Source organism: Chiroxiphia lanceolata, chromosome 1, assembly GCF_009829145.1.
Source record: "Chiroxiphia lanceolata isolate bChiLan1 chromosome 1, bChiLan1.pri, whole genome shotgun sequence".
In the NCBI taxonomy this organism is placed as follows: domain Eukaryota; kingdom Metazoa; phylum Chordata; class Aves; order Passeriformes; family Pipridae; genus Chiroxiphia; species Chiroxiphia lanceolata.
Genome location: NC_045637.1, coordinates 65,842,342 through 65,914,430, shown reverse-complemented (window position 1 = coordinate 65,914,430; position 72,089 = coordinate 65,842,342).

Genomic DNA, 72,089 nt, shown 5'->3' with positions numbered 1-72,089 from the left:
CCCCTTATTTATCAACTCTTTTAATTTCATTATTGTTCACCAGCTAGTGCTTGAAATCAACTTTAAAAGACTCTGCTACATTCTCAAGAGTTAAAATCATACCACATTATTTGTGCAGCAGGCACAAATATTTGTCTTGTGTTTCTCGTATTTTTAAAAAGTCAGTCTTGCTGCTGGAATGTATTTACATTACTGAATTTATGACAGAGAGAAAAGCTCTGTAGTTTAAGTGCTTCCAGTTTGTTTTAAAAGCATTTGTTCTTTCGAAGTGGTGTGGTGGAGAGGAAGGGAAGCTGGCTGCTTGTTTGTCCTAGCTGGTGTGCTTCAACTCTGACCAAACCTTCACAGGAGGAGGGAGGACTGCTCTTTCATGATATGGAGCAGTCTACTCTGTCAGGGATACTTTGGGATTGAAGACTGGGGCAAGGTGAGAGGGTGACATCACAGGATACTTGGTTTTGTTACTCAGCATGCCAGCTTCAGAGGATGCACTTCCTTAGCTGCTGCCCCATGGTCATGCTGTATATTGTGGCTCTGTTCCATTTCTTTTGTGTTGCAAATCAGCACAGACCAAACTGATTTGAGTTAGGAAAAACAAAACAAAACAAAACAACAAACCTTATAAGGTTATTTGTAACTCAGATTGTTTCAGAGAGCTGATTTGCAGTGTGGTTCCAAAACTGTTTTCTGGGCACTGCCAAATGGGCAGTGAACTAGCATGTAAGAATGACTGCTTGTGAAAAAAAACCTTTTAATTTGGCTTTGCTGCCAAAGTCAATATATCTTGCACTCATGTCCCATGACACACAGCAAACAGGGTGCTTACAGCATGAAAACCAACAGGGAGGCTTCTGAAAGGAAAAGAGCTCCTGGCTGCAGTGAAGACTAAACTTCCATCCCAAAGGCTCAAAGGTATGGCAAGAGAATTCCCTAGGGATTGTGTGGGACCTTGTAGCTGAAGAAGCCAACAAAAAGACTGGAGGGAAAAGTCAATTCCCCAAAAGACAGTGTACAGATTTATTTTTCTAAACCTTCATTTTACCTGTTTCACTTTTCCCCAACAGGTCTGACTGTTCCCTATTGGAGGTATTTTCTTGTTCTGTTTTTCTTTGCTGGTAGGGTCAAGCTTTGGAGGTTTGTGGTACACCCAGGGTGGGGTGAGCAGGGAGCAGATGGGATCTCTCTATTGTGATCAGCATGGGAACTCCTCACAGGGGTCTGCAGGAGTACGTGAAGGTTGAATGTGAAGAGAGCACTTGTCTGCAGCAAAAGCCAACCCTGACAACGTGAAAAAGATTGTTCTCCTCTCAAGTAGATAAGGTGTAGATGGGGATGAATAGGACCTTGGTGGTGGAGAGGCCAATAACTGGATGAGCCTAATATTACTTTCAGTTTTAAAGCTAACACAGCAAGATTCTTGGCTTAAGGTTGAGCATCAGAGACAAACCCTCAGTACCTACCTCCCAGGGTTGGATGTTTTGAAGTTAGGGGAAGTGATGTCAAGAGCATCTAATCTGTTATCTAACTTTTGTATCTTGTCTTTAAGCTCTAGTGAAAACTATTCATTACTCAACTTGTCTTGCTTGCAGGGATGAAGCTACTATGTTGTATTATTGTGGTGCCTTCTGAGTTTGGGTCCATCTCCCCGGTTTGTGTTACAGCCAGAAACGGAGTGTCGGTCAGAGGCTGTCAGTCAACTGACCAGTAGTGAAAGCTATCACCCAGTGTGTGAAAGACAGCAAGTTAATTTGATCTTGAAAGCACGTGGGCCTACTTGTTCCAGCTCTCATATGAATGATTAAACTACCTTGTAGGAGGAATTCTGGAGGTTCAAGTTGTTTAATATTTTCCATCTGTTCTATATCATATAAAATAATAAATTCTTATTGGGTGAAAATGCTAGAGAGCAGTGAATACAGTACATAGTATGGTTCTAACTCCTGCTTCAATCATTGACATACAATGCTCTCACTGATGTAGATGTGTAATAACTTAGTGCCTCTACTCCACATTCACTCAGATATCATTATTTATACCTAGTCTTTACCTAATGCAGGTGTTTTTTTAGATCTGACTATAGAACAAGGTAAAGTAAACAATAGGATTTTTAAGAGCTAGGACAACAAAAATTTAATAGCAATGACATAGAAGAATGTAGACTAGATGGGCAAAAAGAGAGTAAGAAACTACAGCAGAGTTACAAAAGAAATCTTCCTCTGCCTACCATATATTGCCAGGGTATATCACCTCCTTACTGTTTGGTCTACCAGCATTTCATTGGAGTCACAACTTACAACCCACTCTGTGCAGTTTCCTCTAGTCTTTATGAAAAGTCTTCCTTACCCCTCCAGCCCCTCTAAGGTCTAGGTATGCATCATGTGCTTTCTCTCTTTCTCTGTACGTTCCCCTCAAGCTCTTAGAAATTCTTAGTTATACTTTCAGAAGTTTCCTCTTACCCAGAATACTGCAAACAGGCATCTTTCCCCTGTTTCACACAGGGGGGAATGGCCTTTCAAAGTTGCTGAAGGGAACGTATAGTGAGCAGCAAATAACCAGTTACCCTGTCTCGTTGTTTCTGATTTCATTTGCTATTGCAGTCAATAATGCTTCAGAAGATAAAACTTCTTTTTCATCAGTATGGTACTGACCACATATCTGGTTGCTACTCTTTTTTTGATTTACTGGGATCTGGTTCTTTGAATCTCTTTTTGTTTATCACAGTCACCACGGGAGGAAAAAAAACCAATGTAAGACTGAAGTGCACTGTCCTGTTTGCCCTTTTCTAGCAGCACTAAAAGTGTTAGTTGGCCCTAGACCTGCTTCCGCTTCCCGTGGCCCAGACAGATGCTCTGATACCATGATACTCATGACAAACCACAAAAGCCAACTGAGAAACAGCTGGTCCTAAGGTTGATATTACCGGTGTCTGAGCTACGTCCTTCGTGGCCAGGTTGTTGGTGTAGATTTGAAAGCTCAGTCATGCTCAGATTTTCCATGCAGTTCTGTGTTTAACTGTATAGGATCAATATTTTCAATCAGTTTCCTGGAGTTTTGTTTTAGGACTTTTTCTTTCTTCTTCAACAGATGCATATTAAAAGTTTCATCTAGTTTTCAAGGCTTGATATTTTAAGTAAAATTTCCAGAATTTCAGCCAAAGATTTCTCTTGAACTAGAGCTTACGAGAAAGAAAACACAGCTTACCTTTTCTTTTTTAACATTTAAATGACTGAATATAGAAGGGTCTTCATTAAAATAACGGTTTTCTGTTAAAATAAAGTGTAAAATAACTGTATGTTTTGAAGATGAATTATAAATCTTTGGTCAATACTCAGAAAAACAGTAAACTTTTTATGAAAGAGGTATTATGTGAGAAATTATATACAACGTTCAAAAGCTGATTGTGCATTTAATTAATGAAAATATGAGTAGGATTACATAAAAGAACATATAAATTAACACAGATTTATGCTTAGTTTCAGAATTTCCACTGGTTCCTATTTTATACAAAAGCACACACTTATATTTTAGATGTTTGTGAACAATTCACAGATCCACAGCAAAGTTTTTTATGCTGACCTTTTACAATATTGTAAAGAAATGTGACAAGTATTTGATGTCAGGGTAATAAACCTAGTTTTAGAGAGCAGCAGCCTAATATGCAAATGTGACACAATGCTTTTGCTTAGAATCAAACATAAGCTTTTCTTTCTGTGGGCTTTGTGAAAGATTGCTTACTTTCTTTCAGAAATTATTGTACCAGCTTAGAACTTCGGTTCTTATGATGACAAAATCAGAGTTAAAATAAACCTCAAACATAGTTCTTCATGCTCTCCAGGAAACATAAAAGTCCACAACTTCTGAGCGAGTCTACATTGCTTCATTTTGGAGCTGGATCAGAAAGTCAAGGCCTACTATACTTTGTTTTTAACCTTTGCAGTTAAAATGTAAAACCATAACCAACAGAAAAAACTCTATGGTTTCTCATCCCTGAGACTGTGTTCTGTGCTTCACTGTGGACACTTAATCTGTGAAGTTTTGTTTGTGTCTAATGTTCTCTCAAACATTTTCCCTCTGAAAAACATTACATAATTTAGCTTTGTACTGACATTGAAAATATCTACCTATCTTTGGCAGAATTAGATCTATACTTTCTTTTTTCTTATTATTAATTTCCTAATTTCAAGTTTGAAGTTGTCTATATACATTTAGAGAAGCAGGAAGTTTAATTATGCTTTCCAGAGAAGACAGCCTACATATCTGGAGGAAGGGGAAGAAAGACAGGAAGTGCATCCCTCATTGGAGAGATGTCACAGCAATACAAAAGGCTTTAAGAAGCATGCTGCCTGAATTTAACTATACTGTCTGGCATAACCACAAAAGTTTCAGGTTTTGGAAAGACTGGTTGTATTCATTCTGGAGGATATTTCCCTACTACAAGAAAAGGCAATAATATAAGAGTTGCTCTACTTGCACATAAGTTCTTTCAGTGCAAAAGAGTTCTTTGCAGCTGTGGTTCCACAATACTCAGGTGTGGTATAAAACAGGGAAATTCAGCTGCATAGTATTGCTGGCAGAAAGTTGGAAAGAAGCTTTTGCCGCTTTTGGTTGACCCTGTCCTGAAACGCTGTCTGTGCACTTCTGTCTTTCGTCAGCTGGAGTGGAGCCTCCTGTAGCTGTACTGGGGCTGAGCTGGCTCTGAGACCCTTCAGCCAGGTCCTGGGAGGAACAGGGTCCTTTAGACTGGACATGACCAAAGGATGCAGGCACACGCTTAAAATGCTAAAACCAGAAGGGGGAGGTGTTGTGATCAACGGTGTAAGTCACTCCCAGGTGATCCTCCAGAAAAGCTGCTTGTTTGCTGACAGTAGAGGGGCATCAGGGGAGCATTGCACAAACCTCTTGTCAAAATTCTGGCTGGAGTAGCCACGGATTTGCTACTATGCATCAAGAGGCAAAGAGGGATGTAAACAAAGGGATGGTAACCACCAGGGACCAGCCTCTTTTTCTTTTTCCTTCAGGAGCAGCTTGTTGTCTCCTATTAAAAAGGATGCTGTCCATAGTGCTGTCGCTGGGGATTATACATATTTGTGAAAGTTTACTCAGCTAATTTAATCAGACACATATAGTCTCTGTGGAAAACAAGGACTGAGTTTTTTGAGTTTTGTTTAATTACTCTCCCACATGCTTTTGTGCAACCTTAAAGCGTGTCACAGTAAATGATCTGATTTTCAAAGTACTCAATACATCCTTAGGTTAATGTCCAAGACTATCTTTGAATTAGCTGTGTTGCAGAAGGCAAGGTACATTTTTCCTCTTGCTTTCTGCTTAAAATAATAAAAAATGTCAGTTGAGTCTTCAAAAATTGCTAGACTGTTCCAAGAATAATTATTTGTATTGATTTTTTTTTTATATTTACTTTTTTGATTTTTCTTTACATAAAAGCTATGATTTGTCTTGTCATATCATAAGTAGAATACACTGGTTGGCCATATAGTGTCCCTTAGTTATGGGATACTAAATATCTGTCCCCCTTTGGAAAGATTTAAGTATTTCTATAAACAAAAATTTTCTTTTTTATCTTCTACTTTGCATATTTCTCTAAACATTCTTCAGAAGTATCTGATAAGGAAAAGATCTTTTAATTACACTGAAATAGAATATTTAAGAAAGATGAGAGGAAATAGTCAGTGCTTGATGTATCTGATTTGATTGTGCTCCAAAGCACAAAATTATATATAATGATGCAAAGTGAAGAAAATGCTATTAACAAGAGAACATAGAGTACGTTCGATGCTGTAGCCTCGCAAGCCACATGGAACAGGTGAGGATGGAAATGTTCATTGGCTTCTATTAAAGATTTGGAGGCCATCAAACAGGAAGATAGCTGGTTCAAAACAGAAAAGAGGGGGTTGCTTTGCAGTGCATAGTCAAATGTGAAATTGATTGCCACAGGACACTACTAATTTTATTCATCCATGAAATCAAGAATCAGGTAGAAAAAGTCATGGTAGAAAAGTCCATCTAGATTAGTTGTATTCAAGGTTCATTCTTCCAGCTTAGGAAATCCTTGACCTCAAGATCTTGAGTCCACTGGAAGCCCTTGGCTACATGATTTCTAGAACTTGGGAATATTTTGTTTGTTTCTCCAAAAGCTGGAGGCTTTATAGTCTTACCTAAGATGTACAATTTGATTTTATTTGGACTGAATGGAGTTTATATGTGACCCAGTGTGAACATTCTTATGAGTTTAGCAGAATATTTATCAAACATTTCCTTGTCTATCTCAGGTCAAAGGAGCATGACCGGTATTGACTCTTCTTTCTGATTTTTTAGGACTTTATTTTGCTGTCACTCTCTTTTCTCTTACTTACAAAATGCTCAGTGTGTTCAGCCATCCTGAAATTTCCTCTCATATAGACTAGCAGGGAATTCCTGTTCTATGCAGGAACAAAGTTGCCATTAAAGAATATTTCATTACTTCTCTCTCATCAAGTATATAACAGGTCTCCTGTTTTTTTGTTTCCAAATATTATGTAACATCAAAGGAGCAAAGCCAGGGAGACACACACAGCAATAAACTTCTTGTGGGGCAAAAGAAATTTGACTTATCCTTCCTCTACCACAGAAATAAGAAAAGAAGAGGATGTAGAGGAGAAGATAGCATTTAGAACAATCCTTAAATTGTGACTTCCACAGTTATGATTTCCTTTGAATGTGTGTACATGCTTATTGAAAAGAAGTAAGAAATCCTCTATTCAAAATAAAAAATTCCATATAAGATATTTTTTCCTTGAATGGCAGAATGGAAGCAGTAGGGGGGAAAATTGAAAGAGAAGAAAACAAAAACCCCCACAAAACAACCAAAAAATCCCAAGACTACATAGTAAAATTATATGAAATTATACAAAGTTTATTTTGCCTAACACCTATTAATCTACAGAAACTTGGTATGCTGATTCCTTGAGGTATAACTTTCTAGTTACTCTGCTACTTGGTACCATGGCCAGCTAGCAAAAATGAAAGAATACCTAAGCTGTAAATCAGTCTCACAGCTACAGTACTTGGATAAACACGAGGAAAATGAAGGGTTGGAAGTGTTTTTTCTTGTTCATGCTGGTTAAATTGATTTATATCTGTCTGTCACTGAAACTCTGTTTTAAAACTAATGATTGTGGCTTCACGTAGAATAGTTGATATTCTGACCCACATCCTAAGGGCCTCCTTCAGTCCTTAGCAAACAGAAATAAAAATGACCCCAGGAGCCTGCAGCCTCCACTGAGGTGCTGAATCAATGACATCTTCTTTGTCCAATTCCTTTTTCTTTTTAAAAAATATCAACCAACAAACAAAAAATCCCTGCCAAATATTTGAGCTTTTTTCCCCCTTGTTTTTTGTTTGTTTATTTATTTGTTTTTTTAAAATAATACTTGGGGTGAAACTCTTCTACCCTTCCCCTTTTGAATATTGCTGATATACCAGGTTCTTTCCAAGCTCCAGTAACAGCCCACTACAATATAACTGGCTGGGTTTGGCTGCCAATCTATAATGTTCTTGGCCATGATTAATCTGATAAATAATAAATATATCAATCTAGTCTTTTAGACAAGGACAAATTCTTACCAGCGGGGAGGCACGAGGCCTCTTTTACAGCTGCCTGTAGTGCTGGAATTAATTATTTAATGCTTAATTCTTCAGGAAATGAGAAAGTTTTGATTAATGTTGTCCAGTGTCATTTCTTGCTTGTTTGATATGTGTCAGATAATTTTTCCTCGGCAGTCGCTCTGAAGAAGCCAGAGGCTACTGTCACTGGGATCAGACACTGAATTTCTGGAGATTAATTGAAGTGAAAATTTAGAGAAATGCACCATAAGTGCTCGCCCAAGATAACCTTTCACAGGCTAAATTTAGCTTCCTTTGGTAATGTTAGCCTCCTATTACCCTGGTGTAAAACATTTATTTTTAATGCTGTGAGAAACCTATTTTGTTTCTTTGATTTTCTTTTTCATTTTTTTTCTTAACTCCATGATTAACAGCATGATTAAAGTATTTAAGGCTCAATTCTTCTCCCGTTTACCTCACTATAATGCTGCATGTTCCATGGAAACCAATATAATTTTTATTAATTTATTACAGAAGGGAATGGGTAGCTAGAGTTGAGCCATAAAATTAGATCTAGGTAAGCTAAGTATCAGCACTACCTGAAGATTGTGTTAGCTCTAGCTCTACAACGAAGTCTGAATGCTAGAGGTTTGTTTTTCTTGCTCTTTGTGCTAAGGCAATTCAACTATCCTCCTCAGATTTGCTGATTTCACATGTGTGAATTAGACAGACACCACTTGTGTACTTACCAGATGTTTTGTGCAAGATGAGGTTTTCATGGAAATACCTAAACATTTGGGGAAATTCTTCTAGTGTTTTTACACAGCTACACATTTCTTTTTTAATCTGGCCCTCAGGGTTTTTTTAAGAATATTTCTGTGTAGTTTGAAATCACAGCATTTGATAGAAAAACTGAAGTTTTCCTTATCCTTAAAGTTGTGTCAATATGAAATTAAGAGACCAATGCTCTACATGCAAGTTCTATACTTCACAAATATCTTTTCTTCCCTTTCCTCCTAATAGGTCAGTGCTTTATCTTGAAGAAAGACTCCTATCAAGACAGAGGACCTGATACTGTTGTGACTTCTGTGAGCACTAAGATAAAGGGCACTATGCAGCTTATGGCACCGGACTTTTACATGATTGTTTTCTCTGTAGATCTGTACCCTCTGAAACATTTTTTTTCTTATGTTGGTCTTTTCCAGTCTTTATTTCTATTACTGTCTTTCTTTGCTACTAAATAAGGCCTGTATCCTACTTTTCTGTCTACTTTACTTCTCTTTAAAATCCCGCAAGTGCTTGTGCTTATTGCAGACTTTCAAGAGGAATTTGTTTAAATGTGTTTAACACATTTTATCAGTTTTTCCTCTCACAAAAATATACACACATGCAGTGAGTATATTTGTCTAAAAGATAACAATTTTTTGGCTAGTTTGGGTGACACTGTATACATCTGATATATGGTTATGGCCCATCATCTGGTGTCAATGATAAAATGTCCATCCCCTCTATTCAGCATTTTCTGAGGCTGCACGTGGAGTGCTGTGTCCAGTTCTGGGTTCCTCAGTACTAGAGAGATGTGGACATGCTGGAGAGAGTTCAACTAAAGGCCACTAGAATGATTAAGGGACTGGAATCCTGTCATATGAGGAGAGGATGAGAGAGCTGGCACTGTTTAACCTGGAAAAGAGAAGACTCAAGGGGAACGTCATCAATGTATATAAATTCCTGAAGAGAAAGTGCAAAGAGGATGGAGACAGGCTCTTTTCAATGGTGTCCTGTGACAGAACAAGAGGCAATGGGTCCAAACTGAAACACAACAGGCCCTGTGTGAATGTAAGGAAGTGTTTTTACTGTGAGGGTGGCCAAGCGCTGTCACGGGTTACCCAGGAAGACTGTGAAGTCTCCATCCTTGGAGATACTCAAAAACTGCCTAGACGTTTTCTTGGGCAACTGGCTTTATATGGCCCCTCTTGAGCAAGGAGGTTGGACCAGATGATATACAGGAGTCCTTTCCTACCTCAACCATTCTGTGATCCAACCTGTGAACAATTGTTATAACCTGTCTTCTTTCTAATTTGTTACAGAGACATGATTTTGGTTTGATTTAAGAGTTTTCATTAGTGATGCTAGGGCTATTTCATGAGCTCACTTGTCCACCCATGTGCTGCACCATTTAGATTTAAAGGTTAGGACAGAAGAGTGAAATATTTAAAACTTGTCCATAAATAATCTATGTGGAATTTTTGCTAGGCATAAAGAAGTATTGAACAGAAATATGTTGACTTAGACACCTTTACAGCTTTTGGCAAAACGTGCAGATCTCTTGTGTCAGGCCTGGCAGGGAAAAGAAACAAATAAACTTTAGAACTGTAATACCTGTGTACAAAAAAGAAGAGGTCTCAAAATAAATATTGTTATTCCTTTTGTTCCAGAAAGAACAACTGTTGCAAGGAAATTCTAGCTTAAAGCTAAGTTATTTTAAAATCTTATTGAGTTTTGGTTTTTTTTGTATTTTAATTTTATTCTGAATATCAGTTATTTGAGGCTCTATAGGAGTCAGGAATCTTAGAATTGTAGATAGATTATGAAGCAGGTGATGGAATTGCAGGCATATGATTAATTGCATAAGATTTTGAAAAATACATTTACTGGTTCTTCCATTTATCACATGGGAATCATGTACATGTGCTTGTGTACACAGAGACTTGCCTACATTGAGCATGAACAATTTGTATGAGGAGGGACTCTTTAAACAGATACTTTCAACTTGAGAAGCGATATAAATAATCAATTTATGTGAATTTACCTAATAACTAAATACAGCTCGAACATTTGAAATGCAGACAATGCCAGGAAATACCAGCATAAAAAAACCCTTTTTATATTTTTCTGACTAGTTCTTTGAATCTCAAGGGAATCTGACATTATATTTCATTTGTTCTAAAAACAAAACAGAAAATTGGCTTGAACTAATAAAAGTATGAACATGAAAAACTACAAAAAGTTTAACTAATTCTTGGCTCATTAAAAAGAACCCAAACCAACCCCAAAACTTAACTAACCTAACCTAATGCAAGGCGCAAGAGAAAGGTTTTACAATGTGTGAATGCAACTTCAGAAGTTGAATTTGTTTAGGGAATTTGTATTTTCTGCTTCTTTCTTCAGGAACCTATTTGCATTTTAAATAATTAAAACATTAAAACTGAAAAATTTATAAATGAGAGCTGCGAAGAGAATCCTGCTTGGCAGACAATAGAAAAGAAATTATTACCCTGCTAGGTTTGCTTTAATGTCATATCTGTCACTCTCCCCAAGGTAGGTTCATTACCATACCAAGTGCACCTCCTGCCACCACCTCCCCCCCAAACACACTCTTTTTCTTCCACTCCCTGCCACTTAAGGACTCTGGATCTCTAGGGGACTTTGATCTCATTGTACACACTAACCCAAACAGAACCTCTGCTGTTCTCAATAATTTTTTCTTTAAAAAAAAAAAAAGAGAGAGAAAAAAAAGAGAAGTAGGGGAGGGGGAGGGGAGTGAATTTGTGTGAAGAGTGACAGAACGCTTTGTCCAGCGCAGCTTTGGCTGGTTGTAACAAGCGTCAGGACATTAGATGCAACAAAAGCTGGATTGGCAGTATCATCAATCACAGGTCTGACAGTCGACTTCAGTTTGTTTGTTCCACTCTGCATAATAAGTGATTGGATCAGGTTTAATTAGATATTGGGTAATCAATCATTGCCAACAAGGTATCCCAGCTTGGGATCTAGATGCTGCAAAGGGGGGGAAAAAAAGCAAATCTCGTCCAGGGCGCATAAATACTCTAACGTATAAGCACATAGGGTGAAGCTTCAGAGGAAAGGTATAAAGATGTCTGCAAGATGGCACATAATAGAATCGTTCACATCTGTACTACTTGTTACCAGACATCTGCAGTTTGACATTTTACTTTCGCTGCATAATTACTTTTCAATATAATATAATATACTGACCTGAGGGAGAAAGACAAAGCAATTAAATTATGCATAAGTTCCCTTCTTCCCCAACCCTTACCAAAAAGACAAAAAAAAAAAAGAAGAGAGAGAGAAAAAAAGCAAGAATAGGAATTAGCATTCTTATGGCTTTTTGAATAAAAGGACAGAAATTCTTCCTCCTGCCTGCTCTGACGATGAGTTCCACTGCATAACTTGTCAAATCAGCTACTCTGAATTGAGATTATATTAAACTATTTTTTTCTTATTTTGCAAAGTGTACCTACAGATTAAGACCCACATAATGAAGTAAAAGGAGTGATACATGGAGCAAATTAGTTCCGTTAAATTTAATTAATCCCATAAACTGAGAGAAAAGTTAAAAAGAAATTCTTCTAGAAGACCCAAAGGGAAGTGCACTTACATTTTTTATAAACACATAATGCTGATATAAATTAACACAGCATAAGATGTATCGCTCATTAATAAGGATCTCATTATCAGAGACCATTTTAATGTGTAAGGTAGGGCAGGTGGGAGCATCGTGATGCCTGACTGTGGTGTGTTCTGCTAACTAACAGTGCCCAGTTCAGTGGTGGACACATTACATTCCTATACAATGTGTCGGGAGAACTCTGTCAGAAAGCAGGCTCAGAGAAGCTAGCAAGCTGGGAGAAGAGTCATTCCCACTCAATAGCAGCAGCAGGAAATGCTGAGACTCAAACTGCATAAAACTTCAGTGGAACCAGGACAAGTGTGTTACTTACTGGTATCTAGTATTGTATTTAGGTGTCTTAGGAATTAAATGAGCTGCAGCAAGAGAGTCTGCATCATAGAATACAGTGATGCAGGGAGAGAGGTTTGTCAGGGATAGAAATCACTGCTCTGATAAGGATCAGGAAGGATCGCCACCTGTGCCTACTGCAAACTGGATGAAAGTTTCAGCTGAGACTGGTTTAAGGTAGATTTGTGTCTGGAATTTGCAGGTGTTTTCTGGTCAGTCTGGAAATTGTATCTTGAGCTTTTGTGTCGTAGTTCCAGCTTTAAAAATGAAGGAAAAGGAAGGGGAAAGAAGGCTACAATGAAAACTTCCCTCGGCTCAGCTGTGATATGCTACATTGAACAGTGTTTCATGTTTGACACACATTTTAACCTGACACCAGTGTAGTGATAGCCTGAGTATATTTTGTCCACTGGAGAAAGCTTTTATCTTGATTTGTTGTGTTATGTATTGCACATTTTATGATGTATCTGGATCAGCTTCCATGATTCCTAGACCTGGGAGTAGGCATCAAATTATCAGTCAGCCATCATGTCATTCTAAAGAGACAGCCTCCCCTGACTCCTCTTCAGTCTTCTAAGCTGCAAATCAGGGATGGGCCAAGCTTTTTTCAGACATACTGAATGCCAAATTTATTTTCCTGCTGTAATGAGTGAGACTAGACCTCGCAGTAAAATTTACAGTGTGACTTTCTAACCAAGCCCCCCTCTCCCCCCACTTTATTCTCCTTCTCTTGATTTTCTTTGGACTCACCAAGTTTGAAGTCAGAACCAGTGGTGTTTCTAGTCTGCTATGCTTTTATTGCAGGGTGCTGTTATATCTGATACAGCTGCCCCATGCTGAATCCATGGGTTCCGGCAAAGTAGACAGCTTTGATTTACAGATATGAAGAAATAGGAAGATAATAATGCTGATCCTTGAGGGACTGTTCATAACAGTGTTTACAAAAACACTATTTTCAGTTTTGTGGCCTGGATTTGTATTTCCCTGCTAAAGACACAACAAAAAAATCTGAAATATGCGCTTGCCCTTTGTCAGAACAAAAGTCTATATATCTTTTAGAAGGACCACAGTATTTATTGGCAGGTAGGACACAATCAAGTTGCCAAACCTTGTCCTCTGCTCTGGCACACCATCAGTTGCATCGCTCTCAAGTACAGAGTGTGCCTGATGCCCAGCATGACCAAAGCCTTGTAGCAAAACTGTCCAGACACTCTGACTATCTTACTGGAAATGCGGCTTATTCAGTTGTGGGATATTAGCTAGCCAAGGATGTGTAGAGTACTAAGTCCATGTGAAACTTAACAATTACTTGTCTAAATACCCAATAATTTTCATTAAGTAATTTAAATTATAACCAAAAATGAATACAGAGTCTATGATTTATTTTAGCACCGACATTTCTGCTTCGATCAGAATTATAAATCTTGTTTAAGTACAGATGTTTATTAGTTGCCTGCAACTAGCTTAACGGTGTCAAAATATTAAAGCAGAACATTTCAGTAGCTTTGAAATAAATGGGGTTTGGAATAAATTTTTTCCCTAAAATTTATTCTAAGCAGGTTTACATAAACCAAGGTCTTATGTATTAATGGGTTTCCATGACTGTTCATGTGAAGAGCTACCTTTCCAAACCTGAAATCTATTTGCAAAGTGTTTTACATGGCTTGGAAAGGTAGTACTGATGAAGAGGAAGAGTGTTGAGAATCCCAGTGCAATCTGCTTGACAGTTCTGGAAATTTTTGATTATAGCCTGATATAAAATCTCCTAGCAAACCATGAAGGAGCTTAAGACCCTGGGAATTTAGGCTGCAGATCCCCCATCAGAGTGCCACTCAGGCTTCTGAGGAATCAAATGGATCAGCAGGCATGAGTCCTGACTGAATTGGGTTGTAACCTCATCTAATTCAAACCTTCTCTATGAAATGCTTGTGCTGTAATCAGTCTGAGATCAGTCAGTCAAAGGGAAACAGTCTTTTGAACAGCTTTTCAAAAGCTTGTTTTATTATCACAAGCATTACCGCTAGCGCAACAAGTACTATGCCATTTGTGTCCCAGGGCTCAAATAAAAACCAGTGGCCCATTTTGCCAGGCTTGAGGCAGATCTGCTAGGGCACAATCTGCCTCTTTCACAGCAACTTTGTTGGTGTTCATATACAGTACCAGAGATAATTGGGTCTCTAATCCATCTGTTAACTGTTCAAGTTCACATGACTTCACTTTATTCAGAAATTCTATGACAAAATAGTGTGTTAGCTCATCTTAGATTCCCTTTATTCCCTGACACTATACAGAGAAGTCTTTTTTCTCTTCTTGCTGCTCCGCAGCAAGTAATCATACAGTATGTGAAAGGAGATCTGCCCACAGACTCCTCCAATTCTTATTCCTTTTCCCTGAAAAGGACTTTTGCATCTGTAAACTTGGAAATGGCACTTCTCTTGACATTTCTCTGGCAATATCTACTTTGAAAGCTTGGGAAAAAAAGTATTCATGCAAGGTCTCCTTGTAGCTGGCATTATTGTTTTAGTGAAAGAGAGGAAAGATGAAACAGATTATGGACAAAACAGTGAGCACTTGTTAGAAAACAAAACTGCAGTAGGGGAAAAATATTTTCATAATGCATTTGCTAATCCAGTCAGTTTAGATGTTACTTGCAATTGAATTGTAACATCCTTCCTTTCAGAATGAAAATAGCCTTTTGTCAACAGGGTCTCACAAGATTTTGCCATCATCTTGTAAATAAAATCATGATGATTTAACAGTATTTGGGAAACACTTGGAGTGTTTGTTCAAGCTTTTATAACTCTGGCCTGGCTTCCTTCAGCAAAGACTGCTTTTGAGTACCTTACTTCAGTTTATTTTACAGTGTATTATTTGTGATCCCAGGCTTACCAGATTTTTGTGATCCCCTTAACTACCTTTTTCCTATTTGCATTTATATATGTCTTGCCTATGTACAAATCCAGAAAAAATAACCTGAGTTGGCAGTGTATACACTTCCAAGAGATTCCCACTTTAAATATCTTCCCTCTGGGCCATATGGTTTAAAGATATCTCTGACTGTCCTCAGAGCTCATTTTCTTTAATCCTGGATTAGCCTTGTTGCCCTTCTTTACCTTTTCAAGTACTGCAAAGTCTTCCTTCCACCCCACCAACTCCCCCCCAATGCAGTGAGGAGAAAAGAATATAATACTCAAAATGACTTAAATTTTGACCAAAGCAACTAATAATCTCAGCATATCTATCTCAACATAATCCTCTGGATTCCTAAACTTGCATAACATTTCAGTGGCCTATGCAAGAAAATTATTTTTCTACAACATCTTGATATTTTTAGAAAAAAGATTAAAATTTCATCAAGGTCTTTAAGGTGTCTTCAGCAATCTTATCTGTCTTGAATGTTCTTGAATAAAAAATAGACATGTCCATTGGCCACGTACACAAACAGTTGCAGTTAATTTTTTGAAATAGACATTTACTAATTGTAATCAGTGGTCACTGGTAACAAGTTGTAGAAGATGTAGGTGTAACACTCAAAAGTCATTTGGGCATTTCCAGAGATGATACTGCATCAAAGTCTCTAACAGCAGAACAAGTGTTGCTTGTTTGGGATCAAGACAAAAAAAGTACGTAATTATGTACTTTTTGTATGTATGTATAAAGGGGATTCAAATGGAGAAGCTGTGTTTTATAATTCTTTGTCAATGTCAGATATAGTAAGTGGAACTTCTGAGTTTTTATACTCCCTTTTCTAATCTAGAATAGTAACGAGAGGATTAAAGATTGCTTCCATAAATCGTACTTCTTACACTGAATTGAAAAATACCATTTAAAAAAGCATTCATCTTCTCCCTGCAAGTGCAGAATTGCTGAATGACACTCAAATATTAACAAGCAACACTTTCAAATTATGTGGCTCCAGCTTTATAATGAAGACCCTCAGATCATGAAAAATCACTGGTAAAACAGAAATCGCACCTTTTCAAAACCATCAAAATAACTTTGTCAGTCTGCAGTGGTGTTGACGGCTTAAGCAATTACTTTTAATGGAAGATTGTAAACACCTGCCAGAATCCTTCATACTGGTGGTATCTTAGCAGAGAATACCCTCTCAGAAACAACTATCATGCTCTTAAAAAAATAGTTAAAGAAACAGAGCTAAAATAACAGCACTTAGACCAAACCAACCAGTCAGAGAAAAGAAAAAAAAAACCCAGCAATCAAAAAACATACACCATATGTAACTCACTGAACCTGTCTTACTGTCTGTTGTTATTAGGGTATATGAAATTAGATGCAATGTTTATAAATGTTTTTATGTCTTGGCATGTTTACCCTGCTTTTGGGAAGTATTACTTCATAAGGTGAACTGTCTCCTTCCTGACTCTCACCCCTGTGCATAGGAATTTTCTGGACATGATTTTTTGATGCTAGAGAGGAGAGCAAGGCTCCAAGGCATGGGTAAGGGAGGAATAGAGGGATGTGAAAAAGAAGCTGGGTGAGATTTTGCACTCATGCCACCAAACCAGCAGCCGGCGTAGAAGAGACAGTGTTACAAGTTTAGAACAGCTGCCAACTAATGTTTGATCAGGGATAAAATATGCCGAGGTGACAACATCTTGCTCCCCTGCATTTCAGGGACTATCATTAAAAATGCAGCAAGGCTCGTACAGGCCCAGAAGGTCCTATGTTCTCTCAAGATACAAGGGAGAGAGACAAGTTCACAAGATGTCAAGAACAATATCCATTTGTGTTTACTATGCAAACCCGCTGAGTAACCTTTCTATTCATGTTTGTACTAAGGACCATTGAGAATTTAGGGGGGAAAAAAGGGCTGCTTAGAAGGAGAGGGGTGAGGCAGCCTTTGAGGAGCAAACGTGTGTTTGAGAAGTGGAAAAGACACTGCTGCACAGCTAAATGGCTTCTCTGGGGGTGAAAAAAAAAAAAGAAAGAAGAAATGCAAGATTAAAAGAAGTCTACATTTATACACAAACACAGCTAGAAAAGCTGCAGCATGGCTTCAAGTTAGTGTCCGCATCCCCTTCCCTCCTCCCCTTTTAATAATATATTGATGTAAGCAGCTTGCGCATGACAAACAAATTCTCTACATAAAAAGTCAACTGTCGGAAGGAGGCTCATCAATCTGGCAAAGTGCACTCAGGTAGAATGCCTCTTGGGGAGCCCGCCCCGGCAGTCACGCTGCTCCAGGGAAAGGGATCGCTCCAGCTGACGGGCTCATAAATGTTCATTACAGAGTCTTTCCACCAGTTTACAGGAAAAGCAGTTGTTTTGCAGGAACAATGGCAATTTGTTTCTCAGTGATACTATGGGAGGCTCTTGCAGATAATTGAACTGTAGGAAGTTTTGCTGTTAAAATGGCAGAGACACCTAGCCAAATTCACTCAATCAACACCTCTTTACTAGTACAGCAACCAGAACAAGCCTAGAGGTGTTCAGTTTGGGATTCTTTGCTGCAGTATTCTAGGAGGCATGTTACATATTGCTTCTCACGTTGTCTCATCATTTCTTAGAACTGGAGGGAGAAGAGGAAGTGTATTTATTTTTATACTTCACCTATGATTTTCCTGTGGATAATAAAGAGATAACACAGGTTTAGGAATGCTATGAAACATTGTCAATAGTTACACTAGCACAGTTGAATTCGGTAACATATTTTGTATCTGCAATTATGATCAAAAATCGCTTACCTTACTAGTGCAGGACAGGTCTCCTTTTCTCCTGAGGCTAATGGTGAAGACCCACTCTATTTCTATAGAAAACATCAAATGAATTAACTAGATATTTTCCCAAACTGTTTAATGTTTTAGAAACTGAGGTCTGTGTTTCAATTTTAACATAGTAGACGTGTTATTAGTGATTATAGTAAGAAAAGCTTTGTGTATGTGGTGGAAGAACAACCTCTTAGACTAAGAACTGAAATAGTAGGTTGAAATTCTACTTTATTTTTTAATAGAATGCTTAAAAATAACTTACTTTAGACATTTTCATATGAGTAAAAATAGTGTGTTTGGCTTAGTAAACCAGTTAGATCAAGATAGAAGGTTTGTGTGAATGGTTTACTACCCATATTTTACAAAAAGAAGGAAAAATTTGTACAACTGGTTTTCGAAAGTGAATGCTGTCAATAATTATATACATAAAATTACTTTATTACAACCTTATATTATTTTGAAAGGCAGAGTATGCTACCCTGAAAAGAAAGTCTAAACTTTTTATGCTATGGTAGCACTAGCATTCTTATTCCTTCAGAAGACAGGAAAAGGTCAAGTAAACCTGCAAAATACTTTTTTTTCATGAGGAATGTTGCTCAGAATTTTTGCCAGGGCCTCACCTTAACTTTCTTCGAAAGCACTGCATCAAAACACATTCAAATCCACACATCAGTAGTTCTTTCATCATATGAAAGTACTAATACATTTCAAACAAAAGCAGAAAAGAAAAAAGTAGGAAATTCAGAAAATTAGCATTATAAATCTTTCCAAGTGTTAAGACTTTGAAAGATCAACCAAGTACCAAGATCAAACAAACACAACAGTAACAAATTTCTGTTATTTTTTGATAATTTTCTGTCATTTTTTCATCAAACTTCCAGGTAAAGAAATTAAGTGTTGCAAATAGCTACATTTTTTTTCTGCTGCACATATTCATCCCATTATTTGAACGATGTCATAGCCCAAGATTTGAAGTTTGACTGGTATCTGTGTAGTGAAGAATTTCATCAATGCTGACAACTTCGTGATATCATTGAAAATTATTAACATGAGCAGTAATCAATTATACAGTCTCTATTTCCACACAGGCATTCCAGGAACTAAAACTCTCCTTATGAAGATTCAAATTTGTATGTGGAAATATAAGCATTAATCACATTATTATGTCAATGCAAAAATAAATATTCTATCACACCTGAGAGAAAAAATATCAGTGTTTTGATTTTCTTAGGCTTGTGGGTTGGTTTTATTTTTGTTTGGTTGTTTTTTTGCTTTACGCCCTATATGCTTTTGTTTCTTGGTACAGTCCTCATAATTCTGCCTTCCTTCCTTTTGCTATATTCTTTTTCTCCTTTTGTCTTCTGACACACTTCAGTAATTTGACAAACTGGGCCAAAAGTTTGGATGTATGCAAGGAACAATCTTAAATCTGGTACTTTCTTCGATTAGTTAGGGGAGTTAAAACACAATCATTATCTTTCTACTGGTGAGACTGAGAACATTAGAAACTATTAAAATGTCTAAAGAATGTTAAATAGTAACAAGTTATATAAAAATTGAAGTTGTGTTTTTATGTAAAGGTTATCAATTCTTTTAAGATTTTCACAAGTGTTTGCTAAAAGTCCCGTCTTCTCGACCCTCTTGATAATGTCAGAATCTGAGCATTCATTCATAAAGATGCAAACATTAAAAGATTTTTTTCTCACAGAGAAAAAACCCCAAACCACCTGAACATGTCACATGAAGGCATCACAGAGTTTTAAACAAATACAGAAAGGCAAACTGAAGAATGATGTCATATGTGCATTCATATTTAGACCTCATAGTAACAGCCCATAGAATTTAGGATACCTTGAATCTTAGTACGCTGGATTGGATGACACAACGTTTTCCATTGTCAATTATTTCAGTATCCCTTATTGTTCTTCTGTCCCTTGTTTACTTTCCCCATTGTTCATACTCAGAGTGGTCATTTTATTTTGCTTGTTTAGCACCAGCTCTTACACCACTCCTAATGATTCGATATTGTTGAGAAAGTTTTCTTTCAGCCACGTGATTAGCATTTTAGCCATTAGCATCAATGTTGGGGTGTTTTCACTTGAAGATGAACACTTCTTTCACACCTAGCTTGAACTTCCCTCACTAACAGATACCGTCTGCAGATGGTGTCAGTGGCATGTACACAGTTATGGCACCCACATGCACAGAAGTGAAAGGATTATGTAGTGCAGGTTTGGTCTGCAGGTCTGTAATACATCAACAGTCCTACCGCTCTTAGCAGATTGATGTGCTCCCAACCTCCAACCCCACTTTTTTTGGAAACCAATTCAGAATTCATGATGGGTCCAGCCCAGCCATGTGCTGCAGCTGACAGCAGAGAGGAACTCCACCGAGGTCAGCAGGAGAAGGGATAAGTCCAAAACATTTTCCAGATCCTTTGCAATACATCAAAATATCTGTACTGCCCTAAGCTCAGGCAAAATTCAGAGAACTAGTTATCTAATGTTTTATTTCTATGATTTCTGACTGTTTTATTTTTGTCCTCAACTTTCTAGTGGGCTGTGATTTTTAATTAGCTTATGCTAGAGCAGTATATTACTGACAAACTTGGAGAACTTGGAGTTTTTTAAAGGGGAGCCTTCTCATCATGTGGGTTTTCAGAGCTTGCTTGTCTCTACTAATTAGAAGTCTTTACAAATTAATTATAAGCTTGCCTTGCAAACCAGTAGAAAAAAAAACTGTGTGATATGCTGGATATGATTAACATGTAAGAGCATAGAATTTGAGAGGAAACACAGAATTTTTATTTACTGGCCAATCTTTTAGACTTTTTCTTGTGAAAATAATTTTCCTTTATAAGAAGACCTCCTGCTCTTTGTTGAAAAAAAGACGTAAGCTTCATTTACAAGTGAAGTTGTGACTATTTTAAATCAACATTTCAATGAAAGTCTAAAATAAAAATAAAATAAAACAGAGGAGAATATAAATTATAATATTCAAATACATATATCCTTTACTTATGATATGGAGAAGAAAATAAAATCACAAACAGTCAGTATAAAGCCTCAGGAAGAAGTGTATCTCTCCCTGGAAACCATTCCTGTTTTACTCTGCTGGGACAGAAGGCATTGTAACCTGTTGTATAGGATTTGACACCTTTCTATCTTCACCTCAGTATGTATTTACCAATCTGTCACAGACTTGGAATTGTGATACCAACCTTTCTGTGTCAATTCATCAATTCATCTTCATTTGCCTACTTGAAGAGTGGAGCATCTAATACATACTTGAATTTGTTCTTTCCATCTCCAGTTTATATTAACAGGTACTTAGAAGTCCTGTCTCAGTTCTGAATAAGACCATAGGAAACACATGACATTCAAACATTTCCAAAAAAATTGGAATAGCCAATGGAAAAAAAAATAATATCAGGAGGCCTATTATGTGTGCAACCTTACTTAGTGCTATATTGAGACTTTCTGTCATAAAACCAGGAGTGTGAGACCAGAAAGTGCAAAGGAAAAGCAGCTTGTTATGGCAAGATGAATTGTCAGTATTTTGTCATTTATATCTGTCATTTGATTTCTATTACTGTCCAAGAGTTTTCAGAAAAAGGTAAAAATCAAAGAAAAAGGGAAACCCATTTTGTTTCTGCTTCATTATGGCACCTGCCTTTTGCTTATGAGACTCAATATGTTTTAAAGCATCCCCTCCATCGCTGAACTAACCTGAAAAAAATGTTAAGACTCTTCTGCACATATTTTCTTCCCTTGTAATGTTTTTGGTGGCTTCTCCATCTAAAGACCTGTTGTGTCAAAGGACACCAGCTCACTGATGCTTCCCAAATCTGTTCTTCCTAAGCCTGAATACACAATGACCCAGCCCAGTGAAGTGAGCCAGGGTACAGCAGATCAACTGGGTCACTGACCTGCTTGGTGAAAGGCATCTGTCTCTGACCACTCAGTTTCATGTATTCTGAGAATGTCAACAAAAATACATATTCCTGATCTCTACTCTCCTTCTTCTCTTTTGGGACTTTGTGTATTTTGTCACATTTAGAACTGAATGACAGAAATAACCTTTTCCTCCCACTAAGAAGGATAGCTTGACTCAGAAAATTGACCTGGAGTCTTCTGTCTGAAGAAGAGACTTTTTGATGAAAAAAGGACAGTTGGAAAATAAGTTGTGACTTTTTAAATTTTTTTTGCTTTGTTTTGATTTTTTTTTTTGTTTCCTATTCTCTGCATTTCAAAACTTTGGCTTGAATTTTGAAACATTTGACATGATAATCTAATTTTTCTAAACTTTAAACTTGAGATGTGTTTAAGTTTGTTGCTGTACACTAACAGATCACCTTACGAAACTCTGATTCTGTGTTCCTATCAGTCATTAAAATGGAAAAAAACCCACAAATACTCTTAGTTCTTGCCCATTGAGAAGAGGTAAGTCACAGTCCCAATCCAATGCATGCTTCTACCACAACCATTCCTCCTCCATAGATACATTAAAATCTGCCAGAGTGGAGAAAGCGAGTCTCTAAGGGATGCTGACCATTTTTAAGAGTCATCTTCTACAGAACTCCGAGCAGATGTACATAATCTCATGAACTGATATGGGCTGTGTCTGGCAATATTTCTTATGAAGCTTGGTGCCAGAGTGCTTATTCAGGGCATTACTGAAAGAGAGAGGAGGTTTATGTTTTAATTAATAGTTTTATGAAGAGTTGGATGTTGATGGAAATGTCCATCTATCAGTGTAGGTGCTCTTCATGGGGCCTTGGCCAGTGGTATCTGAGACTCTACAGCAATAGTATTGCTTTAATCTGTACTTTCCACACTGTCCCCAGCCTCTGTTCGCAAGCTGCTATCTCTGTCAGACATACATTCACTGAACAAGCAATGACTATGGCAGTGTGTGGGGTTTTTTATCATGATCTTTAGAACTTTGGGATTCTTCAGGCATTTTGTGTGGTTTACACCTGTCTTTCCAGATGCTGTGTGAAATCTCAAAAGGATGTAACAATGTATTTTTCTGTTTTTCATGTTTAGGAAGAAAATTTTTGCTTCCTCTAGGAAAAATATGACCACAAAATGAAAGTAATTGCTCTTTTTTCCCCCCAAATGAGTATCACACTGTTGCCAGTGACATTCACGTGTTGTGTACCTTGTATTTTGACTGAAAGTGGTGTTGCATATTCCTACACACAGTACGTACAGAAGAGCACACTGTAATGAAGGTTCCACATGTCAGTTTAAACTAATCTGCTATTGAGTGCTGTTAGAAATTTTCATTAGTTTCTCTAAGAATTTTTTCATATCTTACTGTGGGATTATTGTCTCTTATCCCTTAAAATGATTGTCCTATTCTGCTTTGGTTTTCTTTAAAATCTTTTTCACTGCTTTACATTCAGTAGTTTTTGTATTGTTTGTAAGTTGTATGTCTGTTTCCAGTTTCTCTTCAAAGACCTAATGATTAGTCTTTTATTTAAAGAGTTTCTTTTTTTTCAAATTCTGTGATAGTGCTATTTTTATTTCTTTTCAGACACCGTAGTGGTGTTTTGTTCTAATTCCTTCATGACTGTTATAAGTTGTTCCTTCATATTCCCTACTTCCTCATTGTTTTCACTATTTTTCATTTTAGCAATGAACTTGAGCTGACTTAATCTTTCTCTTAGGGAAAGAATCTTCTTTGAATTTTCTTGCATGAACACTGCTAATATTTTCAGAGGTGATTGGAAAAGAAAGTAGTGACTTGTACTCCTATCACTTTGCATACCTTTTCTGTATCAGCTTACACAAATTTTCATTTTTCTATGGATTTCTACATGAACTAGGTACCCATACAAGTCCAATATGGACTATGTGAATTTAGTATGGCCTACTTTTTAATTAAGAAACAAGAATCTACTTTCTTAGTTGTTACTATGATGATGCTTTGAACACATTCCTCCAACACTTACTATTTTCTTCAGGAATATCAAGAAAAAGCATTATTTTAAGTCTTGAGAATTGACGTTTGTCTTTTGTTTTGTGCAGTTGTTCAGGAAGATTTTTATTTGGATTTTTTTTGCTATTACTGTCATCTGAGACAGAATATAGTGTTCATTTACATTGCCAAAGTGTTTAATTTTTAATTTCTTCTGTTTTTGAGTAATTTGGTGTGTGTACGTACAGAGATAGAGTATTTTAATATATACGCCTAACAGAAAAACATGTGATATGGTATCTATTAGACTTACATAGTAATTATTGCCAATATTCTTGCTTTCCTTCTTTGGAATTTTACTTTAAAAAACTATTCTGTTCTTACATATTAACTTCAGCAGAATCATAACTGCAAGGGCCACAAGAAAAATTAAAGAATCCCAAGTATATTATAGCTTCAGAGTTTCACTTAGAGATATCATAGGTATAGGAAGACTTGATAATTTTGAGTGTTTTTCTTTTGCAATATTAAAAGCAGCAAGTGTCAGTGCTAGTTTTGTTTAATGTTCACGTGCATATCTACAAACGTATATTCACTCTCATTATCCTTCTGTTTGGGCATCAGACACTCTAAACCATACATTTTAAGTAAAACATTCTTTCTGCACTTCTTTCTAATTATGAGGTTTAAAAAAATTACTCTTCTAATTCTACTCATGATTTATAATTTCAGAAAACCCTAGGTGCAAACCTATATTCTGAATATCCTCATTTAAAAATGAACTGCTGTAATTATATGATCATTTCATTCCAAATCTGTAGGGGACGGTAACTCAATAGAAAGCATGAAAAAAATTAATGAGAAGCTTAATTATAATAATATCATTAAATCTGAATAAGAGAAAAAGTCTAACTTTGCTTTATTTTAGCTTGGACCCACAATATAATTTTGTTACAGTACGATAATGATATTTTCTCAGTTTTTAGGGAAACTAGTAATAGCAGAGGCTGTATAATTTTAATTTTCCTTTCCCTTTCTTTTTCCTTTTGTATGTAAGTAAAAAAAAAAAGAAAAAGAAAACCTCTTTTCATTGTAAACGTAAATGTACAAGATCTAATACCATTTATTCATATCAGCCATAGATTTTCCATCAATGTTTAGCCCCTTAACACTTCACCACAAAATTTTAGCCATCATTGTATAATTTTTCACAAAAAACATACTCTTTTTTTTACAATTCAGTCTGAATACTTTCATTCTTAGTGACTGAAGACAGGATCTTCAAGGTGCATTGCCTTCTATTTTAAAGAGCAGCGTACAAATGATAACAGCCAAACTTCAGTTACCATGGCTACAGAAGGGAGGTTGCATCCATGGTTTATTAATATTTAGCAGATATCAGAATTTCCCTGTTTTTTCCCATTTACAATCTAGATACTTCACAGAAGTTATTTATAAAGAGCACAACATTCCTGAGCACACAACCTTGCTGATGACAAATGTTTAAATGTGGAGTGCATTAGCGTGGCATCAGACATTGTCAATAATGCATGTTCACCACCATTTAATTATTTTGAAAACATCTGTTGAAGTAAAATATGTTCCAGAGGGGAATAAGGAAGTCAAGTGCATTAGTGACTGTGTTAACCACATTTCATTCTGTAACATAACCCTAAAGGGAAGACCAGGATTCAAGGACATCAGGAGAATGTTAAAATTCATCTTCACTTTTGGTCTTCATAGCTAAGGAAGTGGCTTACATAAATCTTTGATGTAGGGTTGGTTTTCCAAGAATTTTTAAAATAGGAATAAAATACTGTATCAGAACATGTATTAGAAATCCTTTATTTTTTCCATAGCACACCTGAATGTTTGCCACTTGTCTTCTGGGAGATCCTAAATAATTACTGATATAGTGTGACACTGTTTTACAAGTGGAGACTACTGTAGTCTTAGCTCTAAGTAAGGAGGATCTTGTTAAGCTTCCTCTTCTTAGTCATTTTGCTGTTGTCTTATACAGTTTGGTTTCATCTAGAACTATACTGTTTATTTTCTTTTCAGCTTTTTTTTTTCCTAGCTTACTCCAACTGCTAGAAAGAATTAAAAGAAAACCCCAACAAATCCTCCCATTGCTTGTTTCAGAGCCTGACGTAAAAAAGTTTATTTGGGGGCTATTTAAAATGCGTTCAACTATTAAAATTTCATCATAACATCTTTCATAGATTGATTAAGGAAGAAATCCAGGATGCTTATTGAGATGCTGTCTGACATATTCCACTCGAATAATTCTCTCATCGTACTCTTTTTGTGAACAGCATCGACCATCATTGTCAAGTCAACTTAGCAGGTCATAGTTAACTGTGCAAGGACCTAATACACTTCTAATCATGGTGTGCCAGTACAGATATGCCACAGGCAGTATAAGGAAACAGTCTTGATTTACATGGTCATGAATTTAGAAACAAACAGCATGTTCCTGTAACTGCTGCCCAGAGAGGAAGGGGGCCAAATAATGAAGACAACAGCCCAGCATGTCACACTCACCAATTAAACTTCCCTGGAAGTCCTCAAACCTAGTCAGTGGAGATAGCCTGAAGCCTCTGAAGAACAATGCTGAAGGTTCAAGCAAGGTACTCCCTGAGGAGCTGACAGCAGCACCCAGCAGGGAATAGTCAATGCTGATCTGAAGGGATCTGTGTATGGCTGAAAATGCTAAGTGGAACTGGACTAAAATAGTAATAAAGGGCAGCCTTGTGATGAACAGGTGATACTTTGGTCATGGATAGAAACTTCCAGTGTGGGAGGAAGCATGAAGTTTCAGAGAGATGGAAAACTCATGTTGAATTGAGTTCAGAAAGACAGCAGTACACTGCACCAGAGAGGCTGCAACCTGATGTATTCCTGAGGTGGTAGAAAGAGGCAGAGTCCTATCTTCGGTAATGAACACAATCCAGGGTCCTTGGCTCCCCTGGCTCAGGGAGAATGGACTGGACTGGTTCTTCCAGCAGTGTTTGAGCCCACTTAAGATATGATTAATTTTCAGAAGGGTGAGTATGTCCGTCTATTGACTGTAGGAGAAATACAGTTGAGGAGTTTCCTAACTGAGGCCCTGTTGTTAAACATTTAAAGTTTGGACAGATGAATCTAGGCTGGGAGTATATGGGGTTAATGGTCCTATGTCTTTATCTCAGCAGGCAACCAGTACAACTGTTAATAGCAGGGAACTCTCTGAGAGCCATTAGAGGAATTCTGGGGAGCTCTACTGCTTCGTGGTCCCTTTCATCAGCATCTTTAATACGACAAATAGCTAGAGGCTGCCTACCAGCCAGTTATTTTTAAAGGTGTGTGAATGTGGATGGAAACATCTGTTTAAAGTCACCATTTTGAACTGTCTTTTCAATGATGTAAAAAACATACCAACCTAATTTAAGCTGAATATGCATAGCTTCATTTTCACCAATAGGTTATTTCCATGTTTTGATTTTTCACTTGAAAGGCTCATTTGTCCATGTAAACTAGACCTCTCACCACAAAAACAACATTGAATAAAAGCTCAGTCTTTCTCTTTATATAAGTCTGGACTGTACAGCTTATAATCACCCTTCCCTCTAAGTCACAAATGAAAAATATCAAATAGCTCTTTCACCATATTTTTGAAGACAGGAGAAGATGCTTGTGGCTAGAATTTTTATATTCTCCCTAGTCAGGTGAGTAAAGGATGGATTTTTCACCAAAACCTTCTGATCATTAAAAAGAAATCAATAATAGAGAGAATGTTTATATCAAGAAAAAAAACTCCATAGAAAGATAGTGACAGAAACTCCAGTATGACATGACCACAAGTTCAGTGCTGTGACCAAAGTCCCAGTTTGTGCTGAAAGAATGTTTCTATGAAAAAGCTTTTGGAATATGAAATCACAAAGCAGTTAAAGAAATTACTGTTTCATTTAGGTGGTTGCGGAGATTACAAAATAGTGTTAGCAATGTTGCAATTCTTGAGTTCCTGGACTTGGCACTTTACTTCTATATTGTCTTTTCTCAAATCTCAGCACATTGTTTTCAGAAATTAAATCCATTATACTTTATGTTGTACATACTATGAACATTGTACTCACGTATATATGATGTAGCTGTTTATTTTCAACTGTTTGTTGGGTCTTCTTTATGTTATTTCAACTTCTGAGGTTTCTTGGTGTCTTTTGAAATATGACAGTTTAGAAATATTTACAATAGAGAACTGGCTGCATATAGTGGTTTTTTCCCACTACTTCATATTGAAAACATACTGTTTGTTATTTAGTTCCAACTTTAAATTCTTTAAAATGGAACACTCAGAGAATACACAAAAGTTTCTGGCAGTGAGTTCTTCCCATACACAGAGAATAAAAGAAAAAAAAGTCTGCATATTTAACATAATTTAACAACTCTACAGCCTGAGCAATTATGCTAATAGCAGGGAACCAGGGCCTACTGGTAAGTTTTATCCTCCCTTTGTCAAGCTTGTTTCTTTGATATTAGTATCTAGATGCACACCACAGGGCAAAACTAGGCTTTATTAAAGGAGGGTCAGCATTCTGTTAATCTAATTTAAAAGCATTAAGGGGAGTAGAGGAGCATTAATTGATTTGTTGGGAGGGTTCTGACACCAGTCAACCCCATCTTACTGTTTATATTCTCTCTTCATTTAGATTATATTGAAAAAAATATACTTGAGCAGCAGTACAAAATGCCTTTAATTTTAAAAAATATCCTAAGCAGATACTGATACATATAAAGTGCAGTGATTTAAAATATTCTAACTTTCAGTAGTCAGCAAAGACTCAGCTTAACATGATGGTAATAACTCTGGAAAAATAGTCTTTAGCGCTAAGAAATTAGGCTGTTTCAGGTTGCTTGCAGAAAGGAGAGTTACATGCTATGTAAAATTGGAGTTACCAGGACAATATTGAAATAAATGAAAAAAATATTATTGGAATTGCCTGGATATTTTTGGTTAATAAATAAAAGAATCACAAACTTCAAACTTGTTGAAAACTTCTACATCTGCCAGTGAAATTTTTGCAGTTCAGATTCTAAAGTGTATTTGGAGGACATGCTCTTTTGTTTCATAATTTGTTTTCTCCCTGACTCCCATCTCCTTTCACCCTTTTCTTTTATATGCAATCAAAAAAGCTAAAAGAACAAAGGGAAATTCAGTAACAGCCTGGAGAGGAAAAAAAAAGTAAGGAAGTAGTTCTCTGTGCATAAAAAGTGTGGACACTTGTTTTTTATGGATTCATACCAAAGATTGATGAAGTTGGCATTTAAGAAGGTTCAGTCTCTGACTGAAAATGTGATTGAAGTTTTCCCACAGTGGGAGTTTTTACTGGGTTCCCTTCTGTGTGGATTCTCTCCACGTGAGCCTTTTCTTCAGTGGGGACAATAATAAATGTCTAACAATGTCTATTTTGACAAGGCTTGTAAGAGTTATTCTCTCCAACAAATCTACTCCTCTATCAGATTTGGATGACTGTGGCTAATGAATGAGAACTTGCTGGAGGGAACACAAACATGCATATTCATATGTGATAGTAAGATTTTGTTGAGAGCGAAGAGAAATACACAAATATTTCTAAAATTTAAATTTAAAAAAAATAAATACACTTGAAAAGTCTGGAAAGAAAAAATTATCCTTGTAATTTTTTATTTCATTTTCAGGTCCTTTGAGCCAAGATCATCATAAATTATTTTCAAAGACTTCCAGTCAAGAATTTGCAAACATATAAGTCACTTTACAGAGTGCAAGAAGTAAAAAAAAGAAGCAAGACGATTTCACACCTATATGTGATCAGTTCTGTATACTAGAGGAGCTGATTAAGCTCTTGATTAAACTGATATCAATTGTCTGAAATTAATCAAATGAGTGAATTGACATTTCTTGCAAAATGAGGTTTGTATAAGAGCGGCAATTTGAGCCTCCAGAGAATATGCCTTAGATTTAACCTTGCATTATATATCAATGGATAACATATTCATGCTTCCGACAGAGATCCTAAAGGAGAGAAATAATCCTGAAAGAACTAGAACACTTCCAGGGAAGGTTCTGGGTCTATTAAGATGAGGGACAGTTATCTGTGTCAAAGTTAAGGGAAGGGTTGTGCTCCTATGCACTGTATAAAACCCCTTCATTTGTATGTTGCAGTATGTCATCAAATCTCTGAGGTACCTAAACTTCCATATGTGTATAGCGAGAGTGGAGGAGCCCCCACACACAAGGACTGAGGAAGTCAAGGTTTACCTGTGTCGCTTTAGGGGCATGACATACTGACAAGAATTTTCCTGGTGCTTGAGGCTGACTTTGTCGTGTTTTCTATTCCACATATCCCTAGCCAAAGCAATACATAGGATACAGAAAATGAGGCACTTGTGAGATATGATCACAGCGACAGTAATTCACTCACAGTCTGTCCTGGCTATAGCAAGAGCACCCTTCTTTTGTAAAACTTTTCAGCAATCGGAGAGCTTGAGAACCCAAATCTCAGGCATGGGCTGTAGACACCACCCTTTTCAGGGAGTTCCGAGGAGCTGTTACTGCTCTTCAGGTGACTTGGGGAAGAATGGAGAGAGAGTTACCAAATGTTTGTCTGGAAACCACAAACAGTATAGAGAAAAGGTCAGATCCCCCAGTTTTTCTGGCCCAGAAGCATCTAGATTGCTGCTTTTTACTCCTTACACTGTGCACTGTACACTGGCACAGTGGTTCATTCTTTTTTGAGGGCAAACTGAGAGTATCTGTTGAAAACACTCTCAACTTCTGGGACTAGTGCACCCCCTTGCTGCATGGCTGCTCCAGGTCTCAGCTCCTTGAAGTCATCTCCCACTGCATGACAAAGAGAATGACCAACTAGAAATCTGACCTTTCATAAGAGACATTCATCTGTCCCCATTATCTGAGGTAAGAAGAAGTTGCTTGTATTCTTTCCCCACCCTTCCTTACACAATCACTAGGTCTGGAATTTTGATTGCTTCAATTGGTCTCAACAATAGCTATAATTAAATATTGAAAATCTATGCTGGAATGAAGACATTTTGGGAATAAATATGATAATCAACTCTGGTAGACATCTCTTGAGAAAGTGAAGTTATTCACCTGTAAATCACTACCCTCTAGAGATCAAATTTAATTTAATTAACAGTTTCTTAATTAATCTCCACATAAAACAGTTTGGATAATATCTGGGTTTTTTTCATCTGATTTTTGACTTGGGAAAAATTTAAAATATAGCTTGATGTATACAAAAACACAGCATTTGCAAACAATTTTTTCAAGTATTTCAGCTTTTCAACTTTAACCAGGTCAGTTTTTATTTAAATTCTGAATCTTTTTATGTCTTCCTTAATATACAACAGCATTTGCTTTTCATGTTTATATAATGAGAATGTCGCTGCCAAATAAACTGGTTAAAAAAATCTTACTTTTTGATTTTGCAACCTTGAAATAGTTTTTGTTTCTGTTTTCCTAAACTGTTTGCATATTTAAAAGAAGGCAAAACTCTCAGCTGACAACCTGCTTTCCTGAAATAAGAGGCAGAGGACAGAGTTTGTCATACTAAAGTCAAAGTATCTGAAGGTTCAGGCTCAGGCGCTTAAATTGGAATGGGAGTACCACAGTTAACCACTGCAGTTGAAGTTCTTACATCTTTTGTACAGGCCTCTTATTACATTACTCTAAACAAAATCTGGAAAAGCCAGAAGAGAGCCCTTAAAAAAGCAAAATTCATCAAAAAAACCCCCAAAAACCTGGGTATTTTGAAGACCCCTTCACACTTTTTTTTTTTCTCTAGAAGCCATGCTTCTTCAATAATTCAGGAGGAGCAAGAACCAGCAGATCTTACAGCATATTTGATGTGCCAGCAAACAGACTGGAGATTGTTTCATTTCAATTAGCCCCTTTGTTGCCAACAAAAGACTGACAAACACACTGAGAGACGGACAGGCATATGGCACTTTTACTTTCCCCTTTGCTTTTTATTTGATGATAGTCCTCTTATCACAGCCTCTCACCGATTCCCCTGCCTTGTGCCCGCTTCCTCCTTTGCCATACTTTATCTACTATTGTTCTTTGTGTATCGTCTTACTTGGGATCAAGTGATTCTCTCCTGCACAAAAATAAGAAGACGTATTCTTTTTCAGCCTCTTCTGATCTCTCAGGCTAATTGGCTCAGGTGTAAACCAAGCCAGCAGGGCTGTGACTTTGATGTGACACTTTAGAGCAGCGCACCTGGTAACATCCCTGTTTGTGTGTCAAATACCAGCCGGCCTTGCCTGCTGCTCAAACCCAGCTAATAAAAACGCTAGTAATCACGTTGTATTACAAGGCTCAAATTCATGCTGTTACTTCATTGCAAGGTTGTCATTAATTTTGCAGGGTGAACCTGGAATCTGATCTGACCTGTTTTTAATAAGTGTGGGTCTGTGCGCAAGTGTGTAAGTGAGTGACAGAAAGGTGACTGCCAGCTGTTTCTTCTTTACATATGGTGTTAGCCTTTGCTTTGATCAATAATGCTGTTTCACTTTAAAAAGAAACTCATTTTGTAAAGATGCAGAAGAGGGGCCTTCCTACCTCCCCTGTCCCTGTGGTTTATTTGTAAAGCATACACAATTAGGGAAAGGTCAGTAAACAGTCAGTAATGTCTTACTGCTTTGCTAGAGTCTGTTTGCCTCTTTTGCTCTGTAGAGGTGGACCTGTCATTGAACAGTTGTCTTATATACTGTTGCTTGCAATGGTATTTGGCAGAATTACAAACCAGGGTAAAGCCTCGAAAAAAATAATAATTTTTTAAAAATTGCAAAACAAGGTCACATCTAAAATTAAGAAATCAAAATTCTTCTGAGTCACAAGGACTCTTTTTAACTCCAGTCCCATACTAATCTAATTATTCTTGCTTGTAACATATATATATAAGTATACATATACATGTGCATATGCATGTTTGCATTTTAAAATACTGAGTATTTTCATTTTTATTATGGTAAAAATCTCAAATCTTCTAAAACTCTGTGTAACTGTAACCATAAATTCCTGCAATATTTAGCAAAGATGTTATCAACAATGACTTTATTGTCTGATCAGTCAGGAACCACTAGAATTGGTATTGATGATTTAGGAATTCAGGATAACAATATGATATTATTTTTGGATATTGAATGACTTTTGATCATTGCTATTACTCCTTTTGGTCATAGTGGAGAAATATTTTTGAATGCTGAGAGATAGAGACACATTGTACAGAAGCTAAACTGCATGAGAACTTGGAAGAAGTTAAGTTCCTAAGTAATTAACAAAATAGATAAATGGCTTTTTTGAAATTCAATGAAAATTATAACTAATTTCTTGAGATACTTGGAAAAAATCTAAAATCCCTAAATTAAAAAGAAAAAATTCTTGAAAGTGGAGAAAATGTACATTAAAGTGGTTTTGGTTTTTTTTCTCTCTTTTTTTTTTTCTTTTCTTTTTGGTTTTTTTTTTTTTTGTGGAATTGTTTTGTTCTCCTCAAATCTATGGAACATAGGTTTTTGAGCTTTCAATTTTGCATCATGGCCAGGAGTCTTTAGAATAATGCTGGAAATTAGCAGCTCAAACTGAGATCCTCAGCATCACACAGTGAGCCATTTAGTGCTCTATCCGCACTTCAGGCACTGTTGTCTGTAATGACTAATAAAAACCTGTCAGATCTTCCCAAACCAGAGATACTTTGTACTTCTGTAAATAAGTTCTTATAAGTTAAAATTCACTATGCTTATGTACAAGAACTGTAAATTCATGATCCCCAAGACATGAATTTTTTAAATGTGAAAATAAGATTCATTCAAATACAGAGTTTTTCTGATAAAATTCTTTCAAATTTTACAAACTAATTTACTCTTAGACTCAATTTTACATAATGTTTTCTTGAATTATCTATGCAAAAGGGTTGAAAAGCATGTTGAATATACATATGGAAAAGCAAACTAAAAAAATCTCTCAGATACTGCTGGTAAAACCAGAGAGAAGATGAAGTAAAATAATTTTACCCAACCTTTATATCTTTAATATAGTCATGATGTAAGAAGTGCAAAAGTAAAGCAATCCATCTGATTAAAATTTGTATAAATATATAAGTGATAAAAAGAAGGAACCTGAAAAGTATCCAAAAGGCACGCAAAAACAGTTTAGTACAGTTTTGAAATGTATGCTTAGAGACCTTTGTTGCCTATCCATTTTGGGTGACTTAATCTGTAACATTACATTCTTTTCTGGTCACTTCATTATTAGAAATAGAACAAGAAATTAGAGGTAGCTCAAAGGAATGCAAAGAAAAATATCAATTGGTAGATAGAAGGGACTGATTTTCAGAAAAACTTACATGTCAGAAGCTTCACGTCTTTATTGTAATAGAAGGTTTTAGGGTTGTGCGTTTGTTCCCTATATTGACTTCAGTGAGAACATTAATAGACTCTCACAGAAACAACCATATGAATTGCTGTCAGGCAAAGATCAGAAGAGCAAAGTCACAACTGAAGGATATTTTGAAGAACTTACAGCGCAAAACACTAACTATTACCATAAAAAGTGAGCTAAAAGTTGAATATACAGAAAATATTTCCTTGTTGTTTGACTTTCACACTCGTGAAAGCCTCTTCGTCTACAGTCTTAACCTTCACAGAACAACCCAGTGATGAAGAAAGACAAGGAAACACAGTTTCTATCCCACTTTCCTGACTCTTGAGAGGACCACTGAAAAGAGGACCACTGAAATCTTACTCCTTTCTTCCCTCTTAGAAAAATCCTGTTCCCCATTTTCAATCTCTGTTCTGGAGATGGTTTGAGACACCATTTCTTATCTACCTCCAAAAGTCACAAGTGAAGTATGCCCTCCTTCTCATAAGTAGTTTTTTAATTTTCTCTTGAAATACCAAAAGATATTGGGAACAGAAATCTGAGAAGACATACCTACCTGGACCACTAATAAAAGGCAGTTGAAAATCACTTTACTGTTGTCTACTGCGAGAAGCTGCAATATGTTTTAGTGTGTTATCATTGCTGATCGGTGGAAATATAAAAACAAATCTTCATTTTAGTCCCACTCTGTGTCTCATGGAACAAGGCTGCAGAAGCTCTTCCATTTATTTTTTTTTGTGTGACCTATTCTTGTGGATCTGTAGGAGTACATTGTACTTAAGGTAAGTTGTGAAGTGGGAGTTAGCTTTCGTAGGAGACAGAATCAAATTCAGCTTGAAGACACTACATATTACCTTTCTATAGGGCATCAGTTACTTAGCTTAATAATGAGAAAAAATAATTTCTCAACAACTGTAGATTTTTTAAATTCTTGGTAGAAGTCAGAGTAGAGGTAGAAATAATATAGTCTGCCTGTATTTTGCACCTTCTTTTGTTGGTTTTGTTTTGGTTGTGTTTTTTTTCTTTTTTTTCCTAAAAAGGCATAGAAACTTAAAATTTCTATTTTTATCTTGAATTTACAAGAAAACATTGTGATTATTTGAATAAATTCATAATTTAGATTCTTACCAACATGGTCTTGAGCCTGCATTTTTTTCTGATGTTCTTTGGAGAATTTCTCTTGCTCACCCTTAATATTTCTAGGGTGGCAGTGAAATAGTGTGTCTTGAAAGAGTCTCAAAACCTGGCGTTTGGATTTTAATTATTATTGAAGGTAGAGCCTGCAGAGTATGTTAACTGTCCACCCTTATTCCTGAAAACAGTACTAATTAAAAAAAAGCAATTAAATTGAGTCTGTGTTTGTCTGGTACAAAAGGGACAACCTAAAAGAATATGTGAGACATCATAATATGTATGTGCTTTATTAAAATAATTGCGGGTCAGATTCTATCCTTTACTTATATGCTTTCTTCTGTAATGAGGCTCAATAACTCAAGGTAGGACCAGATATCTGTTTTAGGATGGTTTATCATCTGGCACCAGAGAATCCATGTATCTGTGCAACTATTCCTCTTCTGCCTCCTTTCTGTAGTCTTCTATGATGGAGTAGCTTCTTCATTATCAATACCTGTCTCTTTTGCATGCAACACTTCTGCATGTGTTCCTTTCTAGAGGATGCTTTCTCATACTGTGGAGCAAAGCATAATCTACATTGCTAGTAATGAGGATGCCAGTTTATCACACTGCATAAAATGAACTCGCTTAAGCGATATGTTCATATGTACACAAAGATTATTGTAAGAAGCACTGTCATGGTTACTAATCTGGTCACTGAAATCCATGAGAGGTAGGAATCCAAGCATTTACTCCTAGCTGGAGCCCCTCTATCAGGAGAGCTTGTTTTGGAGAGTGTAGCTGGGGTATTTTCGGCGAAGTATTTTATAAAACCTTTTTTTCCATGGGGGCATAGAAACAACTCCCTTTTTTTTTGTCTCACTTCCTTTGCAACAAGTGTAATTATATACTTACTTAACTTTAGAAGTTTATTTACTTTTTTTTACACTGTAATTATTTTTTTCCCAACACACAACTGAGAAAATTATGTCTACTTACAACTTTCAGCCTCTTTCAGTATATACCTTCAGACAAGGTTTCACACTGTGATTTTCAACATTTGTCAGAAGAGCTGTGGGATGTGTGTCACTGCAACGGGAATCCCAAAACACCTGACTACAGAAGACTGCACATGAGTTCAGTGATGTTGTGCTTCTTATCTTTCTAGAGGAAGTTTCCAAGAAGAGTGTGACAAACTTTTAACATCGTTATTAATATACATGAATTTTTTGAACAAAACTTGAAAAAAATTTGGGGAGCAAATGTATTTTAGTTATAGCTATTCTGCTCCTCCAACAAATGTCCAGCCCTACCCATTCTTTGAAGGCATGCTTTACTAAAGTATTTGCATTAATCTATCCTTTATTTGCTTGTTTGTTTTAATGAAAAACCTGCCTTGCTGCTTTCTTTGGGATAAGTATCAGAAACAAAATAAGCTAGCATTGCCTAGTTTTTCTGGTTAACTGAAATCTGCAAGAAGAAACTCCCTTTATGAGTCAGAAATGTAAAGTTGTGTAAGATTTTCTCTCCTCTTTTGTTTTTCTTGTTTACTTTGTTTTCCTTTTTTTCCTACAAGTGAGAAACTTTATTTTGGTCTAACTCCCACCATTGATCATCACATTTTCTTCTCCGTTTGATTTTCATCACTTTCTCTTATCTATTTTACAAAATACGTGCACAACCCTTTTACCCTTAAGGCTAACACAGCAATGATCTATCCAGACTCCTCAAATATGATTTGCTTTTGATTTCTTGACTCTGAATGCCAGTCAGAAGACAATTCATTTAGATCAGTGACCATGACTATGGATGTTGAAGTAAGCACAGAAAAGTTTTACTGTTGTTCTATGATGAACAGTCTTTCTGCAGATTTTATTTCTCATTTCTGTTACTCTCCTCTAGATGACTGGGTGATGTGCAATACTGGGAGAGAGAGATCGAGGGAGAGACTGCCTCTTCACTTACAGAGTAAATGAATATGTTGCGGCAAAAAGGTTTGGAGACCTCAGGGTGTGGTGGAAAAAACCCATAAAACTGGGAGTGTGCAGCTCCTGCAGAAAGTTTGTGAGACCACAGGAAAGAGCAAGGATCAAACAAGCAGGCTTCTAAGGGGATGAAAATAATGTAGCGTGGCCCAGAGGGAACAAAGGCAGAGCTTGCTGCAACTCAGAAAGCTCTGACTTGCTTGCCTAGGAGAAAGACACAAAGAACAGGCAGACAGTTGATTGTAGATACTATTTTCATTTCCATTCTGTGTTCCCTGTTTGTTTTGAGTTCATTCAAATAATGCTTCTTGCAATTATTGTGGAGATTATTATTAACAGTGTCATTCATTCGTAGAAGCTTTGGAAGCCTTTTGGTCTCTTGTTAGGGCTCCTTTTCGAAGGTCATGTACGTAGATCCACCTACAAGATTTCAGTCCATACAAAGTCCTGCCACAGGAGCATATCAGATTATGCATGGATGTCGGAAAAAGGGCTGTCCTACCTTGGGCCAATATTCAGATCTGTTTCTTCTAAAAATATTGTTACATTTTTATTTGTTTTGTGCAGCTCTTGAATATTCAGAAGAACTGTGAGTTAGTTTTCTGATCTTCCTCCCAAAATTTATGAAGTATCTTAAGAAATCAAAAAAGGAGGGAGGTGACCTTACATGGGGACACCCATGGTAGCCACTGTTAGTTTTCCTGCTAAATAGCTTCTGCTTTGAGTGTAATCACAGTGTGTTCTACATCCAGAAGCAACATGTCTTTTAAGACAAAACAGGTAGTTCTAGTCAACTTATTACCTAATCCTTTCCCATTTATATGGCCCAATGACCAACATGGCTGTGCTTGGCATTTTTTGAAGAACACTGCAGGGGTTTTTTTAACAGAAAAGTTCTTTCTCTTACTTACAGAACAATCTTCTGGGGTCTTTGAGACCTTTAAGGATTGTGACAAAGCTATGCATTGGCTAACTGATCCATCATGCATAATTTTATTATTCTTTTGGCTTTCAGGGTGTAATTCCATCTCTGAAACTAAAAATCTCCTGAAATTATCACCTATAATACTGAATGCATTGAATAAAGATTATGATGTTTCCTTACTGTATAAAATGTGATTAAAATCTAAGTTTCTCTGATATTTTTGATATTACTGTCATTCTTGTATAGCCTCCCATGCATCCTAACTCTCAAGCTTTAGTATTTGATGCCCAACTCTTCTGAAACTATTTCCCTCCTTGTTTTACCTCACCTCCTGAATTTGAAGATATCTTTTAATTTATATTCCTTGTACTTACTGTTTTTCATAATATGTGGAAATTGACCACATTCCCTTTGCAAAAGAGATTATTAAACTGCTGCTTATCCAAACAGAGAGCTGGGTGAAGCTGTGACACAGTCCTGATTTTGTCAGAGAACCTAGGAAATTTCCCAAACCCATAATTTTCTTTTTCTTTGCTATCTTCTCTCTTTTGGGTCTTGTGATTTCTTATTTTACATTCTGCTACCGTGTCTCAGTGACTCAGCTTGTACTTTGGATTAGTTTCCTGTGTGTCTTATTTTTCTGAGGATACTTGTTTTGTTTCTTCTTTACATTTAAGAAGTCAGTTTGTATTTCCTGCTTCAAGAAAGTTCTTAATATCATCCATTTCCTTCTCTACCCTAAAACTAGCTACAACAGGTCATGAAACATTTGTTCCCATCTGTTCTCCTAAGTAGTTTCTTATTTTTGGTTCTATTTGTAGAAATGAATCATGAGTTTATAGTCACATTAACACTTTTGTATCTGAGAATATTTTTCTTTGTTTTTTATGATCATATGTTCCATTTTTTAAGAATTGTCCAGTTATATCCTTCCATCTTCATATCTTTAATTTTAAACACAAACCTGGTGCTGCTTGCTTGGTTTTGGTCTCATTTTTTTCTTGTGCTAAATTCCTCCAAGTAGAATTCATTTTATGAAATTGTATCTCTCTAGAGATTAATTCAGCTAAGTTTCTCTTCTTTTCTGTAGTATATGCTGTTTCTCAGTCTGCTAGCTGGCTGTAGATGGCTCTGTATCCATTACAATTTTCAAGTATGTTCACTCCTTTCACACTTTTTCAGGTTAGATTATTTATTTTTAGTGAAGCTGAAATTTTTCAGTAAAAGATACTTTTGTGAAAAAAAACCAATGCTATTTCTTGTAAGTCAGCCAAAGGCATTTCATGCTGTCCTTTCCTGGGCACACAGTGTTTTCTGTCAGTGCTTCACCTTTACTGAAGTTTTCATTCTATGTCTGTTTTCATTTTCAGCATATTTCTTTTTTCCTTCTGCTTTTTCGGAAGATTAAATACTATTATTCCCACCTTACAGATTAAGACTTTGAAATTCACAATGCCCTTTTTTTTCTTCAAATTCAGGCATGATACATCTGATACATCTATGAAGTTCTTTAACCCTCTAATTCTGCTACATCTTTACTTTCATACATGATAAGGTCAAGCACACAGTTATAGGTGAAAGCTATCTTCAGAGTATAGCAAAACACTGTACATTTTTTGGTATTTTCCAATTCCATTCACATGCATGCATTTTGTTCAGTAACTTAGACATTGCTGAACTCTATGCTACAACCTTCTTGAGCCACTCAAACTAAAATGAATCTTTTCTTGACCTGATGCAATTAATTAGGAATGCATTAACATAGGAGTAGTCGTCTGTAATGTATATTATATTTTGTTCATTAGGGATGACTTTCATTTTCTAGTTCATTGTTCCTGATCACTTTACCAGATTAACTTGTTCCAAATATTCAGGTTCAGAGATCATTGTGAGGATAAACCTAACTTTGTGGTATCATGCTTCTCTCTTTTTCCAGATCCTTAGAATGCAAATAAGCAGTGTTCATCTTTGGGCAGGACACTGAGGTATCTTGATTTCACTCTTTTCCCATCATGAAACTTGCCATTTATCCCCCTTCTTCCTGTCAGTGGTGCCATTTGTGCAACACTGTTTAACAAGGGGACCTTTCCCAAAGACTTTGTGAAGGTTCTTACACACTGCTTTAGGCAGCTCCTTTTGCACTACTTTGTCAATACTTTCAGGCAATCTTAATGCATTTTTGTACCCTTACTTGTACATCTCCTCATGCACACATGTTCTATATTAAGTCATGCCTTACTTTGCTCAGCTACCTCCTAACCGTGGTTTCATGCAATTACCTTCACAAATAGACTGTTTCAACTCACTTTACGCAGGACCCCTCTTTTGTTTTCACCTGGCCTTCCCTGACCTGATCTCAGTGAGGTCAAGAACTGTTCTGAAATCCCATTAATCCCAGCCAAGATTATGCCACATCTGGCTATCAGTATTGGCCTAGCTGCTGTCTTCAAATACTGCATGATCGGCTGTTTCTGTAAAGCACCACTGAAAATCTGGTGTATTAAGAAGTTTGGAAAAGCTAAAGAACACATGGGCTAAGATACAAGCATTTGAAAAGGTTCATGAATGTCAAACTGTTTTTTTCCTCTTTTTTATGTTCCTCTCCTCATGAATACATTGAAATAGAGTGATTTTTGAAAACACGGCTTAAAGTAAAGTATTACAGTAATCAAGATTTTTGACAACTTACAAAACCCTGTATGAATTCCCCAGGATTAAAATATTTAAAGATAAACTTAAAGAGAATTAACAAAAAATATTCAGGAATATAAATACGCAGTTTGGACACACAGACTACTGTAACTCTGTCTTCTAGTGAGGTCATAAAGCTGCTAATTTTGAAGACATGACAGACTATTTTACTTTCTTTTTCTAATTTTTTCTGAGCCCCACACTAGAACTAAAGCAGGAGAGTCACTCAAAAATTTTTACTATTTCCACTGGAATTAAAATAATTTTACCTTACAGTATCAGAAACAGAAAGAACATACTCAATAGGTTTCTGAGTATGGTCTGAGAGAAAAAGGACATTATGTTTCAGAATCTTTCACTGGTGCGAAAAATGCATTAAACCTATTGACATCATCAAGGCAATATTTACTGCAACTGATTTTCTTTTGAGACTAACATTACATCCATTCATTTGGCTCAGCTCAGTTGTCCATTAACATCACTATCTCCCATTCAATATAATCTGGGAGAAACACGGAAGAAGATATTAAAAGAGGACAAAGTATGCAGTAACTTGCCCACTTCTGTTTCCAAATTCCAGAAGAAAACTGAGTTTTCATCAAGTAGTCCTTGATGAACCTCCTTTTCTGTGAAGTTGTCTATCTGCATTTAAACTCATATAGACTTTTGAAATGTAAAACATCCCGTAGTGGTAAGGTCCAGATTTGTAGTGGAGAAGTGATTTCTTTTTTTTATTTTATATGTATCCTTAGAAGATATACTTGAAAGAGGTGGACAAAATGTTGTTTTGGAGATGGAGAGACTTTTACTCACAGAGAAAGGCAGAGATAAGCTTCAAAAACTGAAAAGAGAAGTCATGTTTTAGAACCCATAAACCTGAGATAAGAACGTTGCCACCAGGTATACCAGGAAGTTGAGGGGAGCTGACAAAAAATTATATCTTGATTCCCTTGGTTTTTCTTCCCTTTTCTTTCTTCATCAGAAAAACTGTGATATAAAACAAACTCTTTTTACACTCTTACTATTTGTTGCACTGTGGTTGGGACCACTTCTTTTTGCAGATTCGCAAAGCTGCATATGGGGAGGAAACAGCTGTGTTCTGCCTTGGCTTGTACGTCATTGTGAAAGTGGCATGCTCACAGAACAATTCCCTGAGCAGCATGTTTATAATTTCTTTCTCATCTGGCCTGACTTTAGTTTTAGCATGGAAGTCTTGGGGTCAGTGAGTGTGATGTCTTTGAGGAACACTGTGCGGATCTTAAAAAATCCCCCTTCCTAAAACACTTCCCCCGTAAGCAATAGAAGTTATAGTTTGCAAAAATACCTGCCTATCTTTGTTGGTGAAACAATGTATTTCACAAAGGCTCATTTCTTAATCAGTTAGGGGCACCAATTTGGGTTTTTTCCTTATCTGCTTTCTGACCTTGGACTTACCTGTCATGCATAACCCATCCTGATGACGAATCTCCCACTGAATTACTGTTCTACTCAGTAAAATACAAAAGAGTTTGTAGTCTGCAACTTGGATGAATTATAGGCCTGGATTAAAAAACAACCATGGTCCATGCATTATTTTAAAAACTAGGTCCTTAAATAAATGAGTTATTTGGTGGCAGCAAGAAACTGTTAATTTGATCAGATTTTTTGCATTCTTTTGGAGAAAACAGCAATGAAGTGTCCTTCCTCACTCCCCAGAGAAGAAGGAAGTGGTGAAAAGGTCAAGCAGGGCACATTTACCATAGAAAGTGCCCATGGCTAGCACATACAAGTTTTACTTGCGGGTAGAACGGGTGATGTGAGAGATGGAAAGGACCTTGACTCTGTTTGACAAAAGAGTGATGGAGTTAACAAGTATAGATAGCTAACTGGTAAGCACTGACACCATTATGCTTCATAGAACGGGACAGTTGGTCAGATGGACCAAGAAATATGAGTCCAAAGCCTGGCCTGTAAACCAGGCCATCAGGTTAGGAACTTCTTCCTCTTCTCTTCATCTGGACATAGTAAAACTCTGGTGTCTTGTGTCATCTCATGATGCAATCACTGCATTCCAGTATTTTTTATATATATATATATACTGTATTCCAGTATTTTTGTCCTATAAAGCTTTTAACTTAATTTGAAGTTATTTTAAGAAGAAAACATGTTGAAAATGTGAAAAGAGAATGCTCTGAAGTATATGCCAGCCTGAGGAAAAAGGTCAGTCTGGCTTTTCCGCCAGCTATTGCCTTGTTTAGTTTGTCAGGCCTTTCCTGTGTCAGTGGGTGATACTGTATGAAGAAGCACTCTAGCACCTAAGCTGCGATGCTCAATGCTGAGATCCCTGAGCCACTGCCAAGTGAGAGCACCAGAACTAGTGTGGCTGTATCATCAAGGCAGGGAAGGGGATCTAGTCTAGCAGCCCATTAGTGCTCCTGTTCTGTTTCCAGTATCTGAGCCCACAAAACTGGTGGTGCTGATGCTTGTTTTTTCTTCCTTTATCTCTGCTAGCAAAGAATCCTTGGTCATACTCTTATGTTTCTCAATTGCCTCATATTTACTCCGACAGTTCTCTGGAATCATGGCAGTCTTCTAGTCTCTGATTAACTAAAATAACTTTTTAATTTTATTTATACTTTTAAATACTTTCCTTTATGATTAAGGACTCATCATCCTAGATTTCCTGGTAAAAGTAACACATGTTGTTGTTTATTTGCTGGTCTTCTACTCTTGATGCATAATTTCATGTATGTCTCATGAAAACATCTGCAGGTTTTAGAAGTACCTTTTTCGTTAAATCTGGTAATGTGATGGGTTGATTTTTACTATGGGTCTGTTGTAATCATCTGGGATTGTAGTAATGGCATCTGCATCATGGAAATAATTTGGACAGGTGCAATGTGCCAATTAAAACGTAAACAAACACAAAATGCTTAGATTCACTCCAGCAGTTTAATTTTTTTCTCAATCCTAAAGTCAATTTGCAATTAATTTAATACTAAAGCAGAAATGACAGATGATCTAATTGTTAATGTGGTACAAGTTTAGAAAGACATTAGAGTACCATTCTAGAGAACTGTTGCACATAATTGCTCAGGTGTTCAGAACACATTTCATTCCCCCTGCTGTGCAAGGACTTCTGTTCCTGGATTTTCTTTCAATGGTTCACCCAGAAGTGGGATTAAAAAGAGAAACCTAATGATAATGAATTGAATTGTTCACATCTAAAGGGGGCTGATTGGCAGCATGCCGGAAACAAAGAGATCCCTAATGATGGTTAAAAAAACAAAAGTAATTGGATTACACAAAGAAAATAGGATAAACATTCATTAAAATTACAGTAACAGACTGTGATTAATGAGCATATACAAGTGCAAGCAGTGCATATACTTTAGGCCCTGCAAGGCCTACATCCCGTGGTATAATTAATAATTTTTAATGGTTTACTAAGTAATTGTTATGTGCTTTCCAGTTCAAAAGACGTGAACTTGTTTTCCCTAACCTGATTTTATCTGTGACTACTATGGAGTCATCAAAGGTATTGTAATTGGTAATAAAGTTCAACCTGCCCTCTTTTTGACTGTGAAATTTAAGTTTAGGTTGTTCTCCTTGGGAAAATCATCACAGACCTTGAAGAACTCCCCACAGAAGAAAGCTCCATGTATCTCTTCTTCCTTACATAGCAATAAAAGTTTCATATTTGAATGTCAGAATGTTTAAAGGTGATGAAAACAGCTACTTTTGTACATTAGTAAGAAACTTTAGCTCTTCTGGTTACATGCATTTGTACAGCAGAAGTCTGGTTTTGAGTTCAAATACTCTGATGGGCTGGAGATAAAATCAACCAAACTCAAAATGTATCCTTGAGTTTTGTTTAAGGACGGAGGACATGTTGTAGTTCTTTGGCAGTTCTCAAAGTGCTTTGATTGCTATGGTAGCTGTAGATCCAGGCCTAAAACGTAAAACTACATGTGCGAAGCAAGATGACAACCTTTCATGCCCTCTGGTTCCAAGTTCCTTAACAACACGGTTCAAGAGCTGCCAACTGAGAGCAAGAGAACGAGTGGTGTGAATATATCTACCACACTCAGAAAGAGCGTTCTTTCCAGGGTCATAAGCTCAGCATCCTTCATAAGGCTTCTGCTTGAAAGACTGTTTGGTAGGCCATCTACAGGATGGCATACTGCTGTCTTGGTGCAAAAAAGCCCTACAGGCTTTTGGAAGTGCTTCTGAATAGGTGAGTGGTGCTGATAGGGAAGTTGAGTGAGTTTGGGGAGAATAACAAAAATGGTGCTTGCAAATTTGAAGCCTTGCAGGAGAAGCTCTAGAGAGGAGTGCATCCATCTCCTGGAGTCCTTGGGAAACTTGTCAAATACATTAGGTCTTGCTGACAATTGATGCACTCCTCACAGTCCACAGTGGTCTGTTTCAGACACTGCACTAAAAGACTGGGAACTTTGCAAACTCTCTTCTTCAATATTGTATCCCTATCTGACCAAAATTAATGGTAAGCATCAATGTTGTGTCATCACTCAAAAGCATCAATAATATTGTTCCTGAAGGTTGCCTTTCCTAGGGTTTTCATGCCTATTGCCCTTGCAGAACTATTGCACTGACATTGTTATCAAGCATGTGTGTCTGACAGGGATTTTGAAACCCTGTTTGAAAACATTTACCTCTTCCCTAATCATCCCTTAGGAATGCAACTATATCGGCAGAAAACAATGCATGCTTCATGGAAAGGTAATGGATGTTAGGCAAGGTGGCTGATAAAGGAAGGACCTAACACCTGCCTGTTTGCTGCTGAAATACCTTCTCCAAACTGATAGTGTCTGAAGAGTATCTGGGGCCACAAAGACACTCTTCCCAGGATCTACCGCAACTCTAGTATAAAACAGCTCTTTTGATTTGCAGACCCAAGAAGAAAATCTCTGATGCTTTTTCTTTCAGTACATAGTTGCCTTAAAAGATGGTCGTCTATGGTGTCTGTGGTACCTGCTCAGACCTGTATTTTTTCAATGCTCTCAAGGCAAGCCATAAATTTCTGTGTTCATAGTACAGAATTACTACTAAGATAGGGAAATTATATATTGTTCTTTCTTTTCAAAACCTGACAAACTATGGAAACTCCCGCAAAACTTAGTCACTTGAAAATGCTGTTCCTCTCACCTTTTATCACACTTGAAAATCATCTGGCTTTTGTGCACAAATTATTTAATGAAGAGACTGATGTCCATCCTCCTTCTCTCTTCTATAACTCAAAATGGTAAAGATAAAAGACAGATATTTCAATTCCTCTTATATTATGGTCAGAAGGAATCAGAATAGCCCCATGAAGCTGGGAGAAAAAACAGATCTTGAGGGGTTTGAAAAGAAAAGGGGTATCCCAAGTTGAAGAATCAGCTCAGGTTTTAGAAAGAAAAACACATTCACCAGGATTATTAGTGGATTTTAGTACAATTTTTCTTAATATCTTGAATTTGGAAAGGTGTACATAGATTTCTCTTCTGTGTTATTTGCATCATTATATATATGCTAGAGTGTGTAAAACTCGCATTCCTGTCCTATGCATTGGAGTACTGGTTGAGAACACGGGGTATATAATATGTCAGAGACAGATTTTTATACATTTTTTTCCTTCTATTTCACAAACCATTATCATAGCAGAGTCCCTCTCCAGAGATTCTGACCTACAGTGCTCTTTGGGGTGCAGAGGTTCTTGCCACCTGTCCTTACTCTCTGGATGAGGAGCTAGAGAGGAATATGGGGAAGGTGAGCATGGCTTTATACATGTGTATGTCCAGACATGCACAAAATTAGTGGTGGGCTAGAAAGTCTTTGAGAAAGTGTTATAAATAGCTACTACTGACAGCCAGAAAGCTAGTCATGAAGGGTGGCCCCCGGTCTGTGGAAACACAAAGGTTATTATTGAGAATTTCCTCTTTTCTGATCTCATCTTCCTCAGCTATAGCCCAGGTATTGACTCCTAATATCTGCACTGTTTCCATGCCAATGTTTTCCTTTCCAACCACAGCGCACTTTACATGCTTCCTGATGTACATAAGGGTCCTATTGTAGCCATAGTAATCCCACAGGGATACTAAGAACAAGCAGCTAACATTATCATGTAAGTGGTTTCCCCAATAGGATAAATTTTAATTAGTTAAATGGATCAAAGTCTTTTTGAAAACTCTTAAAAATCTAGATGATATTTGTCCATTATGGGTAAAGGTATCATAATCCTAATCCTCCTGCTTTAGGAAAAAGTGTTTAAAAGAAATTGAAAATATATTTTTAAGTCATTGTTTCAAGCCATACCCACAAAACATTCCTCATAGAGAGATGGAAATACCTAAATTATAAAATTCAAGGATGGACCCAATAGAAGACTTTTGAGAAAATACTATTTTTCTAATACAGTAGACTGAGGAAATATCCATGTTTGGAGGTCCAAATCAGTTTACATTATGGTTGTATAAATATTTTCTGTATTTATTAACTCTCTCTCTATGCCTTATGTACCTTGTTAGTGTATTGGCTGTGGTTTGAAACTTTGTTGTGATGAGTTAAGTTTTAATGACTAAATGGAACAAGTGATTTTAGGAATTTTTTTCATAGACTCATGGAAAAGACTTCTAAGATCATCAAGTCCAACCATTAACGCAGCACTTCCAAGTCCACCACTAAGCCATGGCTTTAAGTGCCGCATCTATAAGTCTCTTATATACCTCTAGGGATAGTGACTCAATCACAACCCTGGGAAGCCTGTGTTTGACCACCCTCTCAATGAAGAAATTTTTTCTAATATCCAACCTAACCCCCAGCACAACTTGAAGCAATTTCCTCTTGTTCTGCTGCTTGTTACCTGGGAAAAGAGACTGATCTCCTCCTTGTTACACCCTCCTTCCAGGTAGTTGTAGAGATTGATAGGCTCAATTGTAGAGGCTCACCCTTGAGCCTCCTTTTCTCCAGGTTAAACAGCTCTCTCAGCCTCTCCTCATAAGACTTGTACTTCAGACCCTTCACCATCTCTGTTGCCCTTCTCCAGACATACTCCAATATCTCAATGTCTTTCTTGTAGTGAGGGGCCCAAAATGGATGAAAGCCAGTAAACATTTCCCCTTTAATTATGGGGGCTTCATTCTGCTCCTTGTCCCTACCTTCCAGCTCAGGGGGCTAGGTACTCAGAGAACGAGTGGTCTTGCTATTAAAGACTAAGGCAAAGAAGGCATTAAGTACCTCAGCTGTTTCCTCATCATTTATCACTATATTTCCCTGCACATCCAAGATGGAGAGTCTTATTTATTTATTTATTTATTTATCTATCTATCTATCAATCTATCTATCTATCTATCTATTTATTATTTATAGAAAATCTTTATTGCCTTTTACAACAGAAGCCGGATTAAGTTCTAGATGGGCTTTGATCCTTCTAGTTTTCTCCCTGCATGACCTCACCACATCCTTGTTGCTTGACCCTGAGTTGCTTGGCCCTTCTCCCTAATGCAATAAACTCTATTTTTGCTTAATCCCAGCCAAAGCTCTCTGTTCAACCAGGCCCGTCTTCCCTGTCTTTCAGAATGTGGGGATGACCTGCTTCTGCACCTCTAAGATTTCCTTCTGGAAGAACATTTAGCCTTCCCAGACTTCTTCGTCCCTCAGGACTACCTCCCAAGGGATTCTGTTAACCAGCCTTCTAAACAGGCCAAAGTCTGCTCTCTTGAAGCCCAAAGTGGCAGTTCTGCTGACCTTTATTTGAGGCAATACTCTCAAGGAGCCCTTATAGTCCCCCACGGATCAATCAAACTCCAAACTCGGGCTAATGACACATGGGATATAATGTCACTCTGAACAATGCATTGTGTAGGTTAACTGAGCAGCACTGGATGTAGTGAGCATGGGGATGATTTATGAAAGAATTTACCTAACTATTTTTCCAGGTACCCTGATCCGAGGGTTTGGAAAAGCAGCTGGTTGCCACGAAACCTGTGTTGTTGACTGATTAATGGGGTTTTGGCCCTTGAAACTGGGGACTTGATCCCCGAGATGTATCCCTATCCTAAAATACCTTTAGGATGCTAAGTGAAAATCAGCTCCAACCAGACCCTGTGCAAACTGAGCATAATGAGCTTTCTCCACCTCTAATGAAGCTATCTACTTCTTCTTTCTTCCCTGAGTCACCCACCAAAATTCACTTTACACTGGTAAAATTTCTGGCTTCCGTTGTGGGGTAAATCCCTGGCTAGTGGACCCTGCCTCAGTAACTCATAACCATCAGACCTAAATGGTCACATAAGGGTGCAGCAGAGGGCTGATATAAAATACTAAGGTGCTGATTTACTAAGTGGGCTTTCTCGCATCAGAAGAAATACTAAGCTAAAACTGATGGGGAAATTGTGACCATGAAATTGGGGATTGAAAACTACCTGCTCTTTGGCTTAAACAAAACAACTCTTTTAGTCACTCTTTGGCATTTTAGATAACTAAGTTTTCCTGTGTTGTGCTTTGACATCAGTTTTAATACTGCTGAAATTACAAACCAAAATAAAATCTCATTTTTCATTTTGAATTTTTTTTCACTTAAATTTTGCATATTATTTCAAGTTCCTATTTTGATTTATAACTTATCTGTTATAAATCAAAATAAGTCCACTAAAGCCCATCTGTCAATACTGATTTATGCGCAGAAAGGCTGAGCCTAGAGGTTTAATTTCCCAATGATTTTAATCTATCTCCCTATGCATTTGTTTGAAAACTAGGTCTAAATAACTACTTAGTATCAGGATAAATGAGTTTAAAATTCTGATATTCAGGCATTTAATATCTACTTTGTATGCAATTAAATGCAATGAACAAGTGAAGTACAAAGTAGAGGAAATGTAAGATTTTTTCTGGAGCTCACTACAGTAATTGGACTTTTTATGTCTCTTTGCTCACTTCTTGCAGACACACCACCATGCTCTTCTTTCAAGTTGATAAGAGAGAGTAAAAATTTTTTTTTTTTTAATAGACATTTAGGTAAATTATTATATTTAACACTATTTTTCATTTGTAAAACAAAAGTAAAAAGTTGCTTTTTCTAATCTTTCAGGCTTCATCTCAAACAGATGAGCCACTCCCTCTGCTGGGGATATTTCTACAAACTGCTCTGCAAATGAAAATGATGTGAAGTTTTGTCAAGGAAATGCTAGAAACTCTTCTGAAGACATATAAAACCTTAGCAGTGTTAAATTATACAAACATTTCTCAATATTTGTGTCTTTATGTTACTTTATACTCTCAAAATATATACCTCATTTAAAAAAAAAAGAAAAAAAAGAGAAAAAAAAAGAACCAGAAACACCAAAATATAAAGATTTCTTACCCAACTAGTTTTAGGATTTCTTTCCTTTTCACATATTTATAACTTTATTTGCATATTGCCAAAGAAAACTGGCTGATAATCAATCAGAGGGAAGTTGTCCTTTTAGCTACAAGTTAGGTTTAGTCTGGATAAGAGCCGCAGGACATGAGCAGCAGGTTTTTTGTCTTCATCTATTAACACTCAAAAAAAACAACTGAAGGGTAACGATTCTCAGGAAGAGAGTTCAGTTCATTCCCAGTTTTTGTTCAGTTACTAGCCTTTTGGATAAAGCTGCAGTGGATTCCAAAGAATTTCTCTGATGTGATGCCAGAAATTGTTCCAACACATATTCATGCATACATTGGCTTCTCAGTCAAGCTGAAAAAGTATGAAAATATTAGTATTTTAAAAATAAACATATTTTAAAAGATACAAAACCAAAGCATATAAGATCAGGTAATCTGTCTTCTGTAATTCTGTTCCTACCTACATCGAGCAGATCTGAAAGAAGGATACATGTTTCAGAGACAAGGTTGCTCCTACAAGCTCCCTGAAAACTGTTATCCAGGAAGAAGACCCAAATTTGGGCTACTGCTGAAGGCAAGGGAGCACATCTACTTGGTAGCCAGGACTTCTCTCAGGCTGTATGTGTGAGAAGATCGAAGTGCACATGTGTGACTTCAGACTAGCCACAGGACTGCTGCTGTCTTTCGGTGTAAGACTGGTGGAGGAATGAAGGCAAACTGACACTAGACAATACAGGGAAAAAAGTATGCAATTCTATTAGGAATCATGTAACTTTATTTGTGGTTTTCATGGGCATTATCAGCCCCATGCTCTAACCAACTGAGCTAATCTCAGGGTCTTTTACCCTGATTCAGAACATTTTGGGTTTAAACAAACTCCTAAATTGATACTTTTTTCTTTGAATTTTGAAGAGCTCAGTAGTTAGTGTCTCTGCGATGTTTTTTTTATTTTAGTAGCAACTTGTTCAATGGGACATAATAAATTCACTAAATGAAGACTGAATTCTAACTGCTTTATGTGGAAAAGTACTAATTTCAGTGAGGCTACCTGAATAGACAATAGTCTTTGAACATGCCTGAATAGGGCAAAAACTGGAATGGGTAACTGCACTGGGAATAGACTACATGACTGGCAATTACTTACAACTAAATTCTGAAGGCTCATTTTCCTTTTCACATCCATTGGTAAACAGAGGTAATTCTAATGACCACAGGTGTCAGAGATTCATAATGATTCAGTCAATATTACATAGCCATGACTGGCTTGAATATTTTTCCTATGGTCAAGGCCTCTTTCTATAATTCTTTTGTACAATGCACACAAATAACAAAAGATAGAACATTTAGGGAACCAAGAGACAGGTTTGTTTCTTGAGAGGTGGAGGATCCAGCATAACTCAGAATTATTTGAGTGTTTTCTAGGAAAAAGGGAAAAATGTGAGAAAAGTGATTATATGCTGGTTATGAAAAAGTATGCATAGTGACGCCCAATTTTTTAGAAGTAAAAAAGAAAATATTGCAAAAGTTGCAAAACCAGAGAACACTAAATGAAGCAATTTCAAGGTGAAATTGTGGGACCATGCCACTGTAAAAATGCTCAACAAGTAAACCATAAGATTTTATGATTCTTTGAGAAAACTCTCTAAGATATGAGAGACTGCACAGAAGATGAAGAATTAACTTCAGTTTTATATAGACCTTGTATATTTAAGTCTTTATTAAAATTACTAAAGTGGAAAAATTAAGTAAAATTGTATCTGTACTTTCGAGACTTGTTATATTTAGCCTCCCTAAATATGTGTTTAGTACATTTCAGAACACTAAAAACCCTCTTATTTAGATTAAACTCTTTTAATATGGCAGAAATAATAATTGAACATGGGGATGTTGTGTGCATAAAATATAGGGGAATGTCACTGGGTCACGAAGTCCAGTCTCTTGCTGCTGTTTTTGTATTTATTAAGTTTTATTAAAATCTCACAACAAACTTTGAGTTGTTCCTATATACCTCTAATTCAAGCTCCTTTACTAGTGTTGTGGTGTACAACATGGCTCCTTTCAAACAGTTCTTGGTGTAATAAGGCTGTGTTACTTTCCTCATGTCCTCACACAAAACTGGAGCTTGATAGAAAGATAGTGTTGAGGCAAGACAAAGTGTGAACCTGGCAAAATAGTTAGGCCCACACCTGAAGTGGTATTACACTAAATCAAGCACTAAAAGCTATATTTATAGTTTCGCAGTATTTTACCTTAGGGGAAGGAAGAACCCCTAGGATCTTTTCTATGGGAAACAGAACATGCCAGTAGCTATATGATGGGTTAAGTTGAGGGTTTGATAAATTCTGGAAGAGTGGAAGTGATAGGTGCTGAAGGTAGGGCAATGTGTTCTGCCTGCTGAACATACAGCTGCTACTTTAGCAAATGCAGCGGTCATTCTTGCTTGTCTCCTGTGGCTCTTCCAGGTGTTTCAATGCACACAACATCTGGAGGATAGCGCTCAGTTTTACTGAGGTCATCTATTGTTCTGTGGATTACAAATGAAGTCCTGTCAATTTAACTATGTGCTTGCTGGAAAAGTAGCATTAAATATTACTAAAAAAAAAAAAAAAAAGAGAGGTCAATACTTCCTCTAGATAAAACAAACTGTCAGATTAAAATTAAAAAACTAATAGTACCCTTCACCTCAGAACCCTTGCATCTCCTACATGACCACAACCAGTGCTATTATCTTCGAGTTTGGGAGATTGTGCAGTGTGGTAGAGTGGCCATTCTCCATAGAAACTGAGCCCAGACCCTGTGCCAGCTCACAGCAGGTCACAACTTTGCTTCCATTATTTTACCCTTTGCCTGTCTTCCCCACAGTGGCTTTACCAAATATGTAGGCTGAATTATAGCTGTTTGATGCTACAGTTGTTCTGGACATGCAAAATTGAGCAAAAAAATAGTCTAAACTGTGTAGATTTTGTCCACAGATTGTAGTAGCATCCTGGATGTATTTAAATGCATTGTGACAAATTTTTACTGAAAGTATTAATATACTAAGAATATGATTTCTGTTTAAAATATGTGTATATTTAAACATATATATGTTATATAATCTAGCTATCTTATTTGATTCTCACAGATCCCATTTCACAGGAGCCCTCAAATAAATATTCCTTTGACTTCTTATGTACCCTTCTTTGAAATAAATGAATCTCAGAATCAGAATTTTCGTTCCCCTTTTATATTAAACTTCATGCACATGTGAATTCTCACCAGGATTGTTAATGAAATTTAGTAAAAATATTACATTTAACTGATACATTTTTACATCAAAATCTTTGCACCTTGGCCAAATATAAATGGTTTACACTGAATTGTGAGAAGACAAATCTGTATTGTTGCAATACTCTAGCACTATACACCATATTGCTGTCTCAATGTAACAATGTCTATGAATATAACATGTGTGTCCATGTGCAAGTACATATACATCACTTGAGCCTGGTTGCTCAAATTTTTAAACTATTCTAAGTCTGAAAAAAAACATAAGAAGCTATGATCTGAGTTGTTAATAAGGTAAATGAGAATATTTAATTGTCTTTTGCCACAGTATCACTAGTACATAGAACCTCAGTTGTTCCTATTCTTTTAGCAAAGAGAAAAGACTCATCAATTCTGTCATCCCTCAGGCTGTGTAGCATAGAAAAGACAGAAAACTTTTTCTTATTCTCTGCACCTATAAACAATTTTATCCTAAAGGATAAGTTTTCCTGAAACTGAGTATCCTCTTATTCTTTTCTGGTTCAGCTTTACAACCTGTCGTGTGGCAGCAGGGTGTAGTCCAGACAATGCCACACACCTTTCAGATTACTTTCATCATGACATTGCTGTAAATAAAGTGGGTTAAGTTTGGAATAGTTTTAAAGGTGTTGCAATTAAAAGTTTAAATCTCACATGAATGTGGCTTTATGTACTTGACTGCATTTCTTTCAGATCTTAGATATTTAGCATTCTTTGTGGTTTGCATTTTAATGTCTTTTTGGAGATCTGTCCTAAAATGACAGAGCAGGTCATACACAGGGCCAGAACAATATAGTGCAGAGTTGTAGCCACTTTTAATGCAATATTGTTTCAGTGAACCAACATAGGTTGGACCTCCATGCTTTCTTTTCCAGAGAATGAATTATCATGTTATTGTTGTTAAACTGATGACATGTATTATCTACACAATGTATTCCTTCTATAAGTGCCAGTAATTTTTTTTAAAAGTCTGTTACAAAAGCAGGTGCATGGGGTGGTTGTTCTTTTTTTTTTCTTTCATTTTGAAATGTAATAAAGTCAGTTTTTGGCCTAAAGCAATACCAGGATTTAAAATAGGAACTACTTTGAAGCAACATGAAGTTGTACCCAGCCTCTAGGTTATTAAATGTGTTTCTCTCTGGCTTCCTAAATGCATCTCATTGTTTAATGCAATTCTAATGTAAGATTTAGTTGTAGACATTTCAGCTGGACTTCTTTAGAAATATATAATGAACCTACAAGTTCAAAACACTAGTGGATTGGAGGTTGAGGGGATGGAAGGAAGGGAAACAAAATATTTTTTTTCTTCTAGATCACAAAGATGACTATACAAATTCACAGTATTTCAGGAGAAGCAATAGTATACCTAGTGGGTGGGTCATCTCAGAGATCTAGTCAGGTCTAACTAGGCTTCATCCTTCAAGGTTTTGCTTTCAAGCAGAGCTTAGTTTGTGTAATTCACAATGGAGAATAGCCTGCTCTTTTAAAGCACATTGATAACATGGTAAACATTCCATTCCAGCAAGCCTGCCTTTCCAGTCGATGCAAGGTATTCTTATAACTAAGAACCATTTGTGAACTTTGGTACTTTAAAAACTGAGCATTTGGTTATGAAGGCAAAGCAATCCTCTGAATCACCAAAACATTATTACCCACAACTTACAATTTCACTGTTCACTTTACATGAATTTAAATCATATTGTCCACAAGATATGTAGTGTACCTAGAAGACTCTGGACTCTGCAGTTACATTCAACAAATTCTTTTGCAAAAGACAGTTATATACTATGGTGGTATTAGCTCCAAATTAACAAAAATAAAGCCAACATATATTGCACATAATTGCCATGGCTACAGCTACCCTCTTGCAAAGGAAAAAAAAAATAAAAGTGAAAGAAGAATATTTCTACTTTAGTTTAATGAGTGGTAAAGGCAGCTCATCTAGGACAGTTGAAGGCATGCTGAACGGACAACAAGAAAGATGAAGAGGAAGATCCATAGCCAGTCTTTGCTTTATATTAATTCCACAGATGGAAGGTTTCAGCTTCCAGAACTGTCAGTCTATCTTTTTCTTTTTCTTTTTAACTTCTTTTGTGTTCAATTAAAAAACTTTTAAAAAGTATGGTTTTTTTTTGTTCGTGTGGGCTTGTTCCAGAATGCTAATATCTTCTCCCTCGGTTATACTCCTACCCCAAGCAAAATCATGTTAGAGCAAGTAGTGCTTTCTGAATGAAAGTTTTATTTTCACATACAACCAAAATGAGTTATATTACACCTGCACAAATGATGTTTCACTTATTTTATGAAATGGAAGACAGCCAAGTTGTACAGCGTTTCTGTAGGTGCAGGTTTTTTCACACGCCTCTTCCCAGCATCACCTGCATCAATGATTTGGGTGTTCCCCTCAGGTAGGTAAAAATTTAAGCATGTTAGTACTGAGATTGACCACACCCAGAGATAATATATTTTTTTTGACAATGATTATGTTAGCCAAATATGACATAATGATCTATGATAGTTATTTTTTGAACTGTGCACAACTGTTTGTTGCTGGATGTCAGGGGTACTGATGCTATTATACAGAGATTTCCAGAACCATAGCATGACAAAATTAGGTAGTAAACAAAAACATTTGCACTGAAGAAATGGAAAGCTGAATGCACCCAGTAGTCCAGCTAGTTCACTATCTTGTCTCTAGCCCTCAATAGTAAGACAATTGAAAAGGAAAGAGCAAGAAATGCTGCAGAGGACCGTGATTTTATTGTCATCTTGTGCTGAAGTCCACAGGCAGAATGGGATATGGGAATCCAGTTTGCAATGACCATGCTCTACCTCCTTGAACAATGAACTTCAGTTTTTGCTGGCCTCAACTCAATACCTTTTGCAGCAGCTTGCACACATACACACAACTCCCCCGTCCCTAAATCCAGCTCCACAGTGGGAGAGTTTGTCTATCTGGGATGTAAAATAATTCCATCCTAGTAAATTTTCTGTCTGTTTTTCTGCTTTAAACAGCTTTTGTTTGGTTAATTGGTGCTGTAGGCAGATAAGCAATTTTCTCCTGTGGAGGGATTAGCAGAATTCCATTGTTGAGATGTTCTAATTGTTAATTTGCATGCTTGAGAAAGATTATAGTTTTGATTGTGAAACCTACCAGGGTTGATTTTTTTTTTCACTGAACAAAGTAGAGAAAACAGTTTTTTACACTTAATTAATATCTATGCAGTATCAAGCATTGGACAACATCAAACACAATTATAAAGTATATTTAAAGAACAAATATCCCTAATTCTCCTCTTTAGGAACAATTCATGGCCAGCTCCATCTCCAGAGGAAGTTAGATAAACCTTATGGCTGGAAAGTCCTCTAAAAGCTATTAAGCTGACAAAGGATTGTAGAATCCCAGCAAATATCATTCCTGCCACTGTTCTCAGTTCATATATTCTAGGAGTTTCTCTTCTTTATCTTTGCTCTTCTTTTTACAGTGAAAAATAAAATAAGGTTGAATTATTAGCTTGAGCTGAATAATTGGAGATAAAGTCCTGCAGAAGGTGAGGCACTTTGAAGTTTTCGTACAAATGAATATGTTGTGATAAAACCTGTTGGGGGAAGATGGGAACTTCATATATGTCTGGTAGCTCATCAGAAAGTTACTGTCTTACTGGGTCTGGGAATTTTGTCCCATTTAGCTAACTGGGCTAAAATTTCTTCCATCATTAGGCACTGTTCCCTGAAAATGCAAGAGAAATTTAAGCTTTCTTTTTAGGAGAACTTTGACACATTTTTTTGCTGCTGCTTTGTAAAGAGATGTGGTACCAACATTGTCCTCATATGATATCAATCACTGTTAATTTTAATCCCTTCTTTACTCCATTGCTTGTGCTCCATTAGTATATGAATAGTGACAGGAGAAGATCTGATATTTTGAATTTCTGATGTAAAACGTCCTGCTTCCCTATGGTTTTTTGGAACCTTTTGCAACTGTGATGAATGATTGCAGAGTTACTGCAAAATGTCCTCACATGAAAAAATTTCTTACTGGAATAGTGGAACTCATTACATGAGAAAATGGAAATTTAAAATTATCTCCACTCTTTGGATAACTAAAACTTTTTGAATGTTACAATCAAGTTCTACAGATGCGTGAAGAGTACCAGCACAAGGTAGATTAAAATGGTGGAGGGACGATGAATCCAGTGCATGAATCAACAGCTACTTTACTCAGGAGTCAGAAAATTTGAAATGCCTGAGCAGTGGCAGAAGGCAGTCACTGCCTTCCTCTGAGCTCAAGAAATGAAAAATAAAAAATCGTATTTAGGAGGCTTTTTTTGTCTCTTTATTTTATCTTGCTCTGTTCTTTGGAGGTCTAAATGAGAAAACAGACTTTCTGCAGAGTTTTCTTCCTGATCAAAGGAAGGATGTGAAGAATAAAAATATGCATTGGTTTAAGTGAAGAGATCTCAAAACCCCCATACAAAGCAATGTTTGGATAATTATATACTGGTGAGCACTCCACAACAAAAGTTTTGGGATTTTTTAGCTGACTGAGAGAAAAAAAAAAAAAAAAAAGAGGATTAAAGCAAACCAAATGAAACAAAAAGTTTCATGCAAACATTGACAGATACTCTGTTTTTTGTCTTTGTTACATATCATAAAACATGAGAAATGTCTCTGGGAGCATTATACACTTGACTGATGATTGCATTAAGACCTTTAGGGGACTCATCCATTTTTTTATTTTGGAATCATGGAATGAATCATAGAATAATAGAATGGTTTGGTCTGGAAGGGACCTTTAAAGATCATCTAGTTCCAACCCCCTGCCATGTGCAGGGACACCTTCCACCAGATCAGGTTGGTCAAAGACCCATCCAACCTGACCTTGAACACTTCCAGGAATGGTGTAACTACAGCTACTCTGGGAATCCTGTTCCAATCCCTCACCACCTTCACAGTAAAGAATTTCTTCCTAACATCTGATCTAAACCTGCCTTCTTTCAGTTTAAAGTCATTCCCTCTTGTTCTATCTACAGACTCTTGTAAAAATCCCTTTCCAGCTCTCTTTTATTGGAAGGTTCTCTCCCTGGAGCCTTCTTCTCCAGGCTGAATGACCCCAACTCTCTCAACCTGTCTTCACAGAAGAGGTGCTCCATTTTTCCAGCCATCTTCGTGGCCTCCCTCTGGGGTCTTTCCAACAGGTCTACATCCTCCTTGTACTGTGGACTCCAGAGCTTTATGCAGGTCTCCAGGTGGGGATTAGTCACTGTGTTACAGTTTGTGCCATTTTAGCAGCCTAATATTTTGTACTGATACTGAGATAGTTCACAGATTACCATTTATGAGATCGCTTCCATAAATGAGGAATTTTTGCTAAAGATAGGACAGATATAGACCTCAGTATATACTCTTCTCCCATTAGGTGGAAGGGCTATAATAATAGACTATAGTTTTGGCTTATAATTTAGATTATCCAAATCTGAAATGATAGTGAATATCACATGGTAAATAAAAACCCAAAATCTCGACCCTCAATAACTTAGCCACTAGGATGTGGCTGAAGTGGTGTGGCCCTTGTTAAAATAGAAAAGCCCCAGTAGTCAGGAAGCTGAGAAATATTAAGGAATTGGTCATTTCAGCCAGTGGTGCAAAAGGTAGGTCCACATCTGGACTCTTGGAAACAATTTTTTTTTTTCTTTGTTCATATTAATTCAAGCCCTTTTGAAAATGCTTCCAGATTAAACAGGCTCTTTAGTCTTTGACTTAATAAAGAACATCATTCAACCATTATTATTATTAGATTGTTTGCCTGTAACAGCCCCAGAATAACTTTAAACTGTTGATAAGTTTTATTTTCAGTTTTGACTGCTTAACGCGATAATCATTTACTGATTCTCAGCACCCACAGAACCATTACTGTGGATGAGTTTAAGACACAGGCAGAAGAGATATTTACAGACTGAGTAATGTGGTTGTCTTATTTTTCAACTTCAGTAGCTGTCGCATAACTGAGATTCTAATGATTAATATCCTTCATAGCATTCTGAGAAGAAAAAATAAAAACTACAGATTGGGATGAAGTAAGTTTTCAACTAAGCAACTCCATGATATGCTACTAACCTCTAATTATGGCTTGAATTATTTAAAGTTTTGACTCTATGTTTTAGTTCTAGATTTTCTACCTTAGTCAATGTAATCCCAAAAGCCTCTAGGTCTGTGAGCAAAAGTTAGATAGTAACCTAAGCAATACATTTTTTTTAACAGTGCTTTTAAAACATTGTCATCACATAATACTTTCTTGAAGTTTCTAGATCTGCATGCTTTCATATAGGAAAGGTTAGAGAAAATTTCTCATTTCTGAATGGTTATGTCATTCTTGGAAACCTGAGCATCTTCTGTGCCATGGCTCAGATCTCAGTCCCACAGGGACAAGTACTGATGTTACAGGTTTTCAAGATATTTTAGTTAAGAAAATGCAAAGGTTTTAAGTACTATTTATGGGAGAAAGCTGTCATTCTGAAATTCATCTTTGATTGCTCACTCACCATAATTTTAATTGACTTTCTGTAGATCAGAAATAGCATTGGGCTGCAGACATCGAATTAGAGTGGTCCCAGACTGCACTGTATGCTGTTTACTGGGTCATACCAAAAAACTTCATTACTAGTATAACACGTCAAAATTAGTCACTTAAGAATGTAAACACCTCCAGAAACAGGAATAAGCAGGCCTCCAGCCATCTGCTTTGTATTCTATTCCTGCTTTTTCACTGTAGGCACTGATTTCTGTTCACTCAGCCAGATGATCGTCGTCTTAGATTCAGCTGAGTGTCCCGAAGTACCAGAGAGCTGGAGATGTCAACAGATTGTGATGCCTTACGGTGTGGGCACAATGCTCTGGGCTCAGCAGGGAGGACTAACATCAACAGCTGGTACATCCCAGGACCTCTTTTCCATCCTCTCCTTTCATTTTTTGCTACAGATGTGAAAAGCAAACGATCTTGTCATTATTAGCAAAGGCACCCTGGAGTAACCCTATGCTCCTTTTTAACTCAAGCAAGTGACAAACATTCATCCCCCATCATCCTTACCCCTCTGTTTCCCTTCTTCTCACCTCTTTTCTCAGTCTGCTCTCTGCTATTCTGACATTAGGAATTTGTATTTGATTTGGAGTATATTATTTTCATTAGAATTTATAATTTCTACCTATGGGGCTATTTTTGCTACATGTTCTGCAGCAGCTGATTCTTATGTACCTGATTTCTCATTTTATGAAACTAGATTTATTTGCTCAAATTCAATTGAGATAGATTTGTAAAGCTCTGTAAAATAACACAGAGATCTCAAATAGAAATAATTAATTTCATTTATTATTTTTTTGGGTACCAAAAATATGGAAAGTGTACGCTAGACATGCAACCAGAAAACAAATCCTAAAATTCATGATCAAAAGGAAACATTAACAAACCTCTGAACAGCAGTAGCAGTGTCAATTGCTAGTTCGTATGAAAGAGTCAGTAGGGGATTAGGCAATTGCTGTGCAAAGAATAAACCAATGATTTCTTGAAAATTAGTGTTCAGCTGATAGCCATTTAATTAAACTGTTTGCTGTAGCATTTGTCATTTTTAATGGAATTTCAGGAGAGGTTAAATAGAGGAGTGGAAGGATAAGATTTAATAGATACAGAAAGCTTTCATTTCTTTGTTAAATGCGTAGTGTTTTGATATGTCATCATTCCCATCAATAGACCAATGGATAAAATATATGAACATAGCAATAGCTTGTAGAAAAATCATCCTAATTTTAAATGCAAAGTAAGTATTAGTGTCACAGATATTTCACAGAATACTTTGAGTTGGAAGGCACCCACAAGGATCATTGGGTCCACCTCTTCAGTAAATGGCCCATACAGGGATCAAACATATGACCTTGGTGATATCGGTACTATATTCTAATCAACTGAGCTATTCTCAGGTAGTTGATAGTGTCTTTACTGAATAGCCAGGCTTCAAAGAGGTTAAGGACCAATGTGAGAGGAGTCATACACCAGAGATGCAAAACTTACTTTTGGAGTTATTGAGGTGCTCCAGAGATCTGTGTGGAGAAAAAAAAAAGGGGGACTTTGAGAAATGCCCTGGTGAAAAAAATGTAAATCAATTGCTGATGAAAAAAATGTGAAATGATACACAACCTCACATCATGATGAAGTTAACACTAATATTTCAGTACATCTACTAATCAGTGGGAGTGAGGAGGAAATACTTCCTAAGAATGAGCAGAGGGGTGTTGTTTTGGTAAATTTTTGCTACCTTTAAATCTTCTAGTAAGTACTGAAGAAAGGATATTAAGCTTAGGGTGCTGATATGATACTACAGCTGTTTTATTCTGCGTGGATTTCTGAACATAAATACTGTGTCAGTTACTCAGACAAAAATTAAGTGTATTAAAATAGGAAAGGCACGCATTAAGACCTGTAAGTCAGGAAATCTTTATTCTTAGTTATATATCCCAACTGTGACAGTAGAGACAGTAGTTTCTCATTAGCAGAGAACCTCATTATGCAGCTAGCTTTGGATAAGATTTTCTTTGCCATTGCCCTTTAACAAATGTATGGAAGTTAAAAATGCAGGTTGGTCAGTGAAGTCCTTCAGTTCTCTGAGAGTCCTGAACCTGGGGTCAGGCTGAGAGGACATTTAAGCTAAATCAATTGGGTTAATCATAAATGTCATGAACATTTTAATTAAATGGCCACAATAATATGATGAGCATTTTGTATAAAATAGCTTGTCCTCAAGTCATGCCCTTAATGCTCCTGTTAAAGCTCAGCTCACTGTGCACAAAGGAATGAAAAATTCATGAACTGGAAAGACAGCAACGGAAGAGGAACATGACTCTGTAATAGTGATGGGCAACACACTTGGTAAGACAGCAGTGTATTTAAATAACTGGTGTCAGTTTATACCCAGGTCTTCACAGGCTTGTATCGTCCCTTGTCTCTTGCCAGCTGAGCTTCCACATAAGAGCTACCTTTGGACTTATCCAAACTCATCCTTGCAATCAGCAAAAATGTGCTGAAACCAGAAGTTACACAATACTCTGCCTTCCCTGCTCCCTACTATCCAGTTATTAGCCTATTATAATATTTGATTTAATAGTATCATTACACATGGTTGTATAATAATATGCTTTTTCTATCATGAAAAATTCAGATGGCACTGTTCATTCCTATACTGTTATTTAGTGATTAGGCTGCTCAGGATATATAAGAGCAGAACTTTTAATTCCTAATGTTCCTAATGATAAGATAATCACCAAGTAAGTTTTAACACCTCCTGATATTTAAATCGTCTTGGGAAAAAATGTCAGTTGGCAGACCCAGTCTAAAAAGAAGTTTGGTTATCACAGCAGTAAGTATTTAAATGACAGATGTATTCTCTTAGAATGAAATAGACTGGAAACTTCCTGCAATATAGTGTATGTGTTTATTACTCAGGAAAAAGCCAATCATTCTAATCACTAATTTAAACCTAAGTTTTTTTATACAGAGGCATTTCAGACGCTGTGATGGAAGGATCAAGTTATCCCTGCAGAAAAATGTCAACGAATCTAGTCAAGTATAACCACAACAGGTCGCGCACACTTGCTGTCCAGACATCACCTATCAAAGTTGTGTTTATCTCTCACTTTACTCCAGGGAAGTGCAGTAAGGATAGGAGTGAGGTGTGCTTTGGCTCAGATAACAGGAAAACAACAATAATAGAAAGTAATATGATAGATCTTTCTGTTCACAAGAAAAACACAAGAAAGCTTAGTTCTTTGGAAAAATCAAATGCTTTGCAAAAGAAAGACCTCTTTTCATTTATCTAGAATGATTTGTCATAAATGCTAGTTAATGGATATTGTTAATGCAAAATATCAGCTTATTTTACACATGTTGAGGACCCCTGGTGGTCTAGTGGTTAGGATGCGGTGCTCTCACTGCCGCGACCAGGGTTCGGTTCCCAGTCAGGGAACTCCTCCGGGTAGATGGAGCTCGTCAGCCCTCTAAGGCCATCCATCTAAGAGAAGGTCACTCTAAACAAACCTACGTCCTGAGGACCTCGCTGCCACCATCCAAGCTCGCTTGGCCCTGGCAGATGAACCTTAGGATTAAAGGGTGGGCTCAGCTCAGCTCACCTAAAAAAATCCACTGCGCAGGCTTGAAGGGTAATGACCTTTCCCAAATCTTTGTTCACGAAGACTGGCCATGATTATTTATATTCTTTATATTTTATCTACTTTCTTCCAGTTTAGTTTTTCCCCAACGTCTTGTGTCCTTTGCATTTCCTACCTTGGTAGAAAGAGCCATACAGTCCTCCTGACAACAAATATGCAGCTGCACATATATGCACAACATGCACAAGAAGATTTGTGCAATCTTCATTGGAAAAATATAGTGCAGGAAATATATGAGACTGGATCAGAATAAATTGCTGAAATCAAGTAGAAGCATGTTTTTGTCCAAAACAAATGCCTTATATGACAGCTCCATTATATTAAAAAGTAAAAAGGGGGAGTTTCATATAATATGATGCAAATCATAGTTCTGTTTAAGGAAGACTTTGGAGTAGTAAATTATGATCTTGTTTAAACCGATTTAATGATCTGGAGTACTTCACAGGCTTAGGTTAAAATCTTCTTACTTTTTGAAAATTTTAAGTTTTGCTTCTTTTTTCTTTGAATAGCTCTTAATTATAATGTGCCACTGTTACAGTGCATGTGACTAGAAATTAAGATTAACCCTTTGAAGAGAGGAGCCAGATCCTTCATATTCATGTGGGTTATCTGTAAAAGCACAGAAATGTACAACAACCAATACACTTAGTGCAAGGAACAGTACCTGATAATTCATACATGTTACTCAGGAAGTAGAAAGCCATCAATTTTGGCCCTCACAGGAAACATGGAATTTATTTGAATAGAACACTCTTCTGGTGAGGAAAACCTGGTACTGTAAGCTCAAGGAGTCTTTTGCTATGTCATTTACTACTACATTTAGTATTATTAACTACAATGACTTGCTTAGTCCATGCTAGGCAAGGAAGAGTTGTGGGGTCAAACTGTCCCATTCTTTATCCCTTACCTCGGTTAGAGTGAGAAGTCAGGACCTGGACTACCTGCAGGCACTTCCCAACCTAGCACATCACTCCACTTCCAACGTCTCTGGACACTGCACCTTCTCAAGTTTCCATTGTCTTCTCCCCTCAGGGAATGGTCCTTGCTTTCACTCAGGATCAAAAGCGCCTCCTGGGACCTTTGTCAATATTAATGTTGTGTATTAATATGGCAATCGCACTCAAATGTCAGTGGAGAAATCAGAAATCCAGTCAACTTTTCTGTTGTGCTGTGTTTATAACCTACACTTCCTTCACGGACATCCATTCATCCCACAGGTTCCACAAAAAAAAAGCCCCTTGGAGATGCAATTTAAAAATAAATATATCAGGAAAGTATTTTTTTTTCCTTTAAGGAGTGGAAGCAAGAAGGCTGATCATTTTATTTTGTTTCTTAGTATGTTTAACCTACAATACAGTCAAAAAGCCTCAGTACTGTGCAAGTGACGGCTTTCCTTTCTTCACTTTACGTATACAAAATTAACCACAGTGAAACCAATTGTAACAATATCTAGTGACCCAAGGGAAGTTTAAATCCCTCAAAATAATACAATATATTCAAAAGCTTTGTTTTTCGTGACAAAATTTGCAATTCTTCCTTGTTCTGGATAGCTGGTTTCCTTTTGCTGAAGAGTAGACCCAGCTGTTACTGCTTAAGTTTCCTTCTTTCTCTTATTCAGAAAATGCCTTATAGTTTTAAGAAGACCGTCTTCAGTCAAGGAGAGAATGAGAATGATGAGGGTTAATTAGGTTCAGTCTTCTAATTTCCCTTTCAGAATGGCACAAGCAAATGTCAGAAAGAGATACACAGAGGTGTGTTCAGCCCAGCAGGGCTTTCCTGCAAACCTTGCTTGGCTTTCCTACTCAGCTTCGTATTTTATTTTAGTTTCAATAGGAAAGGATGGTTCTCATATTTTGATCTTTGCTCATGTATAAGGATTTGTAATGCTACCTTCAGGCTAATGGAGGGACCCTGTCTACAGGCCTAGGAAAACACAGAAAAGTGGTACTTTCTGCCTGTTTGACTTTTTCACCTCAAACTATTTTCAAGTTGTTACAACATTGTATTTGCAGAAATTTCTTCAAAAAGGAAGACAAAAAAACCTGACAAAAGTTCCAGTAAATAAGTAGGAAAACAATTTTAAGAGAAGGGGTGCTCATAGAAAATAACATAATTTTTGTAGAATTTTTGTGATATTAAGAAGTGATTGTGCCTGAGAAGCAAAACACTTACAGTGAGTACTAAACAGCTTCTTTACTCCTTTGTTTTTTAATCAAAATATTATCCTGCCATTATTTTCCTTTTGTTACTGTAAATCTTCACCACACCCTCGTACTTTTTCTGTCCTACCTCTTCCTTTCTTGTTATAAAGCACCTTTCACAATTTGCAAGATCAAGTCTATGTTTACACATTTGAAAGGCATTAAACTTATAGAAATTTCATTATCTAGTTTTTTGTATTCAAGAAAGTAGGCTTTTAAATTTGTATGAGTACCATATGGGTGGACCTTCTCCCCAAAGTTTGTTTTTTGTTTTTTTTTCTTTTTTTTTAAATTCATTCTGTACATAACCAGTATTTAGAATTACTGCTTTGATCCTGAACACTCTATGAACTCACTGAAAAATTAAATAACCACTTCTTTAAAACAATTGTAAATATTTCTGGTTGTAAAAAAAAAAAATAGGAAAAAAAGAAAGAGTCTGCCTGCTGCATTTTTATGAGAGAGGAATATCACAGTGAAAATATTCAGTCTTGTAATCAATAAACATAACATTCCAGTGTGTTATTACAGACCTTCATTTGTCTTCAGACATTACTTGCAGACATTATTGACTGCGTAGCATGAAGGTCATTTTATGGAAAGTATATGTATCAGCTATGACAAAGGTAACATGCTACCAGAGTACCTGTGTTTCCAGAAAAATGCTATGATAAGCTAGTAAAGAGTAAAAATAAATAATAGTTCTGAACTGCATTAGCTTTTACAAATGTCAGTTTTATGAAGATAGTGACTGAAAAGCAAACATTATTCCTAAGCTTTGTTCTATACACTTATAATATTGTAATAAACCTGGTATTTAGCATTTCAAATACAGAATGAAAATTTTCACTGTGCTTTCAACTTCTGAGCAGGAACACAAGCATTCCAAGTGGACCAATGAATTCTCAGATTTATCCATCCATCTCATTTTTATCCAACACCAAGGACAATGTTTTCTGAGGAGAGGAATTTAGTTTTGGTTTCAACAAGGCAGTTCCTTTAAAAATGTCAGCATTTGGAAACTAAGCAGTTTTGCTGGAAATCTGGGCAAAGTATCTCAGCTGAATTCAACCAGTTTAGTATTAGAGACTGAAGAACTCTCTATTCAGGCCAGATGCTTGCAACATCTCTAAAGGTTCTTTGATTAACTGAGGTGAAACCACCCTGTATAACAGGGTCAGCACACACAAGCTTTCATTATTTTCTTCATTTACATCAATTAGAATTATGGAGGGCCTGGGGCTACTCCTGACTTCTAAAAACATGATATACTCCTAGGTGATGTTTAAATAGAGCACCAGAAAGACTACATCATATTTCATTAACAAATAAAACTTTTATTCCTTTCATCAATGACAGCAAGATTTATATTAGGTGTATTGCTAAAGCAAGTCATTAACATATATCATTCAAGGTGGTCAGACTCTGAAGAACTAGAGCTTGGTGTATATCACAACAGTCAATCTAAAGATAGTGAATTTCATTTTTGCACAGACTGCATACAAGAAAGTATGAATACTGACTCTAGTATATTTTGTGAATTTCAGTTTTCTTTTTATGACAGCTTATTTCAGTGGTGCACAAACCACTGTTTTTTATTATGGTTCGACTGGAGAATGCCTTTACCAGACTGGAAAAAAAAAAGAAAGAAATTGAGTTCAGATCCTCTACCTTGAAAGCTAGATGAAAGGAGTAAGTCTACCACACATGGAGGTGACATAGTATATCACATGTCAGAATTAGAGAGGTATTCAAGAAGCAAACTAAAAGAAACATGGTATTGATAATATTGTAATTTTCCAAGGTCCAGTGTGTAAGAGCAGACATCTCTCCTGCAGATGAAGGTGAAATCAATGCCACGTTTTCCTTTTATCAAAGTAAGTTATTGCAAGTCACTGTAGGCTTTTTCAGCAAAGCAAAATTTGATTCACCAAATGTTTTATCAGCATGTACAAGTTAATAACTTACATCAAGATCACAGCTGCAAATTTAGTGAATACTTTTGCAAATTTTAATAAAATTGTTCTAAATGGAGGAATAATACAGTTTGCTAAATAATATTGGGTCCATACTGTGGCAGTAAATTCAACCATACAGAGTAGAACCGAAATATTCCTTCTTTTGTGTGGAAGGGCTTATACTTCATTTTTTTTTCCCATTTCCTTTCAATTTCTCTATAACACTCTCTAACCTCTAAGACTAGCAACCTTATTCAACTGGCGGGTAGATAGAAGTAGAAGTGGAGATAAGAAATGGAGATAAGAAATATGTATTTTCAATTACTTTTACCTGAAGTAAGTAGTAAAGACAATAATTGATGTTATTCATCCATATGCCAGATAGGAGTGGAAGAGTATTGCTCTGGCATCAGGAAAAGAGTACAGGCACAGCTTCCTGATGGCTTTGCCAGTAGTGGCCCAAGTAGGCCACCAAAGCTTCAGATTGTATTGGCAAAAACCATTCAGAATTACTTTGTAATCTGAGGTCTTTGGTGATCCTGCAGATTTAGAAGAGGGGTCTCACAGAAGTCACAGCATGTTTTATCTTTTTTTTTTTACTTATTTTTTCTTTCAATATTTTTTGAAACCTTCCATGACATGAACAGAAAAAGTAGATTTTGCAATAGCTCTGACTGATTGTCCTCAATTTTAAAAATCTGGTCTGTCTGGGTGATCTGTAACAATGAGATTTGCATATGCTTTTTCCTTAATTCTAAGCAAGACGTATTTAACTTTTCAGTTTACTAATAGTATAACTATAATATTCTAAAACAAAGGCTAGTCCGCATTTCATGGAGTAAATCAATGATCTAGGCCTACTCTCAAATTTTGGATTATATTAAATATTAGGAATTAGATGTCTAGACAAAGCTGTTGGAACCAACTTCAGGCCTAGATGCTGAAAAAAAAGAAAGAAAAATGGATTTGCTCTTGGTATGATGGAGAGAACACAGTTGTATTCACTATAGTAGAAAATCTGATTTAAAAGAGATGAGAGAGAAAAGTTAGCCCATAAATAACAAGAAGCATTGAAAAGGTGAGGAGTGAAAGGTGACAATCTCTTTCTTATGGTTTTAAGAGTTGTTCTTCAAAAATGTTGGCAATGGTGCTTACCAGAGGAGTCAGAAGCTATCAGAAACTCTCTTTTGTTTCTGTTAGTGTATATGGTTTTCTAACTAGTTTTGCACAAGATTTTGTTTGTTTTGGGTACTGCTTACTGTTTTCATATTGCCTAGTTCAACTCTGTGGGATAACTTGAGAGCTTGGGGAGCTTATGGTCTACCACTTCACAGATCTGTGGGGAGAGAAGAGTACTCGTGCCCAGAAGTGAGTCTACTTAAATATATCTAATTAGATTTCTTATCATAAATATATTTGAGGTCATGCTGAGCACATAGTTCAGTACTCTAGCAAGTTGAGACATGTCTGAATAGTGTTCACCAGTAGAAAAATGAATTGCTGCTCTGCCTGTGCTGTACTAAGCATCTTGAAGATTACTCTGACTAAAAACTTAGTTCTAGCAGCTGTAGTTAGCAAGTGGTAAGAAAGGAGAGGCAATAAAATGCCTGAAAACTCTGTGGCTGGTAAATTCCAGGTGTTTTATGCTGTTCCAAATTTCCCTTTGAGTTTGAAATGAAATGAATGTGGAAAATAAATGTTATAGATGGTGACTAAATGCTGTATGTCACCTAGATGGGTAGGTTTCTCATTTCACCTGTTGCCATACAAAGGTTGCCCTCAGAATGCAAATCATTTTTCCATGTGGTGAGTTACGATACAAAGAGTAGATTGCTTAAGCAAATACAGATAACATGGTTAAGTACTGAGGCAGTAAAGATTATCACTGAGTACCTTTTTCTCAGTTCATTTACAAAAGTTCATAAACCCTGTCAGTAATTCCCACAAGCTGGTGTATTAGCCCTGAATTTCTGTTCCATCTCAACACTTACTAACAGCTTTAATCAGTTATTGGTTAAATTTTCAAATAAATCCTAAAACATAGTAGCAGGACTGTACAAGAGACAATTGCACTTAAACACCCAATTCCTGGCTGGTAATGAACACCAGAGCAGTTCTTGCAAACTAGGCATAGATAACAAAGGAATAGAGTTCGTTACACACATTAGATATTCTAGTTGTGACGGTACAAAATAGGGAGGGATGGAAAAGGGAAGTGAATTTTCTGCTATATGAATCACTGGTATATGAAATTATGACAGGATCTTTGCTCCATCAGATACTCTGTGTTCAGCTCCTTTTTGTGAAGCTGGGAAGGATTTATTTTCACACAGAACTTTGCCCTCAATTGATATTATAATGATTCTTGTAATTTTGGTCTTTCTCTCTATCTGATCTGATATGTTAGATGTTGACAGTAAGTTTTAACATATGTTTCTTCTGTAGATTTTGACAGAGTGCTGTTATTTCCTGTATAATAACAGTTTCAATTTCCTGTTCACCATTTTAGTTTTTCATACAGTGGTTACAGAATAAAATCTGTAGGGAAGACTGAATATAGTTTGATCTATAAAGATGGCTGATTAATGAAATGATTAAACTTGTTCTTCGTAGCTAACAGATAGAGTTGAAGTGATTACACATTCCGCTTCCTTTTATAGAGCTGATTTCATGATTATCAAAACCAAGACAATCTGGTTAAGAAGTTTCTGAGTTTTTAAGAAGTCACGAACATGAATTTAATAGGAGACTGCAATTAAACAACACTACAAAAAGTCAACAAATCCTTGCCCCTTATCTGACTTCAGAAATGGTAGAAAGTTATTTTCATGACTGAATTATTCTGTAAAGTTTTGTTCATACACCTATCTTTAAAAAGAACCTTCTGCTAACAGTTTAAACTATAGAAAAAGAATAGTTCAGATTACCATATATCATGAGCTGGAATAAATCTGTCGCTTAGCACTGAAGCAGTTTAGACATACTGAATTATATCTAAACTAAGAAATAATGCTGTACACCAGAAGTAGGTCTACCAGATACCAATATGGGGGACTCCTACAGACTGGGTCTAAGGTGGTCCTGTGAGCTGAACACCTGTCAGCATCTAAAGCACAGTGAGGTTCTCTTTTGACACATTCATTCTTGTTGAGTTTCATCTTCATCTGAAAATAATAAATACCATTTGTTCTTCTGGGTACTCTTCAGTCTGAAAAAAGCATCATAAAAGATGCAATAAAAAGGATTCAATTAAAAAACACACCTGTTCCAAACTACATAAACAGTGAAGATGCATGTTGTACAGTACTAGAGAATGTCTCTCTCATGATTCTGAAAAATAATTCTGTGTAACTTTGGAGGTTGGGATGCCTATTGAATCAGTCTAGGTTATAATTTTTAATTCCCTATTAGTTTACATCCATAGCTCAGCAGTAAGTCTTACACAGTTTTTTGGACTGCCACCAGTACGCTTAATTGTACATCCCTTGCCTTGCAATCATGATGAGGCAACTCATGGCAATCTCAAGGCAAATCTTAAAGTCCTAGTGAAGATCTGTTTTCCCCACCTCTGGGATGTGACATATGATGATTCAGATATTTTCAGAAATGCACAGACAGAAACACAGTCGGAGAGATCTGGCAGTGAAAACTATTACGTGCCACTAAAAGAAAAAAAAGAAACAGCTGCATGAAGTGAGACATAAAGGGTCTTATACCTATTCTGTAGAAATGAAGGGCAAAATTTTCATATGGTGCATTTAGAAACCTTCTGTTTTCAATACAAAATACCTAAGAAGATTGTGAATTTTAAAATATGTGTAATCACTTGAATTTAGTCCGGCCAGTCACATTCTTCAAGTTCATCATGTGTCTGAGAGTTTGGCTTGATTTTACAGACATATTGTTTTGAAGAATTTAGTAGTTAACTCTAAATTAACT